We start from the raw sequence: 67,792 nt of genomic DNA, 5'->3' as shown, positions 1-67,792 counted from the left end.
CTGCTTCTTTTTCTTCGTGATTCTATCCGATGGTGTTATTGATTAGATATTCTCTGCACAAGTCCAGGACATGATTCTTTTCTCTCTTTATTGACTTTTCTGATCAAAATTGCCATTGAATCAAATCGTTTTTCCAATTGTTCTTTTTTTTTTTTTTTTTTTTTTTGCTTGATCAGTGTCCTCTCATTTGGCCATGTAATATCCTCTAAAGACTCTGCCTCGTGAGTTGGATGACCCCACTACAACTAGCATCTCACAATTTTGTCCTTTTCTTGCCCTTCCCTTACTTCTCCATGTAGCCGAGCACGTGAAAAATACTAGGAACCTCCGCTAACTTGCCTTTTCTTTTCATTTCTTCCTCATATTGACTACTCTGATCTCTCGGGCAAACCAGCTCCCAAAATAAAATATGCAGACTTGATAAAAAAAAATGATTTTTCCCTTTTTTTGTTGAGAAAGTTTTCTTTCTCTTTGGGTTCATCTTTTTTTACCTGCCTTTTATTTCCCAATTAGCTGAGCATGTGCGAATCTCCTGAGAATCCATGCAAGTTGCTTTCTTTGCCATATGACCAAAGTCTTAATAATAAAATGCTTATTGTTTCAAACTTTGTTCAATTAAAGGATAATGTGTTTGAGCGAAACCTTCTTTCGCCCGGGGTTAATTCGACCAATTTCAGAGCACCCGCCGCCGGTCCAAATGCAAATGCATGAGTGCAGAAATAAAAACTATACTAAAATGCAAACCATACGAAAATAATTTAATATTTTTTTTTGTAGGAACTAAAATTAATTCCTGATTTTTAAGTAAAAGTTAATAACAAAGGAAAATCAAAATTTAGGTGTCAACACAAATCCTCCAACGCAAGTTCAGATTATATTTTGTTGGATTTCGAACGTCCGTAAAATATCCGATTCGAAATATTCACAATTTTGCTTCATGCTAAAACTCGAGACATATTCTAACAAGAGAGATGGGCGTCCCGGACTTGGCATCTAATATTAAAAATGACTCTTCGAAAGGACTCTATGATTCCACAAAAAGAACAAAAAAAATTGGCGATAACTTTCGGTCAAATTTTTGTTTTCCAATCTCAAATTATTGACCGCTTGATTAGTTGTTTAATTTGTAGGCAATGAATTCGTCGTCTCCCATTCGGAATAAGTCTCGCCAGCCACATTGCCAAGGAGCTTTACTAGATGCATGTGAACATGCGAATCGCATGAGCTTGTGACATTTGTTTAGGTCGAACAGTGCGGATGGACACAAACAAAGGACATTACTCTTACGTTCGTTGCCTCATAACCTCTAAATGGACTAATTTTCCAACCAAAAACATTGCGATAAATAAAGAATCTTTTGTCTGTTCCATCGACCCACCAATTGCATCCATTGACCATGTGGGGCTCATTTGTGCGATCTGCATGATCAACAACTATATGGATTTGATCCAATGGTCTTAGGCGCATGGAAACAAAAAATCCGGTAAGGAATACGTTCCACGAGTTGTTTCGCTAGAAAACATAGTTGTCCCTCAGATTGAAATCGATTCCCCATAAATGAGGTGGTTAAAGGTTTAAGAGAGATCCTATTCTGGATCCTACAATACAATGATAATATGGATATGCTTTACATTGTCCCACGACTTGACTATTTAATCTTTCTATTGCCTAGTGATGTGTTTGACTATACTTTAATAACCATAAATCAAGCCCCTTTTTCATTTTTTTTTCCCTTTGCTTGGAACTACTATTAACCCATGTACTTTTGGACGCTTATCTCGTTTCATCAAATGCGACCGCATATCATTAGAAAATTCTTGATATTACTGTGAGATTATGGTTTTCGATTATTTTATACACCTTGCATGACCCTAAATATGGTTACGAGTACATGTCGAGTCTCCGCGAAGTGTGCACGATATTTACTAATAGGTTTAATATCATGAAAAACCCCAAATTGATACATATGTGACAAATTTACCCCAAACTAATTTTTTTGTCACAAAAAAACTTAAAATTGGTACATTTATAATAAATTTACCCCCAAACTAATTTTTTAGTTACAAAAAATCTCAAACCCGTATATTTATGACAAATTTACCCCAGATTAATTTTTTTTACAATTGAAAACCCAAAATTGGTACAGTTGTAACAAATTTACCCTCCGTTAGTATCCGTTGAATTGGGTTAATACCACGAATAATCCCAAATTGGTACACTTGCGACAAATGAAAAGTAAAAACCCTAAACTAGTACATGTCAATCGTCACATGTCATCTAACTCAACAATTTGACCACAAAATTTAACGATTAATAAAAGGTAAATTTGTCATAGATATAGCAGTTTATGATTTTTCATGATATTAGTCTTTGTTAATACACATATAAGGGGACTCCTTTTTCAAACGCTAAAATTTCATTACGTCTATTATTCGAGATGTGTAAAGTAACTTCCATTAAAAAAGAATGGTTTTAATAAAGACGATTCTACGTAGAAATTAATCATAGTTATTTCTCTTTGGGAATCCCACAATCTCTCTTTTCTTTACTCTTTCTCTCGCATTTTGCTGTGCTCTTCGAAAGACTTCGTAACGAGGACGACTCGTGAAGTCTTCGTGCACCGTCACCATGTCCCTCCCGTACGAGAATCATATGCGGCCACGAGGCGTAAGGGCCCGCAGGTTTTTTAGTGCGGATCGAGGCCAGACTTGCATGAACCGAATCCACAAAATCCCAATTAGTCTCAACAGTTAGATGGGTTCGGTTTACATGGAGCCCACGTAAATCGACGTCGGAGATCCACTGGACTCGTCCGCGTGCGGAGCATGTTTGTTGATGTTTGGGGTGCGGGGTCAGGCCAACTGGAAAGGAAATGGTCTTGTCTCCTCCTCGAAGGTTGATTAAAAGGGTGGTGAAACACGCTGCTTTTAGCTTGGTCTCGATAGAGATGCGCCATGGATAATATAAAGAATGACCGCACGAAAGAGGGCACAAATGATCAGAATAATTTGTCGGACAACTTTCCTCTCAGCCAAATTATTTTGATTTGAAAGCTCGAATACTTGTGGAATGATTAAATTCTTAATTTGAGTATGTTGGAAAACCACTGTGTATGGGAAGGATTGTGGTCCGCCCATACAAGCTATCATAGCCCTTTATCCTCTTAAATAACTGCCAAAGACACTCATTTTAAACGTGAAAAAGTTCATGTCTGTTCGTACGTTTAATAATGAACGACGTTCATTCTATAGATATAGAGAGAAACAGTAAGAAGAGCGCAGAGAACGAACGAATGACGAATTCCGACTCCATTTCCGAACGTCATACGGACGAACGATATTTCGAGGGACTGCAATCGTAATATTTAATCTGTGGAAAACAAGGTATGTCCATTCCGTGATGTATTTCTCCGATCGGTGATTCAAGATGATTCTAGGGCTTATTAATTCCGCGTAATCCGCTGCGAATGTATTGTGGGATTGGTTCCCTTCAAAGTATGATAATATTCCGTCGCAAATAACCTCTCCAGGCTCTCCGGGGATGGAGCTTTACTTGATGCGGGCGCATTGGGCTTTGTCGATCAATTCTCAAGCTCAATTCTGAACTTGTCGATTGAATTGGCTTAATCCTAATTCCCGCATGAAAAGACTGATTTGATCACAACTTGCTTCGGTGAATCATGCCGAAATGAAGACTATCGACTAGGATTGTCGATAATGAAGTATTGTTTATTTCTCTTATAAGTAAAATTGATGATTCACCACATTGATTGTTTAGCAAATTGACCGATGATTCCATGGTATATTGAAGATGTGATTGATTGCTAATTTTTATGGCATATTTAAGATGTTATTGATTGCTGATTTCAAGTCATATCTTCCCCGATTAATTGCTTATTTGATGGCAAATCAAAGACACATCAATGGAAGGCTGATTGGAGTTATTTCCTTTAATATTAACAAATCTTTTAAGGTTGTTATTGGCTATACAAGGCTGGCAGATGAAATTATTGTCTTTCATTTCCTTTTATGTATGTTTACATAGCCTATCCCAAGCCAAGGTAAAGGAGGAGAGTTGCGTCGGGCATAGCGAGCCTGTTGTAAAAAAGAGCTATTTTTATGAGATGAACCCTTTTTATTTTTCGTTTGAGCGTAACCTTCTTAGCGACGCGTTGCATCGGCGCTCGGGTGTAGCGAAAAATGGGCAAGGGTCCTTGCACCAAGATAGGTGGGTGCAAGGGGTAAGGAAGCTAGCCTTGGTGCCCGGATGTGGTGGTAATTGAGCTAGGGTTCTCACACTTTTATGGGTGAGTATAGGGGGCAAGAGATGCCCAGGGAATAAGGATTGGATTGGGGAGTTGGAACATAGGAACCTTAATGGGTAAGTTGTAGCACATACTTTTGCTAGAATGAGAGTGAATATTGCTTGCCCGCAAGAGATTAAATGGGTAGGAGAAAAGGCTAAGGAAGTGGAAGGCACCGGGTTCAAGTCGTAGTACATAGGCACAAAAAAGACTATAAATGGCTTTAGGATTTTGATCGATAAAAGTTTCAAAGATAGAGTTGTTGATGTTAAGAGAACAGGAGATAGGATTATTTTGGTTAAGTTAGTAGTGGGAGACTTGATTTTGAATATCCTTAGTGTGTATGCCCCCTAAGTAGGACTGCAAGTATCCGATAAGAACAAATTTTGGGAAGATCCCAAGGAGATTTTAAGGGGGATACCGCACGAGGAGAAGGTATTCATAGGAGGAGATCTAAATGGCCATGTTGGTCAAAGTAGTAGAGGTTTTGACAGAATTCATGGAGGATTTGGCTATGGGATTAGAAATGAAGCTGGCGAAGACATCTTAAGCGTTGCATTAGCTTATGATTTGATGCTGGCAAATACCTTCTTTAGGAAAAGAGAGTCGCATCTAATCACTTTTCGCAGTGGTCAAAATTGTAGCCAAATTGATTTCTTTCTTGCTAGAAGAGAGGATAGAGCTTGTATGTAGATTGCAAAGTCTATCCTAGAGAATGTGTAGCTACGCAACATAAGTTGGTGGTCTTAGAGGTTTGGCATAACAAAGTACATAAAATGCAGAGAAGTGCTCGAAACCCCAGAATAAGATTGTGGAAATTAAAAGAGGAAAAATAAACAAATTTTGAGGAAAGAAGGCTTCAAGAAGGACCGTGGCAACAAGAGGGCGAAAGTAAATATGATGTGGAACAAGATGTCTAACTACATCTAGAGAGTGGCAAGAGGGGTGTTAGGAGAAAGTAGAGGGAACACACATCAAACAAAGGAAACTTGGTGATGGAATGAAGAGGTGCAAGAGGCAATTAAACAGAAGAATGAGTGTTTCAGATATTTGCATAGATATCTTAATGAAGAGAATTTGCAAAAGTTTAGATTGGTGAGAAAAAATGCCAAGAAAGCTGTGTGAGAGGCTAGAGGCAAGGTTTTCTATGATATGCACAAAAAACTTCAAAGCAAAGAGGGAGAAAACGGTATCTATAGGCTTGCAAAGATAAGGGACAAGAAAAGTAAAGACTTGACATAGGTTAGATGCATCAAGAATGAAAATAAAAAAACTCCTAGTAAGAGATGCAGAAGTTAAGGAAAGGTAGATGAGCCATTTTAACAAGCTTTTTAATAGAGAGAGCGATAGAAGTGAGGTGGATTTGGAGGACGCTTTTGATGATTTAAATAGAAGGTTTGTGCGTAGAATTAGAGTGCATGAAGTTAGGGAGGCATTAAAGAGGATGAAAACTAGTAAAGCCTTGGGACCCGATGGTATTCCAATTGAAGTGTGGGGATGCTTAGGGGATGTGGCAATAAATTGGTTGACTAATCTTTTTAATAAGATTTTCCAAACTAACAAGATGCCCGATGAATGGAGGAAGAGTATGCTTATACCCATCTACAAGAACAAGGAGGATATCCACAATTGTTCCAACTATAGAGGCATGAAGCTTATGAGCCATACAATAAAGTTGTGGGAGAGAGTTATTGAGCATCGTTTAAGAATAGGGACTAAGGTCTCTGTAAATCAATTTGGATTTATGCTAGCAAGATCTACCGTGGAGGCTATCTTCTTGATACGACAGTTGATGGAGAGATATCAAGAAAAGAAGGACCTACAAATGGTGTTTATTGATCTCGAGAAGGCGTATGATAGGGTTCCAAGAAAGGTTCTGTGGTGGGTTCTTGAGAAGAAAAAACTACCTTCTAAGTATGTAGAGGCAATCAAGGATATGTATGATGGTGTTACTACATGTGTGAAGGCTTGTAATGGCACATCAAGTTATTTTCCAATCACAGTAGGTTTACACCAAGGTTCTGCTTTGAGTCATTATCTTTTTGCCCTAATTATGGATGAGCTAGCAAAAGATATCTAAGATGAGGTACCGTGGTGTATGCTATTCGCAGATGATATTGTGCTTGTTGATGAGACCAGGGTTGGGATTGACGCTAAATTAGAATTATGGAGAAGCACGTTGGAGTCTAAAGGATTTACATTAAGTCGAAGTAAAATCGAATACATGAAGTGTGAGTTTGACATGGCAAGAGGAGGAGATCAAGAATCCATGAATATGCTCGGACAGGAGTTACCCAAAAAAGATGCTTTTAGATATTTGGGATCAATATTGCAAAGGGGGAGAGATTGATGAGGATGTAAGCCACAAAATCAGAGCAAGTTGGATGAAATGACACAGTGCGTCAAGGTTTTTGTGTGATTGCAAAATCCCTCTTAGGCTAGAAGAAAAATTTTATAGAACAGAAGTAAGACCTGCAATGCTATACGGAGCTGAATGTTAGCCAACACAGAGGCAACATGAGCATAAAATGAGAGTAGCGGAAATGAGGATGTTAAGGTGGATGTGTGGCCATACAAAGATGGATAAGATATGAAATGAAGATATTCGACGAAAAGTTGGAGTAGTATCGGTGGTAGAAAAGATAAGAGAACATAGATTGAGGTGGTTTGTACATATTCTTCAAAGATCCTTAGATACTCCGGTAAGAACAGAAGTTTGTTATCGAGAGCATGACATGAAGAAAGGAAGAGGTCGGCCAAAACTTACCTAGGAGAAAGTAGTAAAACAAGATTTAATGGAGTGGGAAATAGATTGACGTACGGTTTGTCTTAAGAAGGAGTGGAGGAAAGCTATTAGCATTGTGGATGGGAAGAATTCCTATGTTCCAGACTGTCCTTTTTAGTCCTTCTTCCCTATATATATTTATATATTTTTATTTTTATAGTTATATTTATATTTATATTTTTATATGATTATTTCTTTTCCCTCAATCAGTCTTGTTTTTATTTTTTTTATTTTTGGGTTCATCGACCACCGACCCCAACTAGTTTGCGATAAAGGTGATGTTAATATTGATGTTGATTTCCTTTTTACTTTGTCTTAGTCCTTCTATTAATTGATGAGTCTTCTCCATTGTAAGAACAGATTTGATAATTGAATAAGAATTCCTCTCTTAAGTTGAATTTGCTTTATATCGATTTCTTTAGCCTTGGAAATTAAATTGGATTCTTCCTCGGTGGTAAACCAAAAGCCCTTTAGCCTTAGTTGGTGGTTATCCTTTAAATCTTAGTGGTGAGTTTCTGTCCCTTATTCCGATCTTGAGTCTTGGCTGGTGGTGTTCTTTAGGCCTTGATCTGATCGTAATATATCCTACATTTACCTTCTTCGATCAATTTCCATCTCCACGCACTCTTCTCTATTCACACTTCTTTCGACAATCACTCAAAACACATTCGTCCGCCTCATGCACGCATCATTACCGAATACATGTGAACAGACAAATTACATGCATCCGTGACATTTGTTTAAATCGCATATTACAAATTCTTTGTGTTAAAAAGAAAAAAAGACAATATCTTGTTCTGAACTATATTCAAGATTTTCGAGGTTTGATGGGAAGTCAATTATCATTTAATTTAAGACGATTCAATCAAAATTCAAATAGAGGTGTTGTTCTATTCGTTGCCTAAGATGGATTTTGTCCTATAGGTATCTTAATTACTACAGTCTACACATAGTATTTACTAATAATTTAGAGATTTAAATTGCACCAGCATGCGATAAAATTATATAAACATTTTACATATTCAGAAGGGGTCATCCTTATGACACTTTTAAGTAACTGAATACAAAAAGAAGTATATTGATAATATTAGACATTGATTTTTATTCTAATAGGTGTATTTAAGATTAATAAAACAAATCCTTTTCCATATGGTATAGTTGACCATTGTCTTAAGAAATCATTTAGAAGATTTCATATGTTTATTTAGGGCAATGTCTTAAAGCTCTTTTCTCCCACCGTGTACTCACAATAAAAATCCAAGAAAAACACAACAATTACCAAATTTTCTCACTGTCAGAATTCAAATGATTAACTTGTTTTCTCAGACCATGTTCTTACCGTTTTCCTGAAAAACTTAAACTGTTAAAAACCTTGTCAATAATTTATTTATGAGAAACAAGATCACAAAATAATGCGGCATCATACATTCTTGTGGTCCATTTATTGCTGAAAGCATGAGACCCAACACAAAGTGTGCCTTCCTTTGATTATCCAGCTATTACATAGTACATCATATGGCAAGTATAGTTCACTATGTCTTTTTGGAAAAATAGATCATACATCTCCAGTATTATAGATAGTTTCACATAAGCAGTCTCATTTAGGGTGCACTTGTTTGAGTGAAAGTGTTTTTTGGGAATTAGTTTTTCTGACTATCATCCATTTGATTAGCAAAAAATGACTTAGTCAATAGAAAATGCTTACCAATCAACAGAAAGTTTATGCACAGTATAAAGAAAAGTGAATTCCTAAATATAAAGATGTGAAAACACTTTCCAAAAATGGCTCTCTCTAAATTTTTTATATTTTATTTTTATTTTTTCTTCTCCATCTGCTAGTCGTCGGGCCTTGGTGACCGCCAGTGAGCCTCGAGCTCACCAGGTCCCAGCTAGCTTGAGCTCACTCGAGGCTCGCCAATGGCCGCCGCCCGATGATCGCGATGAAGGAGGAAGGAAAAAAGAAGAGAAAAAGAAAATAAAGAAAAATTGACAATTTTTTTCATGAGATAAAGTGATAGATCAAAATCATTTTCTAAATGAGATCCAAACACTAGAATACATTTTCAGTCACATATCACCAATAAAAAAATAATCATTTTTCTGTAAATTTATTCCCTTAAAAATATTTTCCTTTAACATTAAGTTTTTCGTGAAATAAACGACCTATATAATCGATTTGAAGATTATAGCAACCTTCAAAACAATGGTGTAAGCAGTCGTTGGTGTAAAATTTTATTTCCGCTAGTTGCATATGCTACAATCACCCTGTGCTTCTTTTCCCCGCCAATATAGCTTTTTTCATCTTGCAATTATGTATCTTTACAACAAGGATACTAGTGGAAATAATATTCGGAACTTTAATAGCATTATAGTCATTGGCTAACTGTAAGAATAACAGTATGTTGTGAGTCACAAATTCTTAAAAGATTGGACCCTACACTAATTTTTAATTGTTATTTTTTAGCCAAAATAGACTGTTAGCATAGTCACCCAAAAATTGTTACATAATCAAGTTTATTATTGTAAATTATAATTAGCATCACTGTTGTAGTATAATTTGATCCGTAAAATGAAAGGAAATGTCGACCATCATGAGTAACTAACTCTCACTAAATGCTATCATAAGAGTTCCACACGCGTAATATGTTGTTCATTTTAAGCTACTGCTAATTTGAGTGAGCCGATCACCGTCGGCTCACCTCGATATAGTGAGAGTACAACCAGGATAATCATTTGACATGGTACAGTCAAACCTACACAACAAATAAATTAAAATTTTCCTGAGGCCAACGAGCAATTAGGCAGTTTTGAACTTGTGACCGGTGTGGCTCGAGAGGTTCAAAACTACTAGAAAGTAAGCTTTACACGCAGTGTTGATAGTTCCTATTTTTCATTTTACTTCGTCTTGAATTTCTTTGACAGTACTATTCCTAGACGAGTAATGTTATATGTATTGACAAATCATACTAAAATTTTACAGTAATAGATGTGGTAATTTTATATTAGTTTCTTAAACAAGCCAGCTATTCATAGGATGGATCCCGCTTATTTGAACGCTCGATCGAAATAGCCTCATGTACTATTTTGCTATAGGAAGCTGCTACCTTGATAATCTGATAGTACTGTGTCGGGTTATTTCGACCACACGATTTTTCAATCAATGAGTACTTTATGTAAAATATGCAGTAATTGTGCGTGGATTTATAGTTGAGATTGTACCGTCCATGGCGATGCTGTTAGGGAAGCATTTCCTTTTGGTATATTGTGACCATCCATTTCACTAGGACAACGATTTAGGGTGCATTGCCCTTCATGCGTAAACTATCTTTTGCACCAGTAGATTGCAGTTAAAAAAAAAGAACAAAAACAAAAATCCTTTGCACGTCTTTTTTATTAGCATTAATTACACGGTCTTGCATTTCTTAATATGTGCAATTGGGTCCTTCAATTTGTTCTATTGACACAATTAGCCCTTCCGCCCTCCATTACTGTTCCTAATTTCTTCAATTTGTCCATGCTAATGGAATGGGTTGGTTTGAACGGCTCATGCGTATATAATGGGTTGGTGTGGACGGCTCATGCTTGAATCCCTCTCAGTGAACAAGGAAAGAAGAACAAAGGTCCCAAAAAGGACAAAAAACCGAGAGAGTCTGAGAGAGTTTCTTGCGGAAATGAAGGTAGTGCATCTGCTTCTACTGGTGGCCGCAGCCTGGTGGTTGCAGCAAGCCGGCGCCCCCACCGTGCCTGGAGACTGTCTACACGCCTGCGGGGGCGTGTCCGTGCCTTATCCGTTCGGCCTCGAACCCCAGTGTGCGAGTTCCGTGGAGTTTTTGCTCAGTTGCACCACCACCACCACCACCCGAGGGAGCCATGCTCGACTCCTGTTGGGGAACATTCCAGTACGCAAGATCTCAGTCGGGGACTCGACCATGGTCGTCAGCCTCCCCATATTATACGACTGCTACAACGAGAGCGGCCAGCCCGCAAACAAAAGCGATTCTCTGGCCATCAATCTATCTTCATATCCACAGTACACATTGTCGGACACCCGGAACAACCTCACAGTCCTCGGCTGCGACACCTACGCCCTCGTGTCCGACAAAGATCGGATGTTCCGGACTGGCTGCATCTCCTACTGCAGCGACCGCATCGACTTCTCCAAGGAGACTGCTTGCTCCGGCCTCGGTTGCTGCCAAGCATCCATTCCCAAGGGGCTCAAGACGCTCCGCATCAGAATCTCCTCCATCGACGGGCACGTGTCGGTCTCGCAATTCAACCCCTGCGGACTGGCCTTCGTCGGGGACACGAAGGCGTTCGATCTCTCCAACAGGACACTCCCGAGCTTCGAGGATTTGGGCAAGAGCGTGGACCTCGTTCTGGACTGGATGGTCGGATGGAACGCGACCTGCGAGCAGGCCAAGTTGAACTGGTCGAGCTATGCGTGTGGCAACAACACTGACTGCGAAAACTTTGGGAATGGAACGGGTTACCGTTGCTTTTGCAGGGCCGGGCACGGGGGGAATCCCTATAGTCGCCCCGGCGGCTGTCAAGGTAATGAACATTTTCCAAATGTATGAATCAAGCCGGATAGGGGAGTACTGTATCTATGCATTGATTCCATCTAGAAGAAAATATTTTCCAACCATGGAAGAAACACCTTTAAAAATAGGAAAAATAATTTCTTTTTTTTTTAAGAGAAAAATATTTTCTCTCGTAACTTTTTCCTCCATTCTTTTTAATTATTTTTATATTTTTTTCTTTTCTTTTTTTTTAATATTTTAAAAAACATTTTTTATTTTCTTTCTTTTTTCTATTTTTTCTTCCTCTGCGTATCGCGGGCGAGGTTGAGCTCCCCCTAGGCTGAAACTTGTAGGGAAAGGAGATATTTTAGAAGAGAGTGGGCATGTGACAATACTATCACCAAAACCTAAATGGGATAGCCTTGCCCGTCTAAGAATCCATGCACCAACTTGCTCAATCCGTTTTTGCCGTTAACTGAGATAACGTTCAATTTGTCTACTGCACAACGTAGATATCGACGAGTGCAAGGACCCAGAGAAATACCCATGTCATGGAAAGTGCCAGAATCGGCCCGGGAGCTACTCATGCGATGGAAAGCACGGCGACAATGAAGGCAGTCACCACCAAAATGCTCGCCCCGCCTTAATTGCTGCGGGTAATTCCATATATATCTCCCCATCATTCATCTGATGGTTCATATTCTATGAATCCATTCTTGATTTGGCAGTAGGTTAGATGCATATGTAATTTAAGGATCATTATACTGTACCTAGCCGGTGTAATCCCCGTAACACACAGCAGGCTAAAGCTGTTCACTTTTTTCTTAGTTTTTCTTTTAAACTTCCCTCCTCGCTCTTTTTTTCCGTTATTTTTCTGAAGCCAACACCTCGAAACTACATTTCTGGGAGGACACGCAGCAGATCTAAATGAAAGTTCCTCCTCGAACAAAACCTGCAGATTCCAAGAGGAAAAAAACCCTAAATTTTATAGCGAAAGTGAGCACAAATTTGGGCTAGTAAAAGAAAAATGAAAAACGGAGCATAGAATTAACCCCATATATACATACATATATATATAGACACACGTGTATATTTATTTATTTCTTTAATTTTGTGTCAATTATTTGTTAGAAAAATTTGGAATAATAATAATAAAACCCTGTAGACAATCTCTTCTCCCTGTCGATCTTGCTATTGTAAAAGATGCAAGCTTGGTAAGTTCTTTAGGTGATTAATGTGGCACAATTCTTTTTCCATATATTTCATCTACAGATCGTCCCCCGTTGACTAATTTGTTAAGATTGGCATTTGTTTGACTCTATAAAAGCAATCCCATGAGGCCACTCCTTCTATATAAAATTCACGCATACCCCATTCTTTTTTTATAAAAATAAGATAAATGTCAAATGGTTATTTAGAAAGCGGTTTAGTTCTTTTTCAGAGAAAGAAAAATCTATCGCTGTTAAATCGAATATCTTTATATTGAAAGATTGACTTACCATACAAATCAATGGCGATGGTCATGGAGACTACTCGAAAAAGATTAAATGTGTTGTATGTTTGAAACTAGTTTTTTTTAATGAACCATGTGGGCCGGATAAGGTTACAAGCTCGAAGCAGTAATCTGGCAACATGTTTTATTTGGCAGCGATTTTTGTGCCCGTCTTGTGCATAACTGTCGGTGCTTCAATCTCCATCACGTGGAAGTGGAGAATCAGAAAGATAAACTTCAGACGAAATCGAGGAAAGCACTTGAAACAGCAAAGAGTTCGAATCTTTACGGAGGCGGAGCTGGCAAAAGCAACCGGCAACTATGATGAAAGCAATAAGCTCGGCGAGGGCAGTTTCGGTTCCGTCTATAGAGGGCGAATAGCCGGGGACGCCAACACCGTGTTGGCAGTCAAGAAGCCTAAAGATGTGCACAAGTCTCTAATAAAGAAGGAATTCCAGGATGAACTTAAAGCTGTGATGCGGACAAACCGCAAAAATGTGGTGAAGCTCAGCGGCATATGTTTGGAGACTAGAATACCATTGCTGGCTTATGAATACGTTCCGAATGGCACCCTCTTCCAACACCTCCATCAGAATGCGTCAACCATATTAAAATCTTGGAAGAACCGGCTCAGAATAGCCGCCGAAGCTGCTCTTGCGCTCGCGTATATGCATTCATGCGCAGAACCCGCGATCGTTCACGGCAATATCAAGTCGGCCAACATACTTATGGATGAAAATTACTCGGTGAAAGTATCTGATTTTGGAACTTCGGTACTTATCTCACCAGAGCATATTCATATCGTGGCCACCAAAATAGAAGGCACGCTAGGCTACATTGATCCGGAATACTTAACCACGGGTAAGCTAACAATTAAGAGCGATGTGTACAGCTTTGGAGTTGTCCTCATGGAGTTGCTCACGGGAAAGAAGCCTACAAGTTACATTACCAAGTCCGGAGAGCCGATCAGTATCATCCATTGTTTCGTCTCTTCCGTGAAGGATAAGACACTTTCCGACGTCATAAACTTTGAGGCCGCTAATGAAGACGAAATCAAGATAGTAGGAATGGTTGCTCAGATTGCAGTGAAGTGTTTGCACCAAAGCGGTGCGAAGAGGCCGGCGATGATGGAAGTGGCGCAGCAACTTGCCAGAATTAACCCAAGCTCGACAGATGAAGAAAAAAATGAAGAGATTGAATGGAAAGTGGATGGAGAAATCAGCCACTCCATTGAGACTTCAATTACTGACGAGGGGACGTCAAGCTGTCTTTCCTATCTGGGAATGAATTCAGCATGTTCCTGCATCTGATCCTTTATTATCATAGTAACATGTCGAAGGACTATTAGGGTTGATAGTGTATTCTGAGTGCATTTTATGTTTGCCAATTTGATTTGGACTTATATTTGTGCAAGCATCTTTGCAATTTTAAGTGTGAGCAATAAAATATAACATATGTAAAGCTGTGCATTGAAGTGGACCTATGGCCTTTGACATTATCATAATCTGTCCTCCCGTTTATCTTCCCTTCTTTTTCATACTCTCTTTACATTATTTTAGTTAATTTAATAAGAACAAAAAGTTCTCATCCAAACCTTTGTTAGAGGATCACGAGATCAAGAAAGAAGAATCAGGGAATTTTGCTTGATAATAACTCTATCTTGGGCTTAAAATATCAATAAAGAAATTACAACACGAAATTGGCTTTGACGATCCTTCCATTCAAAATTTGGATACTCTCTCTTTTTGTTTACATGAAAACTTCTTTGATCTACTGATATCGCACGCTAAGGCTCTGTTTTGGAGCCCTTAGGTGAACCGATTCAGACAAAAATAATGCATAATTTTAAATTTCCCCTCTTTTTTCCATCTCAAGATTGGAAATTTTCAAGCTTTTCCCCTCAAATTTTCATCACCTCCGTTTTCCCCTATCTCCCAAATATAGCATTACTAAAAGTGAAATTAGAACTATTAATGAAAAGAATGAAAAACAAATAGTATTTTGTAGAAAAGTAAAAGTTCGAAACTTAACAGAAGTTAAAGAGAACATATCTAGTGGGTATAACTTGTTTTGACTTTTAGGTTATGAATAAAGTGCAAAACCTCACATGACGTTCAGTGATGAGTGAAATATGATGTTCACTAAAAAGAATTACAATTGCTTGTTAACTATCAACATTTAATTAACAGACAAATTAATAAAGGAACGTTGAAATTAGTATAATCACCACAACGAAAGACAAAAACAAAAGTACGTGCAAGAAACCTCATTAAATGCGGGAGAAATTCACCACAAAGAAGAAGTTATTTTTCTAAATTCAAGCATTAATTCTGCGTTGACTCATTTTTCTAGGCAGTCCAAACTCCGAAAAATGAGGAAAATATTTTCCATGAAACAAATGGAACCTAAAGAGAAGACATTCAAGGCACTTAATTGTGAAAATACACTGAAATTGTGCAATTGATTATGGAGGCTAACAGCTGTTGATGAATATTGCATTGAAGTTTCTCGAAAGAGCGGCTATATTGATTTTTTTTTTTTTTTTGATCAAAGGGCTATATTGAAGTTACATGGTCATCAGTTTTGACCAAACAGGATATCTAATTGAGAGTACTTATTACAAAAATAAGGTTCCTCGTCTGATGATCGTAAGTTTTGACTGTTGTTGTCCTTTAATACTGACTTTTTAATATCTACAAAAAAGGAACCACATAATTGACAATTTTATTTAATTGTATTTGGTATTCGGTTAAGGAAAAAAGCATATTAGTAAAAATCGTCTGCATCAGCCTTGAATATGGCTAAACAACACACATGGCGCATCATTATTCGTAGGTGGCAAATAGATGTTGCCACGTCATTGTTCATGTGCACGCATTCCATCCCACGTGGCGCAACCACAATTACTTATTCCCAACTTTATGCATCCATTTTCTCTTTATGGATAATCGAAGTTAATTATTGGTTACACTAAAATAGCAACATAGTAGTGATCATTTTGCAAAGTTCTTCGAAATTGCCTTATTTTTCCTTCAATGAGTACAAATATATACCCATTAATCTGATCTTTCTTGTCGAAACAGCAGCTTCGGTGAAAATTAACAACAAGAAGTCTTAGTTATTTATCTCACCTTTCTTGGGCTAAGCAATACGACACATTTTTTTTCCTTTTATAACTTTTTTGAAATCGCCTATAATGCTTTTTTTGTTATTTACTAATATTTATTTTGTTGTGATTCTATAATGTTCATTTATTTGTAAAATATGTGCTATCAATTTCCTTGATGATGGACAAGTTTGTGATTGATACTTTGTAAAATATTTCCGCCAGCATTTACACAAGCAGTGAACTGAGATCCGCCATGTGTCTCATAAGTTCCTTCCGTTTGCTATAAAAACTTCAGATTGTCTCGTTCTATTTCTCCGCTTTAGTGGGTAATTAATTGAACAGTTTGCGAATTCACGGGAGTATGCACGAAGGGAACAACTTTTCACCCAATTCAAAACTCAAACATGTCTCAATATTTATGTTCCGTTTATTTCGAAAAAAACGAATGATTTGAAAAATATTTTTCTAAAAATGATAGCTCGTGTCGTCTAAAAAAAATGAAACACCGAAAAATATTTTTACCGTCTAAATATAATATTTACATATAAATAATTGTCGGTAATTAAAAAAATATTTCATTAACTAATTATTAATTGAATTTAGTTTCAGAGAGTTTCTTATTTTTATTGGGAAAAACCACGCACATCAACGGGCGAGACTTACTTCTTTTTCCGTTTTATGCGATGGTCGTGGAGTGGTGACCAATGATCAAATCGGTTGTAAAGTAGAATCGGACACAAGTTTCAGGACATCTTAACATAACCCAGTTCAATCGCAAGTGGGACTCCCAGTCTAAAGCAAAGAACATCTTAGTTTCTGGAGCGATCATCACAGGGGAAGTAAGAATTACCTACGGCAATTATGGTAACACGAGAAATTTAGCAATCAACTTTGCCATCGCCAGTCATGCCGAATGGGCACTTGCATGTGTAGTTCCCGGCCGTGTTCTTGCACTTTCCGTGACATGGATATTGTTGTGGATCCTTGCACTCATCGATGTCTGTATGATGCAGAATCAACGGTGGACTGTGAATGTACGTTTCGTGGAACTTATGGCCCAATCCAAACATTTATAATCTTTGGGTGGCAAAGAGAAGAGAAGAGAAGAGAGGAGAAGAATGTTGGGGAATTTATCCCTCTAGAGTGAATGAGAAGGAAATGTAGGAGTCCCACATAGGATGAGAGGTAGATGGGAGATGGGTTTATTAAGTGGAACCTCACAAATGGGTTTGGGCCCCAAGGGGCACCCCACTTTTGTGGAGGAGGGAGGACCTACGCAAATGGATTTCGACCCCCGCGCCGCTGCCATCCATCCATCCAGCCGGCTCGGTTCGGGCCCGGGCCCGGGCTTGGATTCTCTTATTCCATTTATTTTTTTTATTTGCCCATTTGTTTATTTTTACCGAATAGACACTTAACATAACTATTGGACATTCGTCCTTAAACGAACAGATGCGTTCTTTTGGAAATCTTTTTGAAGAATTATGTTTGTTCAAGAAGAAATTATATTCGGTTCCGTTAAACATCATCCGGACTCAAGCTTCGTGCCTCTTCGTTTTTTTCTCAAGTTTCAATATAAATAATCTTCGAAGCGGTTTCATTTTTCCAAAAACTTCATTTTTTTCCCGAAATCTGCACCCTCATTTTTCATTATGTGCGATCCTATTCCACAAAGTTAAGTTCGCTGGAGTCCTTTGAATAAGTGCCAATTCAAAGGGACGCGATCCGTTCTATCCCGGGAGACAATTGTCCAACGTCCTCAGGTACCAAATTGAGGGGACAAATTTGTCTTAAGGATACAAAGAAATTCGTTGGGCTCGGACTAATATTCTGATTGCTGCGTTTGCTTTTTGAATCAAGTTAGTAATTTCGATTTTGTATGTTCATTCCGTATTGTACTTTTGTTATATATACGAACATAGCCGACAACAATCTTAAGACAAATTTCATTCGTTCATTCATGATCATTGTGCTTTGTTCGTATAATATTTTATTGAAAGTATTTTGTTCAACCGTTAATGTATCGTGTACATGCTTGTTGTATGATATTTTTTGTTGAAAATATTCTGTCCACCATTACTATATCTTGGAAGTTCTGAATCGGACTTATTGCACATGTGTTTTGTCGAAAATTCTATTGCATCGTTCAATATCAATCTATTTGTTTTCCATTCTGTCTTCGACATATACTTCCTGATTAGATTGATCTTCGTTCCGGTGTATCTCTGTTCTCGTGCACTTAACATATTTAATAGTCCTTGTCACTTAGTTCATTTCTTGCCGAGCAACTAACATAATCACGGTATTATTTTTCTGTTTTGTGCCGAAAAATTCTATTTTTGTATAATAGAAATGGCTTCGACTTCGACTCCGGTCAACCCTATTCCGAATCACGGAGAAAAGCCAGAAAAGTTCAATGGTATAGATTTCAAGAGATGGCAACAAAAAATGTTGTTTTATCTTACGACATTGAACTTGGCAAGGTTCCTCAATGAGGATGCTCCTAAGTTGGAAGAAGGAGAGGTAGACAAGGAAAGGTTTGCTGCAATAGAGGCATGGAAGCATTCTGATTTCCCGTGTCGCAATTATGTCCTCAACGGTCTGGATAATACTCTCTATAACGTCTATAGTCCACTAAAAATGGCTACGGAGTTATGAGATGGTCCGGACAAGAAATATAAAACTGAAGATGCCGGACTGAAGAAATTCATTGTCGGTAAATTTCTAGACTTCAAGATGGTTGATTCAAAGACCGTTTTAAGTCGGGTTCAAGAGCTTCAAGTGATTATGCATGATATTCATGCTGAAGGAATGACTCTAAGTGAGTCATTTCAAGTGGCTGCCTTCATTGAAAAACTGCCACCGTCCTAGAGAGATTTCAAAAATTATCTCAAACATAAGAGAAAGGAGTTGTCACTTGAAGACTTGATTGTTCGGTTGAGGATAGAGGAAGATAATAGATCTTCCGAGAAGAAAGTTCGAAAAAATCTGGAGGTCTCAAAGGCCAATGTTATTGAAGAAAGATCGAATCCCAACAAGAAGAGGAAAATACCTAGCAAGTCTGGAGAGGGATTCACCCAAGGTCTGAAAAAATTTGTTGGCAAATGCTTTAACTGTGAAAAATTTGGACATCAAGCCAAAGATTGCAGAGCCAAGAAAAGAAAGAAAACTCAGGCAAATGTGGTGGAAAAGATTTCCAATGGTGTTGACGATATCAATCTGACTGCTATGATATCCGAGTGTAATATGATGGGAAACCCCAAGGAGTGGTGGATTGATACCGGAGCAACTCGTCATATCCGTGCGAATAGATCGATGTTCTCGTCCTACACAACTGTGGGGGTGATGAAAAACTCTATATGGGTAATTCATCAACCTTTAAGGTTGAAGGTGTCGGAAAGATTGCTCTGAAGATGACATCCGGAAAAATTGTGACACTAAATAATGTTCCGTATGTGCGAGATGTTCGCGAGAATTTAGTGCCTGGATCTCTCCTTAGTAAGAATGGCTTCAAGTTGGTTTTTGTATCTAATAAGTTTGTACTCTCCAAAAATGAGATGTATGTAGAAAAAGGTTATCTAAGTGATGGTTTGTTCAAGTTCAATGTAATGACCGTTGTAACCAAAGATGATATGAATAAAGTCGCTTCTACTTATGTGCTTGAGTCTCCTAATATTTGGCATGCTAGACTAGGACACGTTAACTATAAGTCGATAAAGAAATTAATTAGTATGGGACTATTGCTGAAGTTTGATTGTCTAAGTGAAAAGTGCCAAGTGTGTGTTGAATCTAAGTTTTCTAAGCCTCCTTCCATTCTATAGATAATAGAGTTACGGAACCTTTAGATCTAATACACACGGATATTTGTGATATGAAAGCAATACCTTCTAGAGGTGGTAAGAAATACTTTATCACGTTCATAGATGATTATTCGAGATATTACTATATCTATCTACTTAGTAGTAAGGATGAAGCTGTGAATGCTTTTAGAACTTATAAATCCGAAGTTGAAAATCAGTTGAATAAGAAAATAAAAGTGTTAAGAAGTAATAGAGGAGGTGAATATGAATTTCCTTTTAAGGAAATTTGTACTGAGTTCAGTATCATTCACTAAACTACCACCCCTTATACACCGCAATCGAATGGTGTGGTGGAAAGAAAAAATCGATCCTTAAAGGAAACAATGAATGCATTATTGAACAGCTCCGGTTTACCGCAGAATTTGTGGGGGGAAGCTGCCTTGACAGCAAATTTTATTTTAAATAGAGTACCCCACAAAAGGACAAAACAAACTCCCTATGGGAAATGGAAAGACAGAATGCCTAACCTGAATTATCTTAAAGTGTGGGGGTGTTTGGCTAAGGTTGCGGTTCCTAAGCTTAAAAAGGTTAAAATAGGACCGAAGACTGTTGATTGTATTTTTATCGAATATGCTCGAAATAGCAATGCATATCGTTTTATTGTTCACAAATCAGAGATCCCAGATATACATGTTAATACGATCATTGAATCAAGGGACGCTTCGTTCTTTGAAAATATATTTCCGTATAACATAGTATATGAGCTAATTGAAAATAATAAGAAGTCTCGAGATACTACATCTAGAAGTGATCCAATGGAGAATGAACCTAGACGTAGTAAAAGGCAAAGGACTTCTACGTCTTTTGGACCTCGAGTTTCGACATATTTGTTAGAAAATGAACCTCCGACATATAAGGAAGTCGTGACGTCTCCAGAAGCCTCGCTGCGGAAAGAAGCTATCAATAGTGAAGTTGAATCCATCTTGTCAAACCATATTTGGGAATTGGTTGACCTTCCTCCCGGCAATAAGCCATTACAATGTAAGTGGATATTTAAGAGGAAAATGAAAGCGGATGGTACTATTGATAAGTATAAGGCTAGGCTTGTCGTAAAAGGTTACGGACAACGTGAAGGTCCGGATTATTTTGACACTTATTCACCTGTCACGAGAATTACATCTATACGGATGTTAATTGCTATAGCAGCCTTGTATAGACTTGAAATTCATCAAATGGATGTCAAAACAGCTTTTCTAAATGGGGATCTGGAAGAAGAAATATATTTATAGCAACCTAAAGGGTTCATTGTTCCGGGACAAGAGAATAAAGTATGTCGGCTTATCAAGTCACTATATGGCTTGAAACAAGCACCAAAACAATGGCATGCTAAATTCGACCAAGTTATGTTGTCGAATGGTTTCAAAATTAATGAGTATAATAAATGTGTATACGTTAAGAACACTCATAATAGCTTTGCCATCTTATGGGCAGTGATAGTGAGATTGTCAAAAAGATCAAATGCTTGCTCGCAAGTAAATTTGATGTGAAAGATATGGGGATCGCAGATGTCATTTTAGGAATTAAAATCCATAAAACATCTGAAGGACTATCTCTATCTCAATCCCATTACATTGAGAAAATTCTTGAAAAAAGCAAGAATTTAGGCATATCACCAGTAAGTATACCGATAGATGTTAATTTACATCTTTCAAAGAATACTGGTGATAGTAAGACTCAAAATGAGTATGTAAGTATATTAGGCAGTTTAATGTATGTCATGAACTGTACTAGACCAGACATAACTTGCGCGGTAAGCAAGCTAAGCCAATTTACAATTAGTCCAAATGAAAATCATTGGAAAGCTATGAAGCGTGTATTGGGCTACTTGAAGCATACTCAAGATTATGCTTTGCATTATACAGAGTATCCAAAGGTACTTGAGGGATATTGTGATGCAAATTGGATAACCGGCACTAAAGACACAAAATCGACAAGTGCATATGTATTCACACTTGGTGGGGCAGCAGTGTCATGGAAATCATCCAAACAAACTTGTATTGCTAAATCCACTATGGAATCAGAATTTATAACTTTGGATAAAGCCGATGAAGAAGCAGAGTGGCTTCGAAACTTCTTGGAAGATATTCCTAATTGGCCTAAACCAGTGCCCGATGTATGCATACATTGTGATAGTCAAGCGGCAATAGGAAGGGCAAGGAATGTCATGTATAATGGTAAGTCTTGACACATACGTCGAAGACATGACACCGTAAGACAACTTCTTTCTAGTGGAATTATCACAATTGACTATGTAAAGTCAAAAGATAATGTTGCGAATCCATTAACAAAAGGCCTAACTAGAGAGATAGTTGTGAAAACATCGAAAGAAATGGGTTTAAGGCCTATAAATAAGTCCTCATAGCGGATACCCTACCTTGTTGATTGGAGATCCCAAGATCTAGGTTCAAAGGGACAACCAAGTTATGAAGACTGTGTAGAGTACTGTAATTTATTACTCATTCCTAGATGAAGACAGTACTAATATGTGAAGGTTAAGCGAAAAGTTTTTAACGATTCCGAATTGAGTATGTGATATACTATATTTTCAGAAATCACCTATGTGAGTGTGAAGTGACGACGCCGCTCGTGAGAATTGAAAAGGCCGAATTCTCTAAAACACTCATGAGACTAGGCGGTGTTCATGGCCAAAACGAACACAACGGTGAGAACTAACTTTGTTAGAGAGAAAGTTATGTGATTTTTATTTTCTAGGCTTACACCAAAGGTCGACGGTTCAAAGACATCAAGTCTACTGATTGACCGAGTAAGTCCGATAGGTTTCACTAGGGAAAGTTCAAAGTTTCGGACTACTTATCCCGATGTAACTATCTCTCAAGGAATAATCGCACATTGCATTTCATGCATATACGAAGAGTCGTGATGTTTGAATATCTCATTCATGTGGGGGATTGTTGGGGAATTTATCCCTCTAGAGTGAATGAGAAGGAAATGTGGGAGTCCCACATAGGATGAGAGGTAGATGGGAAATGGGTTTATTAAGTGGAACCTCACAAATAGGTTTGGGCCCCAAGGGGCACCCCACTTTTGTGGAGAAGGGAGGACCTACGCAAATGGATTTCGGCCCACGCGCACGCGCGCCGCCGCTGTCCGTCCGGCCGGCTCGGTTCGGGCCCAGGCCTGGGTTCTCTTATTCCATTTATTTTTTTTATTTTCCTATTTGTTTATTTTTACCGAATAGACACTTAACACAACTGTTGGACATTCGTCCTTAAATGAACAGATGCGTTCGTTCGGAAATCTTTTTGAAGAATTATGTTTGTTCAAGAAGAAATTATATTCGGTTCTATTAGACATCATCCGGACTCAAGCTTCGTGCCTCTTCGTTTTTTTCTCAAGTTTCAATATAAATAGTCTTCGAAGCGGTTTCATTTTTCCAAAAACTTCATTTTTTCCCGAAATCTGCACCCTCATTTTTCATTCAGTGCGATCCTGTTCCACAAAGTTAAGTTCGCCGGAGTCCTTTGAATAAGTGCCAATTCAAAAGGGATGCGATTTGTTCTATCCTGGGAGACAATTGTCCAACGTCCTCGGGTACCAAATTGATGGGACAAATTTGTCTTAAGGACATAGTGAAATTTGTTGGGCTCGGATCAATATTCTGATTGTTGTGTTTGCTTTTTGAATCAAGTTAGTAATTTCGGTTTTGTATGTTCATTCCGTATTGTACTTTTGTTATATATACGAACATAGCCGATAACAAAGAATTCCTTGACATCCCGGGGGTACTAGGGAGACAGGGATTCCCCGTGTACCCATCCTTACAATGGCAACGATAGCCATCTCCGCTCTTGAAGTCGAAGCAGAAACCGTTGGGGTCACGGGTGAAGCTTGTTCCGTTCGATTTCACTTCCTCGCAGGTCAAACCCCGTTCAATCACCCAATCCAGGACGACCCTTGAGAAAACGTCCGGGTCGATGTCCTCCGGGTCAGGAAGCTTGTAATCGGAGACATTGAACGACTCCTCGTCCACTATGAACGCCGACTCACAATAGGTGAAGTCAACCGAGGTGTAATTGGTGGTGCTGTTCATGGATATATTGAGGCTCCTCATGCTCTTGGGGATCGACGTCTGACAGCAACCGAGGCCAGAGCAAACCCTCTTGGCTGTGAAGTCAATGTCGTCGTCCCCGCAATAGGAGAAGCATCCACTCCCAAAAGAACCTTTGGTGGCCGAGATACGAGCAATGGTGTCGCAACCCAAGACAAGTGAGCTTGTTCCGGTGTCCGAGAATGTATAATGCCCGGCTTCGCCCACTCTCATCGATGGGTCGGGGTTAGAGCCCTCAAGACGTACGCCACTGTGGTCGTAGCAGTCCAAAGCTCAGTACATGCCGGTGGTCATTGTTCCATTCTCCACAAATATGTCGTATAAGGGAATGTTTTTGCCCAGGGAGAGGTTCCCCGTGGTGTGGTTGCAGCTGAGGACTAGGTCTGGGTTCTACGCGCACCTGTCCCCGAGCCCGAATGGGAAAGGCACGCTCATGTTGCCGCACTTCCGGACGCAGTTGTCATTCCCGGTAAAAGTGGCCAAGGCGACGGCCACGGCCATTGGAAGGAAACACAACACCGCTGCCTTCATCTTTATGTTTCTCCACTCTGTGCTTTCCTCCGGCTCTTCCCTCACTAGTTATTGTTGTTGAAATATAACGCGCGGAAACTAACCCGGATCTTGCAAATAAATCAATGCGAAAAGCCTAGAGAAATAACGATGAACAATAAAGGACACCAGAGATTACGTGGTTCGGTCCGAATATCGGTACCTACATCCACGGGAGAGCCAGCAAGAACAATCCACTATAATCGGAGAATCAGAATTACAATCGCTCAATACGCTCGTGTTTCCCGCACCTAGATTATACCCAAACCCTAAGTGTTTTCAAATAAAAACAACTCACAAGTGAATATAATAAAACTCACGAAGCACAGAAACCTTCGTGTGTCCGTCGCTTCGTTCGTGGCAAAGAATAAACTCCTTTCGTGCGTCGAAAAAGAAGTCCTCTGTGCGCCCACGAAACCCTTGGAATTGTGTCCATTGTGCGGCGATCTCTCTCGGTTTCTTTCTCTTCTTTGCGCGGCTATTTGTTCACCGAAGAAAACCCACGCTTTATACATGTGTGCCCTTATTTTCCTTTAATGAGGGTCAACCAAATCACCTTTGATCGGGACCCGCCAAGATTCCTCTTTCTTTTTCACATACGGCTTCTCCTGCAGAGCAACAAAAAAAAAAGGAATAAAGGGCTCCCATGTTTTGCACATACATATATTGGTATTAGAGCACCAGGTTCGGATATTCTAGATTGTGATTTGGGGCTTTTGCTTGTCCGATTATTATCTGGATATTCTGTGATTGCAATTATGTCTAGAGTGAAAGCTGAAATTGAGAAGTTTAACGGGAGGAACAACTTTGAGTTATGGAGCCTCAAGATGGATATGTTATTGACAACTCAAGGTTTAGCAGAAGCATTGGAGGGCAAGGCTGAGTTGCACGAAACGATGACAGATGTTGAAAAGGATGTGGTAATGAGAAAAGCTAGAAGTTTAATCCTGTTGAATTTATCGGATGAAGTGTTAATAGAGGTTGGTGAGGAGAAGGATACCGCAGCGGTGCGGGCAAAACTTTAAGCACTCTATGTAACGAAGGGTTTGAACAATCGCTTATACATGTTGAAGAGGATGTTCCAGTTCGGATATAATGAAGGTACGTCTATCGAAACCCATCTAGATGAATTTAATAAACTCATGATGGATTTGAAGAATGTCAATAACACACTTGATGATGAAGAGCAGGGCATGATGTTGTTGGCTTCCCTACCAGAGTCATAGGAGCACTTTACCGATTCACTATTACAGGGGCGTACTACGATTACCTCGAAAGAGGTAAAATCCGCATTATTTTCTAAAGAGTGGCAGAGAAAGTTGCGAGATAACAATCTAACGCAGGATGTAGCGCGAAGACTAATGATTCGGGGTAGAGAGCAACAACGAGGGTCCAATAGCAGTAGAGGTAAAAGCATATCTAAGTCACGCCATAGAAAGTCCAAGGGATGCGTGAAGTGCTTTGAGTGTCACGAGGAGGGGTACATCAGCAGAGATTGTCCTAAGTTGAGAAATAGAGGTGATAAACAAAAAGCCACAACCAGTGTGGCGAACGTTCTTGAAGAGAGCACTAGTGATGCGGAGGCTGTCTTGTGTGTGACTCCGGGTTCATCGGGAGATGAATGGATGCTAGATACAGGGTGTTCTTATCATATGACGCCTAATAGGAACTGGTTTACTACTTACCAAACTGCAAATGATGGTAGAGTTCTGTTAGGGAATAACGCAGCCTACAAGGTTGTGGGGATAGGAACAGTTCGGATTCGGATGCACGATGGCGTGGTGCGCACATTGACGGACGTGAGGCATATACCGGAGCTCAAGAAGAACCTTATTTCTCCGGGGACACTCGATGATATCGGGTGTAAGTACACCGCTGAAGGTGGAGTGTTGAAGATCTCTCGAGGTGCTATGACGGTGATGAAAGGGAAGAAAGTGAGTTCTCTCTATCATCTACCGAGAGAGACCGTGACGGGAGTTGCTGCGGTTTCATCGGGTGAGTCAGATTTTGATTTAACTCGTTTATGGCATATGCGTCTAGGGCACATGAGTGAGGCATGTATGACAATGCTGAGTGATAGAGGGTTGTTAAAGGGTCAGAAAACAAGTAAGTTAAACTTATGTGAGCACTGCATCTTTGGGAAGCAACGCAAGATTAAGTTTGCTACGGGTATTCATTCGACCAAGCAATCGATAGAATATATTCATTCGGACGTCTGGAGTCCATCTCCTGTTCCTTCGAAAGGAGGTGCTCGTTATATGCTGACATTTATCGACGATTATTCCAGGAAGGTATGGGTATACTTTCTCAAACACAAATCCGATGTGTTTAATCGGTTCAAGAAATTTAAGGCATTAATTGAGAAGCGATCGGATAAACAGATCAAGTGCCCGAGAACCAATAATGGTATGGAGTTCCGTGGTAAAGATTTTACCGAGTTCTCCGAGAGAGAAGGGATTGTGAGATACCACACAGCACATGGGACACCACAACAGAATGGCGTGGCAGAACGGAAGAATAGAACTTTACTTGAGTGGGCTGGAGCATGCTTTCGCATGCTAGAATAGGCAAGGAATTTTGGGCCGAAGCAGTGAACATGGCATGTTACCTGATTAATCAATCTCCATCATCTATTATCGAGTGGAAGACTCCATAGGAAGTATGGTCGGGGAAACCCGTTGATTACTCCGGATTACGAATATTCGGATGTCCTGCGTCCGCTCATGCGAGTGATGGTAAGCTTGAGCCGAGGTCGAAGAAGTGCATATTTCCGGGTTATGCACATGGGGTGAAAGGCTACCGGCCGTGGTGCACCGATCCCGCATCACCCGATTTTCTAATCAGCAGAGATGTGATCTTCGACGAGACCGCAATACTTCAATAGAGGAGTTCTGAGACATAGCCAGCAAAGCAGACGGATCATGGTGTCAATAGTGAGGTGGAGCTTCAGGTGGAGACTCCGGAGTCCTTGGAGGTAACGAATGTTGAGATTGCAGATGAGGCCGCAGTTCCTCAAGTCGGTGATAGTGAACAATCGGTACGACCGCAGCATAGTATAGCCGCAAATGCACAAAGAAGGCAAATTAAACCACCGGTACGTTATTCTTATGCAGATTTTGCTTATGCTTTGACCGTAGGTGACGAGGTGGAGACAGATGGGCCTTCGTCTTACTCGGAGGCGATAGTTAGTTCCGAGTTGTCGCAGTGGCTAGGAGCTATGAGTGAAGAGATGGAATCACTCCATCGAAATCGGACATTGGAGTTAGTTAAAGTACCCAAGAGCCAGAAGATTGTCAGAAGTAAATGGGTCTATAAACGGAAAGAGGGCATTCCCGGTGTCGAGCCGACAAGGTACAAGGCGAGGCTTGTTGCGAAGGGGTATACCCAATGGGAGGGCATTAACTACAATGAGGTGTTTTCTCCCGTGGTAAGGCATACTTCTATTCGTGTTTTACTTACCTTAGTTGCTACACAGGATCTCGAGTTGGAGCAGCTTGATGTGAAAACGGCATTTCTTCACGGTGAGTTGGAGGAGCAGATTTACACGAAGCGGCCGAAGGGATTTGCTATTCCGAGTAAGGAAGACCATGTCCGCTTGTTAAAAAAAATCATTATATGGGCTGAAGCAATCTCCCAGACAGTGGTACAAGCGGTTTGACGCTTTCATGGCTAGTCAAGACTATTCGAAAAGTCAGATGGATAGTTGTGTTTACTTTAGGAGATTGGAAGACGGGTCTTTGATATATTTGCTATTATATGTTGATGATATGCTGATAGTAGCAAAAAATATGTCCGATATTGATGTGTTGAAGAGGCGATTAAGTACTGAGTTTGAGATGAAAGATTTAGGTGTCACGAAGAAAATATTGGGTATGGAGATTTTGCGTGACAGACCGGCAGGATTATTACGTCTGTCTCAAAAGAAATATATTGAGAAAATTGTCGCACGTTTTAATATGCGATCGCAGAAGTCTGTGAGTACTCCATTAGCGAAACATTTTAAACTTTCGGTTAAGTTATCGCCCCGGACTAAGAAGGAGGAGGAGCATATGTCTCGTGTTCCTTATACTAGTGTCGTGGGTAGTATTATGTATGCTATGTTATGCACTAGGCCCGATATTTCACAAGTCATCGGTGTAGTTAGTCGTTATATGAAACGTCCATCTAAACCTCATTGGGAAGCTGTGAAATGGATCCTCAGATATTTGAAGGGGACGGTAGACGTTGGTATAGTATACCGGAGGGACAAGAATGGTTGTGAGACCACAGGATATATGGATTATGATCATGCGGGTGACTTGGATGAGTGCGGATCTTTAGCCAGGTACGTGTTTACGCTTGCAGGTGGTGCAGTTAGTTGGAAGACGTCCTTACAGGACCAAGTGGCCTTGTCGTCAACCGAGGCGGAGTACATGGCACTAACTTTTGTAGCGAAAGAGGCAATATGGTTGCAAGGTTTGCTCATGGACTTTGGATTAGAACGGAAAAGTGTTGATATACACTGTGATAACCAAGGTGCGATTTATCCGGCATATAATCCAGTTTATCACGAGCGGACGAAACATATCAATATCAGGTACCACTTCATCCAAGATGTCTTAGCAAAGGGTAAGATTGTTGTGAAAAAGATAGCTACAACAGAGAACCCTGCGGAAATAATGACTAAGCTTGTTCCTTTGGCGAAACTCAAGCTCTGCTTGAGCACTATTAGCGTCTGTAAAGAGTGATCGTCCATTGGGGCGATGCGGAGCAGCATGGATGATGGGCATTAACTTGGTTTCAAACATCGAGCCAAGGTGGAGAATTGTTAATTTATGTCTCGAGTTTAAATTATTTGCGGATATTAATCGGTTTTTTACGGAGGTAGAAAATCTTGAGATATGCAAGATTTGACCAAGTTGAGTTTGACTTCGTGGACTCCTATGCTACTGTACGGAGACTTCTTCCGGCAGAATAAAAAAAAAAAGAATAAAGGGCTCCCATGTTATGCACATACATATATTGGATTGCGGGGCCCATGGAGCAAAAAGAAGACAAAACTCAAGGTTTAGTGTTTCTACTTTTTGTTGCTCTGATACCAATTGTTGAAATATAACGCGCGGAAACTAACCCAGATCTTGCAAATAAATCAATGCGAAAAGCCTAAAGAAATAACGATGAACAATAAAGGACACCAGAGATTACGTGATTCGGTCCGAATATCGGTACCTACATCCACGGGAGAGCCAGCAAGAACAATCCACTATAATCGGAGAATCGGAATTCCAATCGCTCAATACGCTCGTGTTTCCCGTACCTAGATTATACCCAAACCCTAAGTGTTTTCAAATAAAAACAACTCACAAGTGAATATAATAAAACTCACGAAGCACAGAAACCTTCGTGTGTCATTTGCTTCGTTCGTGGCGAAGAATAAACTCCTTTCGTGCGTCAGAAAAGAAGTCTTCCGTGCGCCCACGAAACCCTTGGAATTGTGTCCACTGTGCGGCAATCTCTCTCGGTTTCTTTCTCTTCTTTGCGCGGCTATTTGTTCACTGAAGAAAACCGCACAGGTGTGACTCCACATCGGGACGAACAGAAAAAAAAAAAAAAACTCCAACAGGTGCCGAAGGAAAGAAAACGTACTGAGTCACTTTCTTGAGTAGCCGCACGGTGGAGCTTTTTTATCGCACCAAGGAGTCCGAGCACAAGAAGATTTGTTCGTGAGTTTTATTATATCCAATTAAGTTGTTTATTTGTGAACACTTTGGGTTTGGGTATAATCTAGGTGTGGGAAACACGAGCGTATTAAGCGATTGTAATTCTGATTCTTCGATTATAGTGGATTGTTCTTGCTGGCTCTCCCGTGAATGTAGGTACCGATATTCGGACCGAATCACGTAATCTCTAGTGTCCTTTATTGTTTATCGTTATTTCTCTAGGCTTTTCGCATTGACTTATTTGCAAGATCCTGGTTAGTTTCCGCACGTTATATTACAACAATTGTAACCTAGTTTTGTGGGTGTTGATGCTTCAGCTGCAGCCAAGTGGGTCAGCACACTGGAAGACAGAGTCATGGATGGATACTGACCCGTGGGAAAGTGATTGCTGGCTGTTCCAGCAAACCATGTTTTCATTCGTACAAGTTATGATATTAATTTGAATATAAGTGATGTTTATATACACTTTCATTTTCACTCAAAATGCACACATTTAAAAGCCATGATTATTTCACAAGACAACACCAGAAAAATCAGTTTTCTTGAACTGAAACACTTCTTACTTAAGGTGTGTCTGTTTTTGCAGAATATGAATGATTTGGAATACATTTTCCTAAATATAATCACTTGCAAAAACGAACGAAATAGAAATTTTTTTTGTCAGTTGTAAAAATATTTAGACATAAATTGTCGTCCATAATGAAGTATCATTGATTGAAAGAGTTAGTAGCTATAATTCATAAATCGTGAATGAATGACGTTGCTTACATAAAATTTCCTTTATATTTGCGCCTGCGATGTATGACTTGCTTTTCAAAAAAGATATAGCGAACTATACTTTGCTAGACAAAGTCGTACGTAATTGCTGGATAATCAAATGAAGGCACACTTTTTCTTGAGTCTCATACTTTCATCAATTGCCGACCCCAAGAATGTATGATGCGGCATATTTTTGCGTAGTAATTTAAATAAATTGTTGGCACGTCAATAGTGGATTAAATATTTCTGACAAATGATAAGTTTAATATGATCTCAGAAGACAAGTCAATGGTTTAAAACCTGACGCTCCCGCTCGATTTTCTCATGCCTGTCATTCAAATTGTTCTCATGTTCTGTCATTTTATTCTGCTCATTAATTATCTTGTACGAAAATAAGCACGTGTCTACGTATAAATTGCTTGTTTAGTCGTGGTGTTCTGTTGGAATTTTTTCTTTTTTAATGGCGAGTACACGGTTGGAGTGAGGACGTGTTAGATGTTGCCCTAAGTAAACATATGAAGTATTGCTAATGACCTCTCAAGTGCAGTGGTTATGTATACTTCGTTGAAAAGAATTTAATTTTAAAATATTTATTGCTCATATTACGAAAAGAAATCAATGTTAAAATTTGCCGATATAAATATACTTTTGGTTACTTAATAAGTATAATAAGGGAGACAATTTCTTAATATGTGAATATTTATATGATATGACATGAAGGTGCGAGCCAAATCTCTAAACTATTAGTCAAGTATGCATAGTCGTTAAGATCACTTATAGGAGAAAACCCTTTTAAGGCTGTGAATAGAACAACTGCTGTGTTCTTAATTTTGATTGAAATCATCCTAAATTAAAAGGGTAATTGACTTGCTTTACAATCCCGAAACCTTAACAAGTACTCCCAAAACGTATTAGCTTCTTTCTTTTTGAGAATATCTGACTTTAAAAAATGTCAGAAATGTACACACATGCATTTAGTAAAGCTCCGTGCATGGGGTCGCTGGCGAGATTATTCTGAATGTGAGACAGTGTGACGGAATCCTTCCTATCCAAATTTAACTTTAATCACCTAGCCAATAATTAGATATTCTAAAACAGAATGATCTGGCTAAGATGTCAAATTATTTTGATCATTGAGTCCCCTTCCGAACTGTCACTTATAATGTTAAATCCAAATCCCTTACGCCCATCTATCGAGACCAAACAAAGGTAACACAAGTTGCACAGCAAAAGTTAATCCCAGAAAAGTACCAAACTTGTCAAGAGGCCTTTTCGCTTTCGTGCTAGCTTTGAACCCAGTTGGCCCGACCCGCACCCAAGAAAACATTAAAAGCAATCTCCAACGTTGATTCACGGGGCACCATGTGGGACCGACATCATCCAACAGTTAGAAACTCACCGAAGTTTTGTGCACTCGGTTCACGCAAGTGTGGCTCGGATCTGCACTAAAACCACCGGGCCCAACTCCGGCCGACGATATGACGTCTCGCAGGGAGACTTTCAAAGTCGTGTTGAGTCCGTCGAAGAACAAGACGAAATGCCACAGAAAAAGCAAAGAAAAGATGGATTGTGGGATGCTCTTTGGAATGTGGATCCAAAAAAAAACTCCGGCCGACGACATGACGTCTCGCAGGAAGACTTTCAAAGTCGTGTTGAGTCCTTCGAAGAACAAGACGAAATGCCAAAGAAAAAGTAAAGAAAAGATGGATTGTGGGATGCTCTTTGGAATGTGGATCCATACCGTGGGAGGACCTTTCTCCATGACGTGAAGGGGCATCCAAAAGAGAAAAAAAGAAGAAGATGACAATAACTTCCACAATTCCTATTTCCATGTCGATGAGCTCGTCACGTAGGGTCGATGTTAATTTAGTCATACTACTTCTATGGCAATATAGTTGCATGTCTGTAATAGAGTGCATTGCTATGATCCTCAAATCATCGCAGATCAAAAGGATAATGTTTTTTTTTTAATATCAAAACCTTGAAAACCATGACATGTAGTCCAGAATAAGTTATGAGCTTTGCTTTTGGCAATATCAAATGTTTATTAGACTTAAACAACTGTCGTGAGTGGAAGCTATTTGCCGATCCCCATGCATCTAGTCAAGCTCCATCCATAATATGGTAACTAACGGGTTTATTCTTCACATAAGGTGCTGAGATAGAATATATCGTCTCCAATTTTTTTGCTTAATCACTCAACTAATAAATTGAGGCTTTTAACAGAATAAGTTTCTGAAGACGAAAGTTTAGACCAAATTATTTCGATCAAGGAGTACTATTTCGATCAATCATTTCTTCAAATAGATGCAAAGTCCGTTATGCCCCAAATTATTTTGATCAAGGAGTACTTTTTGGATCAATCATTTTTTTCACATTAGGTGCAAAGTCTGTCATGCCCCTCCTCTATCGAGACCAAATGAAAGTAACATGTCTTACTTTAATAAAATCAAAGAAAAGTAATTTGGCTTAACCTGTGAAGAGACCATTCGTCTTTATGCTGGCTTCAGATCCAGTTGGCCCGACCTTGCACCCAAAAAAAAAAAAAAAATAATAATAATAATAATAATAATAATAATAATAATAGCATGCTCCGCATGTAAATAACCCTAGTGTATCTCCAACGTCGATTTATGTGGGCTCCATATGAGACTAACATCATCTAACGGTCACAATTAATTGTGATCTTGTGCCATCTAGTTCATGCAAGTATGGCTTGGATCGATACTAAAACCACCGGGTGACCACATTTTGTCTCGCAAGATTGAAGAAGCTAACAAATTGCTATGCGGGCATGAATAACCATCTTGCAAGGGGACGTTTGCGTTTCGCATCGCAATTTGATTTCTTATATCTAATCATATAAAAGATAGAGTTGGCGGTCGCAACTATCCTAGTGCGGGCCGGATAGAAACCGAGCAAAACATGCGAGATCTCTTTATTTACTATGATTTAGAAAATTACACAAGCCGTCTTGGTTTTCATTTAAGGAAAGTTTTCATACAGTCCTCATCGATTTTATTCACTTACATGCATCTACGTGATCAAGCATTTCTGATAATAGATCAAACACTCAAAAGTAAGTAAAGCAATGAATAAATTAAATAGTAAATAAAAAATATGATTAATACCACGAAAAACTCCAGATTTGTACAGCTGTAACAAATTTATCCCAAACTATTTTTTTACCATCAAAAACCTTAAACTGGTATATATTTGACGAATTTACCCTAAGCCGGTACACTTATGACACATTTACCTTATGTTAGTTTCCGTTAAATTTTATTATCGAATTGCTGAGTTAGATGGCACGTGGCAATTTTCAAATGTACAAGTTTGGGGCTTTTACCCTATATTTGTCACAGGTGTATCAACTTGGAATTTTTCGTAGTATTAATTCAAATTAACGAAAATTAAAGAAGGATAGATTTTTCCTTACCAAAAAAAAAAAAGAAGGATAGATTTGTTACATGTGTATCGGTTTGGGATTTTTGCCGATCAAAATAATTAGTTTGAGGTAAATTTATCACACATGTATCAATTTGAGATTTTTGGTGGTCGAAAAAATAGTTTGGAGTAAATTTGTCATAGGTGTATCCATTTAGAGTTTTTTATGGTCAAAAAAATAGTTTGATGTAAATGTGTCATGGGAGTACTAGTTTGGGATTTTTCGTGATACTAACCCAAAAAAATAATAATTTGACATGTCCCAGGGCAGCAGTAGACATAATCTTGTTATTACCATATGAGGCAAGATTACACTAAAATCAAAGCATCACACTAAAATCCGAACACCAAAGTTTAGCATATATATTTATATGAACTGTGATATATATTTTGTTAGTTTATGTTTGAGGTTGCGTTTTACAACGGAAGGATGGCCACGTCATCTGGAGTTGTGATATGACATATATTAAATTAAGGTTTATACCACGAAAAACCCAAATTGGTACATTATGACAAAATTATCCAAAATTACTTTTTTTACCACAAAAAATCCCAAACTAATACACATATGACAAACTAATCCCAAATTATTTTTTTGACCACAAAAAATTTCAAACTGATAAAATTGTGACTAGTTAGCCCTCATTATACTTGTGACAATTTTACCTTCAATTATTTTTCGTTAAATTTTCCTGTCAAATTGATGAATTGGATAACACGTGACAATTAAAAGATGTACCAATTTGGGATTTTTACCCTCTATTTTTCACAAATGTATCGGTTTGAGATTTTTCTTGTTATTAACCCAATTTAAGAAAAACTAATAGAGGCTAAATTTGTCACAGATGTACCAGGTTGCAATATTTTGGTGGTGAAAAAATTAGTTTATGATAAAATTGTCACAAGTGCACCAGTTAGAGGTTTTACTGGTCAAAAAATTAGTTTGGGAAAAATTTGTCACAGGTGCATAAGTTTATAATTTTTTATGGTAAAAAAATAGTATGAGGTAAATTTGTCGCAGGTGTACGGGTTTAAATTTTTGTGGTAAAAAAATAGTTTGGAGTTAATTTACCACAAATGTACCAGTTTGATATTTTTCATGATATTAACCATTTAAATTAAAGTGCTACATCTAATATTTCGTAAAGAATACACACATATTGTACTGCAAAGTTAGAATTAAAGTAGATATCTAATTTAATTGCCTCCGAAAGACACTTTATTAGTTAGAAGGTTATTATTTTCAAATAGAGAAATGGACAAGTGGGCTAGACCCAAGTATAGCCACATGCAAGCGAGCAAATTTGGCACTAACCAATGATTATTAATTTTTATTTTTGAAATTACAATAACAAATCAAGTGTTATTCCTATCGAAAAAGTACGATTGCTCACATAGGAGTTGCGGTTATCTTTTTTATTAATTTTAATAGAAATTTTTTAATTATTTAATTTTGAATTTTATTTACGACAAATGGCTATGAAGGACTCTTACAACTTATGAATAGGTGTGTGTGAAGTTGTTACTCGGACATGAAGATGCGATTGTTCACGTAGGAGTTGCGGTTATTTTTCTTATTAATTTTAATAGCAAATTTTTAATTATTTTATTTCAAATTTTATTTATGACGAATGGTTATGAAGGACTCTTACAACCTATGAATAGGTGTGTCCAAAGCTATTACTCGGACATGAAGAGGTGTGTCCGAACTTACTGTTACTCGGACATAAAGAGGCATGCCCGAACACACGCTTATTCGGGCACGAAAAGTTGCGTCAAAATTTGTAGTTTTCTTGAATGAAAGTTGTGTTTTTTCGCTTACATATACACATTAAAATTCTGTTCATTTTTTCTAGAACAACTTCCATTTTCTTTTCTCTAAAAGATATGAAGCATTTCTTTTCGATTGTTTTCCTAGAAAGTTGTTAGAGAAATATCAAAATTGCTATCTGGTATTCCCATTTCGAGACATTGTTGTATCTCGGAGGACCGATGCCAGTAACCATTAGTAACCTTGTGTGGCAAATAATTTGTTAAAGAGAGTGTTATCATATATCAGAGTCTGATTCCATTTTGTTCTCATTCAATTCATTACATTTTCCCAAACAAATATGACATTGCATCACATCCTAAATGCACATAGCTCTTGTTCTTGAAAAACAAGTTCACTTATCATTGCATCTAGAAGTCTATTATCACCACATCACCAGTTTCTTTTAACTATTTACGCTAGGGCTTTATGCTTTGTCTCACTAACTTGTCGAAAGAATTCAATGTTATAGGATCCTAAGCCTAATTTATACCTTAGTCAGAATAAACATCGATCGTATAGAGTATTGCGAATAGAAAAATTAACATAAAGGTCAATCGTAATATCTTTTAGAAAGTGCTATTAATGATATACTATTGAAGTAACAAATCAAAAAGACAAAATAAAGATTGTTGAAGTGCGGAATCTTATACAAATCAGCATAAAGATAACATATCAACTAGCGCATCTACGAATTGATCATTTAGGGATTTCTTTTGATTTTTTTTATTCCTTTTTCATGTGTACCCGAATCGTTATCTTTTATCACCATAATTGTTGGTGGTGATATCTCTATTTATACGTACTTTGTATCAATGAAAAGTAAGCTTCATCGAATCGGTTCTTTATTTTCATTATGGTATCAGAGCCACGCAAGGATACACCGATCTCTTCTTATTAATAAAAAGGGTACAATCATGTCCCAAACTTCTCTAAACCCAAGATTTCCATTCCCTCCAAACATTAATGTGGCAAATTGTGTTACATTGAAGCTCAGAGAATTTTTTTTTTTTTTTTACTTTGGGAGACACATTTATTGTCTCTGATTGAAAGTCGGGACCTACTTGGCTTCCTTACCAAAGAGATAGAGGCACCGCCACAGACTCAGATAGTAGAAAATGCAACCTAAGTCACTAATCCATAATATGTATCATGGGTGCGTAGTGACCGACTCGTAAAGTCTTGGATCATGGGCACACTCTCAAAAGAGGTTCTTGGACATGCTGTTGGACTTCAAACATTAGTAGAAGTATGGAAAGCTCTCATCGATCATTTCAAGCAAAGCTCGGTGACTTGTGAATTTAACCTCTTCGGACAACTTCAACATATCAGAAAAGGAAATAAGCCTTTATCTGTTTATCTTCGTGATTTTAAATCTATTTGGGATCAATTGCATTTGATTGGCAAACCTGTGATAGATACCTATGAATCGTTCAAAACGACTATGTTCGGGCCTCCTCTTCTATCTCATGCTAAAGTGGTTGCGCAACTTCAAAGTTATAAGTTACGAAACAAACTTACAAAAAATGTTAGATGTATACCCTAAAGAAAGCATGTAATAGTTATATGTTAGGGATTTTAGTTGTACTTTCAATTTCATATTTAAGTAATGCCAAAGATGTGTTCATTCATTTGTCCAATTATTTAGATGAATGATTCAAAATGATCAGTTGTGACTAAAACTATTCTTATGACGTTAAGAATATGTGTGACGATGATTCAAAATGATCAATTGTGACTAAAACTATTCTTGAGACGTTAAGAATAAGTGTGATAGGTTCATAGTTAAACTAAATCTTTAAACTATTCCCGGTTGATAAATCATTGCGTGGATATTAAGGATCCTATTGAGATCGGTGTGTTCTTAGCTTCACCATTAACTATTGGATACATAAGAGAATGACGAGTCACAAGTCATTAGCTATTAAGATGCCCGAGTTAGAACACAAGTGCTTGTACCGGACAAGTTCTCTGAACGTGACACGCATTGAATGATTAGCAACATGGAGCTTCAAGTGTGGTCGGTGTCTAAGTTCACGCTTTGGTCTTGTGTAGATAATCCGTAGAACCGAGGTACAGTGTTAACTTGTGTGTTAGATGGCTATGGTTCACAAGTACACATATTGCCGGTTCATTGATCCTTCATTGTACTTGATTATCATAGTTCATTCACATACGAAGTCACACGTGTACGTAAAATGGAATCAGTCTCTTTGTTACATGCGATGTTGATGTCCTATGCGATCTAATTGTGACATTGCATTGAAATCCTCGGCCAAAGTTGTAATCGAGAGTGAAATATTCATGTCTCATATAAATGCATGTCAATGAGATTTGTGCATATAATCGAATTGGTGGCTTGACAAATACTTCATGGCATTTGCTCAATCGGGACATGAGAAGACAAAGGGATTGAATTACACCGTAGCTAAAGCTGATAGGTTCATTATGTTCATGAAGCATTCACACTATCTGGGTAATCATGACATATTGCTAGATGCAACTCATGGCTTGTAGGGCCTGAGGCTAATTAAGACAATCATTTCCTTTGAAAGTACTAATGTGTTGGTGCATGTCTTACTGTCGGCTCAATAATGGACCTAGGGATGTCACACACCTTAACCAATACATGACGACATTGAATGTGAAAGAAGGTATTGCAAATATGTTTGCAATCACGACTGCCGAATTAGTCAGATTGAAATTAAATTAAATGAGATTTTATCTAGTTCTTAGTTTTTGTCATGGACGTACGTGCATGTGATGCACTCGTGCGCCCTGAGTACAAGCTCCTCATCATCTTCATCTTCATCTTCATCTTCATCTTCATCTTCATTATCTAAATTAGACAATTCATAGTTAATTTCAGACTTTAATGCAATTAACTTGTTACCTTTAGAGTCTCTTATCTTGTTTGCTTGCTTTATCTCGTATGATTGTAGAGTTCCAACAAGCTTATCTACGAATAATGGTCCGATTGTTTGATATTCCTGTATTGAAGGCTTGAAGTAGTTCCAGTCATCCGTAAGTCCTCGTAAGATCTTTCTGACTTGCATTGGTTCCATAACAGGAGCACCTTGCCTTGCAAGGCCACTTGCTAGTATTTGAAATCTGTCAATCATATCAACAATCGACTCATCGGGCTTGATCTTAAAATTTTCAGATTCACATAGCAGAATGCTAAGATTGGTTCCCTTCTCTCTATCGGTTCCTTGAAGTGTGACATGAAATCTATTCCATATAGCCTTTGCTGATTCTTCTTTTGCAATATGATTATAAAGGCGAGTGGATAAAGCACAGAATAATGCATGAACAGTTTTGGAATCAAGTCCTTGTCTTTTTTATCTCTCAATATCTGATAACATTGCAGCCGCATTTGTATTGTTATTATTTCCATTTCCAAGAGAGGGAGTCGTTGTGACAACAAGAACTACTCCATTGACAACAACATCCTCCATCGGATCGTCTGATGCCTTGAAGAACCACTTCATTTTGTTACACCATATGCTGTAATCCTTTCCATCAAAGTACGGTGGTTTGTTGCCGTTGTGAATCACTTGTTCTTGAGAAATTGTTCCTAGACATAGTAGATCATTAACTCAGAAGCAAAACAGTTTAATAAAAATGAGCAACTTTGCTCTGATACCAATTGTTGTATCTAGCAATATCACTTAGAATGGGGTAAATAGGTGATTTTGAATAATTTTGAAACTTAATGTGGAATTAAGACAATTTCAAAACACAATCGGAACAGAATCAGCAAGAGAACGTGCAAAATAACTAAACACAATAATAAGAGTCCAGGAAAGAGAAAACGCACACAAGTAGTTATAGTAGTTCGGCTTAGCACACTTACGTCCACTCCCTCACGATGATAGCCGATTGTGTGATGCCCGGGAAATTTGGACTATGTAATTTACCCGAATTCAATAAAAGAAAGAAAATTGAATTTTAGTTGGTGCAAATTTAGGATCGCAAGGACGAAAGTAACGAATTTTGCACTATTCCCGAAATGTCGTTCGGTTTCGATTGGGTCTCGAAATCTCGGTCGCCTCAACTTAGGATTTTTAATCCTCGTGCCTAGACTTTTTCCGGACCGAACCTAGCCCATGAAAATCTAAATTTCATTCCCAATTGGTTGAGTCAAAAATCCGATCGATCCCGATTTATTAAATTATCAAATTGCCCTCCAATAATGCACTAGAAGACAAGATATTTAAAACATCTTGTGGGCCCCACTTGCCATTAAATCCCCCTACCTAGTCACCCTCAAGTCAACTCACACACTCTCTCTCTCTTCTCTCTCTTCCTTTTTTCCCCTCCCACGTCTGCTCTCTCCTTTCCCCCCCAACCCCACGACCGAACCCCCCGGGCGTGACCTCTTCTTTCTTCTTCTTCCTTCTTCTTCCTCTTCTTCCTTTCCTTCTCTGGCTTCTATTTTGCGACGCCCCGAGACCCGAAGCCACGGCTCCGCCAGCCAGCCACCACTGCACCCCCTCGCCACCATCGCGCCACCCGCCGCCTAGCCTCCGCTCAACTCGTGGCCGAGCTACCCCATGAACAAGCTGTCTTCCGACTCCGACGCCCGGACCCGCAAAGCTTGAGCTTCCTCCACCGCAAACAGCCAACCGCGTGTCAACTTGTCGCCGAGTCACCATCGTCCGCCGCTTCCTCCATCATCGGTCGTTGCTCGCCGAGCTTGGCCCACCAAGAGACACAAGGACCCGGTCGACCATCGCACACTCAGCCGCGCGACCACACAGATCCGCGCCTCATCCCACGCCGCCCGACCCCAGCCCCTCTCCTCACCCGACCCCCAGCCGCCACCCGAGGCCCACAAGATTTCGGTGTTCCGGCCGCCGGAATCGCAGCCCCGTCGTCGTCCCGAGAGTGTAGAGTTGAGATTTCTGTTCGAGTGAACGATAACGGGGGTGAACAATGATCGGTGAACAGTGCTGATGAATAGTACCTTGAACGGTGAACAGTGTCGTCGGAACATTGCCGCTAATGTACAGTGTTTCCGGCGTGAACAGTGTGATGCTTTGTTCGATTGGTTGTCTGATGTGATTGTTGAGTTGAGTCAAGCATTGCATTATGTGTAGCTGAAGGCTGGTAAGTTTGCATGTGGGTGATTATTGTCATGTGATATGATTGCTGGATATATGTTTATATCGTGGTTTTATAATCCTCGTGTTTAGGATGTTATAGGCGAATTAGTGTCTTAACCGAGCTTAGGCTTGATTCACCGAGATTTATATCTCACCCTGTTGTGGGAACCACTTTCAGGTCCCAAGTGATGGAGCTTTACCGATACCAAGGCCAGGTTATGAGAGTAGTCTTTTGGAGTAGATGAGAAGTTAACCTTATTTGACCCGGTACCCTTTTGAGGTCTTAGTGAGCCGCCCCAAAGTATGGGGTTGTTTATATTTCTGTAGCTCGGTAGAGTTAAGACTCATATGCTGTCTTGTAACTATATAGGTTACTTTTTGACTATTTGTCTTGGTATGTATCTCCCGCTAGGCTATCCATGTTTGTTTATATGTTATTTGGGAGTAAACCGTTTACGTATGCATATATAGTTGATAGGTCGATAACGCGCCTGGGACGTTATCCTTCGTGACCTCGTGACGATTTGGTAGGGATGTCGCGGGCTCGAGAGTCGGGGAGTGACATCCCCGTCCAAGGTGGTATCAGAACAAGGTTAGCTTGATCCATCTAGTCATTGGCCTGGAGTAATAAGGAGCGATGGGATATGGGATAGTTAGTAGGACTTTTATCGCTATGCATGTGATTGTTATTTGTGTGTTAAGTTTTGGGGGTCGCCTTCTGACCGCGTTTTGCTTGGGGTAAGCGGGACTCCACATCATTTTTGTATAATGAGCGAGCGCGGTAGAAGAGCACCTCGAGCACCCCGAAGGAGGCCTTTGAGGCCCGTAGATGAGATCGCCGATGTTGGAGCAGCACCTCCGGTTGCACCTCCCGTAGCTGGTCCCACTCGACAAGAGCCGACTATGGCAGAAGTTATGCAAGCTTTAGGAGCTATGGGGAGTTGATAGGGCAGTAGATAAAAAATCAAAACGCTGCTGCCGCCGCTTCTGTTGAAGCCCCACCCGTAGTTCCACCCGTAATTCCGCTAGTGGATGTGCCATCTGTAGCTGTAATTGAGGATCGTAAGGCTCAAAAGTTGGTGGAACAGTTTCTCAAGTTGAAGCCACCACGGTTCACTGGAAGCGGAGACCCTAAGGGCGACACCCAATGGATTGAAGGATTGGAGAAAGTGTTCAACTTGCTTAGATGTTCGAATGAGGATAAGGTGGTCTCGGCCGTCTATCAACTAGAGGGTAACGCTAGTACTTGGTGGAGAGCTGTCAAGGATAGAACTTTCCCAAAAGGTACGGTCCCGGTGTGGGATACCTTTGTGGAGGCTTTTAATAACAAGTATTTCTTGAGGACAGCTAAAGAGCAAAAGATGGCTGAGTTCTTCCGCCTCTTCCAGAATTAGATGATTGTCGACCAATATGAAGCCAAGTTCTCGGAATTGTCTAAGTATGCCCCGAGATTGATTGAGGACCTTGAGGATAGGGCTAGAAGGTTCGGGGACGGGCTGAAGCCCGAGATTAAGAGTATACTAGCGCCGTTCAACCTTCGGGACTATGATGATCTTTATGAGAGGGCGTTAATAGTGGAGCAGAACTTAGGCGAGAGGATTGCCGCATCCGGGTCACGGTTTACGTCCTTAAATAGATTTGAGAAGAGGCCGGGGAAGAAGCCTATGTATGGAGGCAAACATCACATCCCACCCAATCGCAGAGGAGCGATCAATAAACCTGTTTTTCACCGGAGTGAGGTGTGCAATCTGTGTCACCAGAGACATGGACCTAGTACGTGCCCGTATAGGAATGGAGCACGCTTTAGATGTGGCCAGCTGGGCCATCAGGTGAAGGATTGTCTGCAGAGGCAACAAGGAAGGCAAACGCCACAACCGAGAGGACCACTAAGGGGAGCCGCACCACAAAACTTCCAAAATCGTCCACAGGCTCAAGGAAGGATGTTTGTTGTCACCCGTAAGGAGGCGAAGGATTCGCCGACCGTTACAGGTACGGTTCTCTTGCATAATCAAGTCGTCTATGCTTTGTTTGGTCCGGGTGTTACGCATTCCTTTGTTGCTGATAGATTTGTTAAACTGGTTGATTTGAGTGTAGTACATTGGATGTTGTTTTTAAGATTTCTACACCTTTAAAGGATAGCGTAGTGGCTGCAAATGGATGTCCTAACTGTAGATTGGTTATAGATGGACATGAGGGTAGAATAAACTTGATTGTGCTGGAAATGTATGACTTTGATGTGATTGTTGGGATGGATTGGTTAACAAAGCAAAGGGCCACGATGGATTGCTATCGTAAGGCGATTCAATTTAGGCCGTTGGATGGGGCCGGTTTCGAATTTGTGGGAAATCGAGGAGGAACCTCGATTGTAGTGATATCGTCGCTAGAGGAGACTCGTTTGTTGGAAAGTGGATGCCAAGGGTATTTGGTGACTGTATTGGATGTATCGGTTGAGGAACCGAAGATTGAGGACATTACGGTAGTTCGCGAGTTTCCGGATGTCTTTCCTCAAGAACCGGCTGGTTTACCGCCGGAAAGGGCGATAGAATTTGTAATAAAGTTAGCTCCTAGGATGGAGCCGATCTCTAAAGCGCCGTATAGGATGGCATTGTCGGAACTCAAGGAATTGAAGGTGCGGACGCAAAAACTATTGGATAAAGGATTTATCCGCCCCGGTGCATCGCCATAGGGAGCACCGGTATTGTTTGTTAAGAAAAAGGATGGCTCTATGAGGTTGTGTATAGACCATAAGCGGTTGAATCAAGTGACGATCAAGAAAAAGTACCTACTGCCTAGGATTGATGATCTGTTCGATCGGTTGCGAGGAGCATCGATGTTTTCTAAGATTGACCTACGAACGAGCTACCATCAGTTGAGGATCGGGAAAGAAGATATACCGAAGACAACATTCGGGACGCGCTATGGAGACTATGAGTTTACAATGATGCCGTTTGGTCCGACGAATGCTCCTGCTATTTTTATGGATCCGATTAACGGAGTGTTCGCTGAATTCTTGGATAGATTCGTCATTGTGTTTATAGATGATATCCTGGTGTTCTCGAAGAGTTACGAGAAACATGAGCAACACCCGAGGATAGTGTTGGAGACTCTGAGGATGCATCGGTTTTTTGCCAAGCTTAGTAAATGTGAGTTTTGGTTGGCTCGTGTGGCGTTCTTAGGCCACGTGGTTTCTGGCGAGGGAATTGAAGTGGATCCATCCAAGATTGAGGCGATCATGGATCGGCCAAGACCGACGACAATGACGGAGATTAGACATTTCTTGGAATTGGCGGGCTATTATAGGCGATTTGTGGAGAAGTTCTCGGCTATAGCCTCGCCTATGACTAAGTTGTTGAAGAAAGATGTGAAGTATGAATGGACGGATAAATGCGAGCATAGTTTTCAAGAGCTTAAGCATAAGCTAACTACAACTCCCATGTTGACAATTCCGTCTGGTCCTGAAGGATTCGAGATCTATAGTAACGCATCTCTCAGAGGTCTAAGTTGCGTGCCAATGCAACATGGAAGGGTAGTAGCGTATGCGTCTCGCCAATTGAGACCCCACGAGTTGAACTATCCGACGTACGACACGGAGTTGGCTGCGGTCGTGTTCGCCTTAAAGATTTGGAGGCATTATCCGATCGGAGAAAGTTTTCAAGTGTATACCGATCATCAGAGCTTGAAGTACCTGTTCTCTCGAAAAGAGTTAAACATGAGGCAGCGTCGATGGATGGAGCTGATCAATGATTATGATTGTGAGATCCTATTTCATCCGGGCAAGGCGAATAAGGTTGCAAATGCCCTAAGTAGAAAATCAGCAATTGCTCAATTATGTGTGAGTGAATGGCATTTGCTTGAGCAAGTGAGAGACTCAGACTTTAAGTTGGAGATAAGTCATTTGTCGAGTTTAGTGGCTACATTGAGAATTGAGCCGGAAGTACAGACTAGAATAAAGACCCTACGATCGACGAACCCTACTATTCGGAAGATCCTTCAAGAGGACTCAGCTAAGCGAAGGATCAATTTTCAAGTGGCCGAAGATGGAATACTGAAGTTCATAGGACGTTTAGTTGTACCAGTCGATGAAAATCTAAGGGAGGATATCTTATCGGAGGCACATTGTAGCAGTTATAGTATCCATCCTGGAAGTACAAAGATGTATCAGAATTTGAAGCAACACTACTGGTGGAATGGCATGAAAGCGGATATAGCCAAGCATGTGGCTAAATCTTTGACCTGTCAGCAAGTCAAGGCGCAAAGACTTTGTAAGCCTGGAGGACTGTTACTGCCTTTAGAGATCCCGGGATGGAAATGGGAGCATATCACGATAGATTTTGTGATGGGTTTACCAAGGTGCCAACGAGAACATGATTCAATTTGGGTTGTAGTCGACGGATTGATGAAGTCGGGGCACTTCATTCCAGTAAGAAAAGACTTCGCCTTGGACAGATATGCAGATTTGTATATGAGACACATCGTGAGGCTGCATAGAGTGCCGATAACGATCACTTCAGATTGTGACCCTAAGTTCACTGCCACATTTTGGAAGAGTCCGCAAACCGCTTTAGGGACAAAGCTACAGTTCAAGACGGCCTATCATCCGCAGACGGATGGCCAATATGAAAGGACAATTCAGACTTTGGAGGATATGTTAAGGGCATGTGTATTGGATTTCAAAGGTAGTTGAGAGGAACAATTGCATCCGGTGGAGTTTGCCTACGGCAATAGTTATCAACAAAGCATAAAGATGATGCCATTCGAGGCATTGTATGGTAAAGCGTGCCGAACGCCGGTCTGTTGGGATGAAGTAGGTGAAAGGAAAATCACTAGTCCAGAGTTAGTACAGAAGTCTATGGAAGGCGTCAAGGTTATCAGAGATAGGCTGATAACAGCTCAGAGTCACCGAAAAAGCTATGCAGATATGAGGCATAGACCTCTAGAATTCCAAGTAGGCGATCATGTTTTTCGGAAGGTGTCGCCTATGAGAGGGACATCTTGTTTTAGCAAGAAAGGAAAGTTGAGCCCTAAATATATCGGGCATTTTGAGATTTTGGAGCGGATTGGAAAACGGGCATACCGTCTTGCGTTGCCGCCAAGAATGACTCAAGTGCATAACATGTTCCACGTGTCGATGCTAAGAAAGTATGAACCAGACCCCGCTCATATGCTGAGTTATGAAGAAATCGAGCTAGATGAGCGAGCTGCATATGTAGAACGGCCGATCACAATCGTGGATAGGAAAGAACAAGTGCTCCGGAGCAAGACGATTAAGTTAGTCAAGGTGGTTTGGCAACACCATGGAACTAAAAGAGCTACCCGGGAGAACGAAGAAGTTATGAAAAGTAGTTATCCGTATCTTTTTGAAGAATCGTGATTGTATTGTAATTTCGGGGACAAAATTTCCTAAGGTGGGGAGAGTTGTGACGCCCGGGAAATTTAGACTATGTAATTTGCCCGAATTCAATAAAAGAAAGAAAATTGAATTTTAGTCGGTGCAAATTTCGGATCGCAAGGACGAAAGTGACGAATTTTGGACAATTCTTGAAATGTTGTTCGGTTTCGATTGGGTCTCGAAATCTCAATCACCGCGACTTAGGATTTTTAATCCTTGTGCCTAGACTTTTTCCGGACCGAACCTAGCCCGTGAAAATCCAAATTTCATTCTCAATTGGTTGAGCCAAAAATCCGATCAATCTCGATTTATCAAATTACCAAATTGCCCTCCAATAATGTACTAGAAGACAAGATATTTAAAATATCTTGTGGGCCCCACTTGCCATTAAATCCCCCTACCTAGTCACCCTCAAGTCAACTCACACACTCTCTCTCTCTTCTCTCTCTTCCTTTTTTTCCCCTTCCACGCGGGCTCTCTCCTTTCCCCCCTAACCCCACGACCGAACCCCCCTAGTGTCACCTCTTCTTTCTTCTTCTTCCTTCTTCCTCTTCTTCCTTTCCTTCTTTGGCTTCTATTTTGCGACGCCCCCAGACCCGGAGCCACGGCTCCGCCCGCCAGCCACCACCGTACCCCCTCACCACCGTCGCACCACCCGCCGCCCGGCCGCCACACGACTCGTGGCAGAGCTACCCCGCGGACAAGCCGTCTTCCGACTCCGACGCCCAACTCCGCGAAGCCCGAGCTTCCTCTGCCGCAAACCGCCAACCTCGTGCCAACTTGTCGCCGAGCCACCATCATCCTCCGCTTCCTCCATCGTCGGTCGCCGCTCGATGAGCTTGGCCCACCGCAAGCCGCAAGGACCCGGTTGATGACCGCACCCTCAGCCGCGCAACCACACGAATCCGCGCCTCATCCCGCGCCGCCCGACCCAAGCCCTCTTCTCACCCAACCCGCCGGCCGCCACCCGAGACCCACCGATTTGGGTGTCCCGGCCGCCTGAATCGCAACCCCACTGTCGTCCCAAGAGCGTAAAGTCGAGATTTCCATTCGAGTGAATAGTACCGGTGGTGAACAGTGATTGGTGAACAGTGCCGTCGGTAAGCGGTGTTTCCGGCGTGAACAATGTTTTCCAGCGTGAACAGTGATTTTCGGCCCCAACCTTGAAAATCGTGTCCGACCCAACCTCGACCGCCGTTTTTGGTGAGTTGACCCTAATCCTTGGTTAGGGTGCCAATTGCGCCTAGGATTAGTTAGCTAGTCGGTAGGGCATTTAGGTAGATTTGATTTTGGTCGGATTAGTTACAAACCCGGTTTAGGGTAAATGGCCATAATCGATTAAATTAGAATTATCTGTGGCTAATTGATGTTAGACAAATTTGATTGTATGTTGTGATTTGATCGCGAGCGAGCGATAGGTTAAGGACGAGCGATCGATTGGCGATTATAAATCAAATAGGCTAATCAATGACTATGGTACGAAATTGAGCTTTTATGTGGCCTAATCGAATTGGTTTATTCGTGTTGAATTGATGACCTTGTTTGGGCGGATCGCCTCGTTGAAATGTTGATTTGAATACCATGAATGCTCGTTGAGTGAATTAGCGTTCGTTTGGGAGTTAATTGTCCCGTGTGTCTTTGCGGTGTCTATTTGGTAGTGTGCATATGCGTATGACCATGTACAAGATCAAAGACATATTTCAGCATGAAAATGGCCTTGGGCCGAGTCTTTAAGCACGTTTGTGTGAGCATCCGACTTAAATCAAAGAGAATAAATTGATTGATGTGTCGGATGTACTGTATGGTCATATGAAAGAACGATGATGGGTTTTGCTAGCAAGTTCGTACTGTACACATAGTACACCTTGTACCATTTTTATGGAACCACACGACTTGCTAGAAGTACGATAATTCATGCCCCATATGGTACGTATAGTTTTAAAGGATTATCGGATGCCGGTCGTAGCTTGTGATGGACCGAAGCCCCGTATCGGGATGCCTACTTGCCATGCTGTGCAAGGTGCACTGGCTACACTGCTTGTAGTGGCCGTTGCCGAGAGGGAAAAGGAACGTAGCCCGATCCCGCCGGAAGAGTGCGGGATTGCATTAATTGTGAGAATCGATCACGCCGATCGCGTGGATCCTCATTCTTGTGGCGCCAAGAGCGTGATCATCATTAATAAATGGACTTGTGTGGTGTCTAGTGCATACTTGTCAGCGTGATGCTTTGTTCGGTTGGTTGTCTAATGTGATCGTTGAGTTGAGTCAAGTATTGCATTATGTGTGGTTGAAGGCTAGTAAGTATGCATGTGGATGATTATTGTCATGTGATATGATTATTGGATATATGTTTATATCGTGGTTTTATAATCCTCGTGTTTAGGATGTTATAGGCGAATCGGTGTCCTAAGCGAGCTTAAGCTTGATTCACTGAGATTTATATCTCACCCCGTTGTGGGAACCACTCTCGGGTCCCAAGTGATGGAGCTTTACCGATACTAAGGCCGGGTTATGAGGGTAGTCTTTTGGAGTAGATGAGAAGTTAACCTTATTTGACCCGGTACCCTTTTGAAGTCTTAGTGAGCCGCCCCGAAGTATAGGGTTGTTTATATTTCTGTAACTCAGTAGGGTTGAGACTCATCTACTATCTTGTAACTATATAGGTTACTTTTTGATTATTTGCCTTGGTATATATCTCCTGCTAGGCTATCTCCGTTTGTTTATATGTTATTTGGGAGTAAACCATTTCCGCATGCGTATATAGTTGATAAATCAATAACACGCTCGGGACGTTATCCTTCGTGACCTCGTGGCGATTTGGTAGGGATGTCGCGGGCTCGAGAGTCGGGGCGTGACAGATTGGCTAGATTTCACTATATGAATCAATGGAGATTACAAAAGATATCACTCTCAATCACTCTTACAAAACCTCCCAAAAATAGAAAGTTTAGCTCTTTAAGAACAAGTATGTGAATATGAATAACTCAAACACTTTAAAATTGTATGTTCCGATATTTCTTTTCTTGTCACCGTGGATCTTCCTTTTATACTCCTTCACCTTCAAACTAGCTATTGGAAATGTTTTCAAATGATCACTCTTCAATCATTGATTGGACATCATCAATTGTGATTGAACGAAACTCAGATCTGAAAGATATGATAACCGTTGAAGTGGAGTATGAACTCTTCAATTCGATCGCCCATACAACTAAATCTTTAGTTTCCAAAAGTAGAGTTGATTCAAATAATCGGTAAACTTTTTTCCTGGAAGGTAATATCCAATTATAGATATTCTCATTATCTGATTGGAAAATAATCTTGTCTATCAAAGATTACAAATTTCCATAGAAGATACCGCCAAATCGGAAACCTACCAAATGTAAGTCTTTAAAATCTACCCGAAAGATATTAAAGAATCTAAACATTATTTAGAAGTAGCCTTCTAAAATACGACTCTTTGAATCGGAATAGACTTTGAACAGTGACTACGAGTTTCAATAAAGTCCTTGCTGACGCGTCACATAAATCTTCAAAAGAACAAGTCTTCGGAGGAAAAATCCCCCTCCATCCGAACAACTTCAGAAGCAAATATATGACAACTACCGCTTGAATCTGATCGTCAGGTTTGGATCAATATAAGCTTTTGTTCACATGTTCACTTTGCAATAAAACATTCATAGATATTGAACAGATTCTTTATAAGAAAGGATAATTTTGTTAAAATCAAAATATTCAGGAGGAAGGTTTTCTCAGCAAGCTCCCCTTTTTTTATGATGACAAAACTTCCTCGATAAAATAGAGTTCATCTTTTTCCATGCAGCAAATGACTCTTTGTACTTTCTATGCTATGCGATATTTCCTTCTTTAGGTTCTTTCATAACTAGGTTAAGAGCTTATGTTGCTTCATACTTTTCTAATACATATTGGATCCTCATATTCTAGTTTTCATAAATTTTGCCGCTCAAAATTCTTTCCTTTGTCAAGCCCAACTATGATATTCTAAGAAACTATGGCTATTGTATCTGAACATGAAGTTCTATAGACATGTATTCAAGAACTATCAATGCCTAACATTTACGCATCTATTTTACACTAACTAATTATAGTAATGAATAATTTCACGTAAGGTCTCATATTCGAAAGTTCACTATGTTCCTAATTATCGTCCAAGAATCCTCGTTTGAAATTACCATTAATATAATCATTTACGAAAATTAAGTTTACTAAAGTTACTAAAACTTTATAGAACTCCTCACTTGAATAAAGGTCATAAATCACATAATGGCTCCCTTATCTTGCAATCATACAAAATAATAGCATTGCATGATTTGAGCTAATATTAAAATAACTCACGCATCAAATCATATACAGATTACAGGATATAAATAGCAAGTACACTAAACATTATACATGCTATAAACAAAACACGCTCTACACAAAATGGCTATCTACATGTAAGCCATCTCCTTTTTTATTTTTTAAATACGGGTAAAAATACTTGAAAATGCTCTAAAATATGTATATCATGGGTTTCATACGTCTTTTTCTAATTTTAAAGTCATCAAATATATCCAAATAATATACCAAAATGAAGATGATTTCGAGATGAACACAACGGTCCCTCACACGCCCAAAACGGCTATTTCAACGCCCACATGCGCCGGTCAAAGCTCTGACGCGTGTATTTCACGCGTAGTTAATTGTCAAACTTTGACTAGTCAACAGTCAAAAGTCAAGCATTGACCAGTCAATAGTTGATCGGGTCAACAAGAAGGTATTCGGGTCGGGTCATAGATCGGGTCGAATCTCAGGTTGTGCTGCGGGTCGGTTTATCAAGTCGGGCCAAAAAACTTGGGCTCCGCTTCGGGTCGAAACCCAACCCACTGACGTCGGTATTACGTCAACCATGAAGGCGACGGTTCAGCCACATGTAGCTCATGTGGCACAACACGCTAACGTCAACCACACAAGTGATGATTCTGGCACATGCAATGCATGTGGCGCGTAGCTCCCAATTGGACCGGTTCAGCCGAAGAGTAAAGGCACGTGAGCCGCCGTCCGGCATCCTTCAGCAACAATCCACCTATCAAAATCCTCGTCTCATTTATTCGCAGCCGATGGTATACTCAAAACCAATTTTTTACTGAAGGAAAACACGCTTAAAGGTGAGGTTTCACCACCATTCCAAAGGTCCGACACAATGTGCGGCGTGTACGGTTATTCCCGGCGTCATCTCGCGACGAGCGACCACTCCAATTCATCCTCTCGTCGAGCCCGTTCTCATGGTATGTTCAAAATCATTTTTGTTGGATAGGATTAACGAACAAATCATGAATAGTAGGTTCGAAAAACTTGTTTTTCGCATTAATTCATGAACAAAAACTTTACAGTCAATCATCTTACCAAAAAAAAAAAAAAACTTTACAGTCAATCAGGAAACAAGAGTAGATGCTTTGATACCAATGATGGGAACCAGTCCCATTACATACGCAGCGGATTGTGCGGAATTAACAAGCCCAATAACTTACTTGAATCATTGATCGCATAAATACATCACGTAACGGACATTCCTCATTTTCACAGATTAAATATTCCTTTTGCCGTCGCTCGAGAGATTGTTTGTCCTTTTGACGTTCGAGAGTGGAGTCAAAATTCATCGTCCTTTCTCTTTCCTTGACTGTTCTCTCTATTCTCTACAGAATGAACGTCATTCATTGTTGAACGTCAGAACAGACGTGAACTTTTTCACATTTAAAAAGAAGTAACTGCTTTGGTAGTTATCTAAGAGGATAAGGGACTGAGATAGCACGGGCAGACCAAGGTACTCCCATACACCCATTAAATCCAACACTAAGCATCGAAGAGGTTGTATTCCTTTGAAATAGCCATCCAAGTTCGTTTAAGAAATGCAGGATTTCAGCTCTCGCTGCCTTGACAGCCAGAATCTTGATTTCCCTTTTCTGGACTGACGTTCCTCGATCTTGGCTCTTCCTCTGGTTTAGACTCTGGCAACCTCACTTCCTTGCATATTTCAGCATCAGCTACTGTCACAGGAAACCTGTTGCCTTTCAAACCATTTTCAACCTGTTGATCATATCAACGCGAAAGACACTATGAATATCGAACACTAACAAACTAGCCGGCAACGACGATAAAAATCGATGGGTCTTTTTATTTTTTCTTCTCGAGCTACGACCATACGACACAGCACTCGTTTCGTCAGCAAGAAAGGTCATCATCCGGATGGATCACAATGAACCCAACGACGTCTCTTCTGTTATGCTTTTTTTGTGCTCTGGCATGCCGTCTTGTTCTTCGAAAGACTTTGAGGCGACTTGAAGTCTGCTTGCACCGGGAGAGAGTCTTGTGTCGCCGCGGCCAAGTCTTCCCCTATTGGTCGCCGGGCGTTATGCCCGGTGGTCTTAGTGCGGATCCATGGCGCACTTGCACGAACCGGGTGACGAGATACCGATGAATTTCAAATTGTTACATGAGGTTTAGGTGTTTTGAGCAAAATGAGCATTTTGAAAAATATTTTATAAAAATTGATCGATTATATCGCCTACAAAAATGAATAAGTAATAACCATTTGCATTGTCTATACAAATGTTTAGACACGCATTATTGTCCGCTTTTTAAAATATTTTTCATAGATGTTGACACCTAAATTTTGATTTTCCTTAACTCATTTATTTTTCATAAAAAAATAAGGAATAGTCTTAGTTCTCACCAAAAATTAATTTCTCATGCATCGCATATTTATTTTCTTTCAATCATGCATTTTGCATTTTGCATTTTGGATTGACGGTGCGAAATTGAACTCAAATTTACAAGCAATCGGACGAAGCATAGCATGCAAAATTCGGCCAATCATGGTAGGGGGTGCCGAATTTATTTAAAGGGTCAGGACTCATTCTTGGACTTTAATTCAGCCTGTTTTGCTCGATTAAATTTGAAAAGGCTTTAATTAATTGTTCAATTATTCAAATAAAGCCTAAATTAAGCCCAATTCATAAACTTCCTTGAGGATATAATTTCAAATCAAGCTTTAATCTTGGGTTTATTTTGTAAAATTAAAAAAGCTTAGGCCCCAAGCTTGCAACTTCTTAGTCTATAAATACAAGTTTATGTTTAGGGGGTTTTTTTTGGGGGGGAGGGAGGCAATTAATTGTATACACGACCATGGAGCGAGAGAGCACGGCGAGAAGAGAGAGGTCTCTCTTGGTGCTTATGATTCTTCGTGCAGAAGTTACGAGGAGAGAGAAAGAGAGAGAGTAGGGTCTTCGTTGAAGGAAGAAAAAGAGGAAAAGGACACAACGAGCTGGGATTATTCTGTTGGTGGGTCCTTCTCATTCGTGTCTCGGTTGGAGGATCTCGCTGGCTGTCCCTGTCGGCGCTCCTTCTCCATGTTGCAGTTCGGTGTTCATTCAACAAGGCTCATTAGCAATATTGGGGCTTTGCTCAGTGAATTCTTGTAGCGTTTTCTAGTTTTCAAGAAGAGTTCCAAGCTTCATCTTGGCATTTTAACAACACATCTGGCGAGCTTTCTCTTGCGACCATTGAGCCTAATCGCAGTCTACACCATCGAATCCATGATTAGCCGAAGTCAATAGTCAGGAACTTGCACCTTCGTTGTTCCGCGCCCCCGAGCACCCCCGCAAGCCCGAATGCTGCTGTGCCACGAAGCCGAGCTGAGCAGTCCCGTGTTGCCCAATGATCATACGTGACTAGATTGGCTTTTCCACCAAGCCATCTCCCTCGCGGCGAACTTCGACAACACCAGTTTTCTTCCATGCGTTTCACTTGAATTTTATTGCAGGTCTTTTATTTGATATACACGTGAAACTCTAAGAGTGGACAAGTGAAGAACCTAATCATGGGGCCTGGGTAGTCAAAGTTCACCATTCCAAAAAGAGAGTCCAGGTTGTGAAGTTCACATAAGCAATAGTCCAAGTCAGACGAAGGGAGATTTGGCAGATCATTCAAGAGTAGATGAACGGGGATGCCAACCACAAAAAGGAGAATTCCTTTTGCTTTATTTTTTCTCTACAGGACTGTGAAGGACGCACGCAAAAACTTCCTCCATGATTTTGGATCTTTCACTCGGGAACTTAGTCCACCATGCACTTGTCAGAATTTCCTTATCAGCTTTCCCATTGTCGACCACCGTATCGGAAGCCCTCCAAGCCGTCCCGGTCCGATCGATTCGCATTTGTCGGTCCTATCCACAAGCGTGATTGAGCCGATTTGATTCGATTCCTCATTTTGAAAAGATAATCTACAAATAAGGTCAATCTTTATCTTAAGTATTCATAGAATATTCACTTGCCCATTTTACTGTATTTGCATATAGTTTTGCATATCATAATTGCATATTCGAGTATATCTTGCATATTGCATAAGTGGATATTTTTCAAAATACAAGTTGATTAGGATTTATTTCCTAATCCGCAACTTGCCATATGATCAAGAAAGTCCATTTTTATGATTATTGATGCAATACTCAATTAGATAAGAATTTGAATTCAATCGTTAATCGTAAGATAATAGATTAAAGATTGCCTTAAATATTCGCAGAAAATTTTTTGAAATTGATTAATATATCCACTTTCTTTGTTGACATTGATTGGCATATATCCATTTTCTTGATTTGATTTGGATTTGATTGTCATATCTTTTTACAATATATTCGTCGCATGATGTAATATTTTCAAAAATTCTAAAAGACTTGCATTCATCAATTGACATGTCAAGATATAGATTGCACATCATCTAGATAATTGTACATTTAACCTATCTTGTACATATTTAGGTTAGATTGCATTTTCTTTTAAAATTGCATCTCCAAAATGGTAGCTCATTTTAAAAAAATATTTAATCTTTAATAAGTTAGGATTTAGGGCAATTTAAATCATAAAATATTTGAGAAACAAAGTATTTTGGCATAGTTTTACTTAGGGTTGTAATTAAATCCGACAATTAAAAAAAAAACATCATTCATGTCATGCATTGCATATAGTTTAGTTCTTTACTTTTTCATAAATAAAAATCCAAAAAATAATAATAAATACTTGGCGATTGGCATGCTCCTTGCAAACTATTGATTTATGGATGTTCATTTAATTGATTGTGCACCCGCATAATAACCTATGTTAGTGACTCAGGTTAAAATTAATTAATGTTGCGAGACAAAATTTTCTATGAAATAAAATGGTACCGAAAGGGCGTTAGAATAATCTTAGCATAATCAAGTTTCCGGACTCTTAATCTCCGATTCATAGAAATAATTTAGCTCTCCCGCTAATTTGCTTAGGTTTCTAATCGACCTACCAAAATACCATTAGTGGTGACTCCTATTGAAAATATTTTGCATTTAAATATTGAACCTAAGGTGCAAATTAATAGAGCTTTGGAGAGCTCAAACTAAGTTAGTTAACTCACTTAATTAACTTAGTAATCCATTAACCTAGAAAAATTAATTTTAGGTCGCAACAATAGACTAATAATTTCAAGTGATACATACAATCACTTTTAGAAATAAAATTCGCAAATCACTCATTTTCAACGAAACAAACGAAGTCAAGATCCATTCGTTTCACGGAAAATAACTTCCAGGAAAATGCTTTACGGATTTTCCGATGTTTGTTTCACAAACAATCAACGAACTAAAAGAATATTTTCCCCTCATGGAAATGTTAGGATTCGGTGCACAACTGTAACGAAGTAAAGCGTGCATACAAAAAAGAGAAAAGAAGACACAAGATTCATAATGGTTTACCCTTAAACTCGAGTTATGTCGAGCAGAAGATTTCACTATATTTAGCACATCACACCTCTCGTTACACTACTCAATTACAAATGAAAAAAAGTATATATATATATATAAGTAGTTATTCATGGGCACAAGCCCAAACTACTAATGAAAAATCATGGACTTAAACTATAAAAGCTCTCTAATATCCAAGAGGCGCCGCCTCCTTGAGACTCCCGCTGGAGTGGGTCCCTCGAACCCTCGCTCACTCGGCGTGGAGCAATACCCATGTGTTTTCTTGTCGTTGAGGAGTATGAACCATACCTCAATAGGAAAAAAACACATTCAAAAGTGAGAAAAATGATTTCCTCTTTTTGATAAAAAAAAACAAACATTTTCCCTCATCTTTCCTCCCCTCTCTCCTTCACATTCCTTTATTTTTTAATTATTTTTTTATTTTATTTTCTTTGTTTTTATTTTCGAATTTTTTTATCTTTATAAAAAAAATTATTTTTATATTTTTTCTTTTCTTTTTCTGCCAATCGCCAGCCATAATGATGGCAAGCGACCGACCATAGGTGAGCCTCAGCCTTGAGCAAGGCCAAGTGTCGCTGGATCCGGCAAGGCAAGGGTCGGCTCGCCGGAATCTTGTGAGCTTGGGCCTGCAATTATTTTAATCCTCAGATATTAGGAAAGTGTCAACTCATGATACTTGTTAAGTAACCAATCTGTTATACGTGTACTTATTAATTAGAATTTATAAATGAAATCCTTTTTCATTAGGAGGTAGCATTAACTTTTTAAAACTGAAATACAAAGTTCATTAGAATTCGCATGACATGTTGATTGTGATTGACTCGTTACGTCATACCAGTATATGACCGATCCATGATATTAACAAGAAAATTCTAGGAAAAGGGAGAATATTCCATCTCACAGGCAGTCCAAACCATATGCATACAAAGGACATGACTCTTACTTTCATTGCCTCATAACCTCTAAATAGACGTAACTTTCCAACTTAAACATTGTGGCAAATAAAGAATCTTTTGCCTTGTCCATCGACCCATTACCATTGCAACCATTGATCATGCGGAGCTCACTTGCGTTATCTGTATGGTCAAAAGCAATGATAGAACCAGACTTGTGGTCTTAGGTGCATGAAAAAAATATGCTGGTAAAGAAACCGTAGTCGCCTAAGTATTCGTATATATATAAAATGAGGTCGATCAACAAACCTGAAACCAAGCGTAAATGAGTAATCCGAATGTAGAGGAATGATTCAAGCCCAATGAATTTACATTGTGTCCTTAAGACAAATTTATCCCCTACACCGATACTCAAGGTTCTTGGACAATTACCTCCTAAGATAGAACGGATCGCGTTTCCTCTAAAGCTGTACTTCTTCAAAGGAAATCTTCGAACACAATTTCGCAGAATAATTGCACAAATGATGAAGATATAGAATGAATGGCGGGAAAAAAAATTAGTATAAATGCGGCAATCAATGTTTGTATTTATAGGCAGTGAAGCGAAGAGTCACGAAATGGCAGTGAAGAGGTTAAGTATGAAAAGTCATGAATTCGAGCAGATCTCTTTCAAACAAACTTGTTTGTCCAAAGAAAGATTTCAGACAAACATGTCTATTCGTACAAGAAAATGTTTTCAGACAAACATGTCTATTCGAACAAGAAAAATTTCCAAACATGTTTGTTCGGTTAAATAAAAATAAAATAAAACTGATGAGCTTAAAAAAATAGGAACAAGCCAGCCAACCTACGGTAGCAACGCACGCATGTGGGTCAACCTTAGCAAAGCCTAGGTCCTCTCCCTTCCATAAAAGTGGGGTGTCCCTTGAGTCCCAAATCCATTGTGGAGTTCTCATATTTAAACCCATCTCTCAACTACCCTTTTTCCAATGTGAGACTCTCCATCCCTTACTTCTCATTCACCTTTCTTGTGGGACTTGGAGTCCAAGTTCCCAACGGAAACACGTTTCATAAGCTATTTTGCTAGATAACATAGTTATCCCGAGATTGAAATTGTTTCCCTATAAATGAGGTGGTTGAAGGTTAAGACAGATTTCCGACCGAAAAAAAAAAAAGTTAAGAGAGGTTCGCCAAAAAAAATAAAAAAAAGAGGGTTGAGAGAGATCCTATTTTGGATCCTATAATGCAATAACAATAAAGATATGCTTTACATTGTCTTACGATTAGACAATTAATCTTTCTATTAATCAATGATGGGTTTAACTATATGCTTTACATTGTCCTATAACTAGACAATTAATCCTTCCATTAATTAATAATGTGTTTAATTATTCTTTAATAACCATAAAACAAGTCCCTTTCTCAAATTTTTTTCCCCTTTGTTTGGAACTACTTTTACAAATGTACTTTTGGATGCCCATCTCATTTAATCAAATACTATCGCATATCATTAGAAAGTTCTTAATGTTATTACAAGATTATGGTTTTCGATCATTTTTATAAATCTTAATATGATTGCGAGTATAAGTCGAGTCTACAGTACACGATAGTGATTAATATACATAAAAGGGGATTACTTTTTTCAAACACGAGCACGTCATTATGTTCCACCCAAAAAAGAAAACATCATCATGTCTATTATTCGTGACACGTAGAGTCAATTCCTTTAGAAAACAATGGTTCCCGCAGTTTAGAAAAGATGATACTATGTAGAAATTAATCATAGTTATTATTTTGTTTTTTTTTTTTTTGGGTAAGGAATTATTCATAGTTATTTATCTTTGGGAATCCCACAATCTCTATTTTCTTTACTTTTCCTGTTGCATTTTGCCTTGCTCTTCGAAGGACTTGGAATCGAGGACGACTTGCAAAGTCTCCGTGCACCGTCACCAATTCCTTCCCGTACGAGAATCGTGTGCGGCCACCAGGCGTAAGGGCCCGGAGGTTTTTCAGTGAGGACCGAGGCCAGACTTGCATGAGCCGAATCCACAAAAATCCCAATTAATTCCAGCAGTTAGATGACGTCCGTCCTATGTGGAGCCCACATAAATCAACGTTGGAGATCCACTGGACTCACCTGCGTGCGGAGCATGTTGGTTGATAACGCTTGGGCGCAGGGTCAGACCAACTGGAAAGGAAAAGGGCTCCTCCTGCTCGAAGGATAAAAAGGTGGTGAGATTCGTTACTTTAACTTGGTATCGTTAGACATGCGCAGAAACAATGACGGCCCGACAGAGGGGTCAAATGATCAGAATTCCAATGATTAACTTGTGTTCCCAGACCACGTCAAACTTGCCGTTTTCCTGAAAATTTTGAACTATTAAAAACCATGTCAATAATTTTTTTATGACAAACCAGATTACAAAATAATGCGGCATCATATATTATTGTGGTCCATCTGAAAGCATTAGACCCAACACAAAGTGTGCCTTCATTTGATTATCCAGCTATTACATAGTACATCATATAGCAAGCATAGTTCACTGTCTTTTTTGAAAAATAGATCGTCCGTCGCTTGTATAATGGATAGTTTCACATAAACAATCTCATTTAGGGTGCGTTTGTTTGAGTGAAAGTGCTTTTTTGGAAATTAGCTTTTCAGACTTTCACCCCTTTGATTTGCCAAAAATGATTTAGTTAATGGAATAGACTTTTCAATCAACGGCAAATTCTTGCACAATATTAAGAAAAGTGAATTCCTAAATCTAAAGATGTGAAAACGCTTCCCAAAATGCTCCTCTCTAATTTTTTTATTTTTTATTTTTTATTTTTATTTTTTCTTCTCCCTCTGTTGATTGCCGGGCCTCGACTAGAATCGGTTGGCCAATGATCGTTGTGCTCGCTAGGTCCCGGCTAGCCCGAACTCACTCGAGGCTCGCTAGTGGCCACCGCCAGCCAATCGCGATGGAGGAGGAAGGAAAAAAAAGAAAATAAGAAAAGGAAAAAAAATATTTACAAATTTATTTTTTTTCCCCGAGATAAAGTGATAGATTGAAATCATTTTTTAAATGACATCCAAACACTGGAAAATATTTCTGCCACATATCACCAAACAAAGGAAAATTAACCATTTTCATGTAAATTTATTCCTTGGAAAATATTTTCCTTTAACATGAAATTTTCCGTTAAATAAACCACCTTTATATTTGATTTGAAGATTGTAACTACCAACCTTTCAAAACAATGGTGTATGCAGTCATTCGCGTAAAATTTTATTTACACTGGTTGCATATGCAACAATTACTCTATGTTTTTTTCCCGATATAGCTTTTTTCATCTTGCAACTATGTATCTTTACAATAAGGATACTAGTGAAAATAAGATTTAGGACTTTACTAGCATAATGCTCTTTGATAACTGTGAGAATAACAGTATATTGTGAGATACAAATTCTTAAAAGAGTGAACCCTAAAATAATTTTTAGGTAATTGTTGATTATTATTTTTTGTGGACAAAATACACTTTTAGCATAATAGTCGCCCAAAAACTATTACATAATCAATTTCCTAAGATTTATTATTGTAAATCATTATTAGCATTACTGTTGTAGTATAATTAGATCAGTAAAATGGAAGGAAATGGTAACCATCATTGGCAACTAACTCTCACTAAACGATATCATAAGGGTTTAAGCTACCGTAAATTTGAGTGAGCAGATCACCGTTAGTGTTATTTGAATGCTTATTTGAACACTTATTTGAACGTTCAATTGAAACAGCCTTGTGTACTATTTTGATATAAGGAGTCGCTACCATGACAGTTTGACAGCAACGCCAGTTATTTCCAACCACATAATTTTCCAATCAAGAAGTATTTTATGCAAAACGTGCGGTGATGATATGTGAATTTACGGTTAAATTGTACAGCCCATGACAAGACTGTCAGGAAATTATTTCCCTTTGGTATATTGTGACCATCCATTTCGCTAGGACAATGATTCAGGGGGCATTGTCCTTCATGCATAAACTATCTTTTGCACCGGTAGATTGTAGTTCAGTAAAATAAAATAAAAAACCTATGTTCGTCTTTTTTATTAACATTAGTTGTACTGTCTTGCATATCTTAATATATGCAATCGGGTCCTTCAATTTGTTCTATTGACACAATTAGCCCTTCCGCGCTCCATTATTGTACTTAATTCCCCCAATTTGTCCATGCTTATATAATGGGTTGGTGGGAACGGCTCTTGCTTGAATCCCTCTCCGCAAACAAGGACAGAAGCACAAAGTTCCCAAAAAGGACAAAAAACCAAGAGAGTCTGAGAGAGTTTCTTGTGGAAATGAAGGTAGTGCATCGGCTTCTCCTGGTGGCCGTGGCCTGGTGGTTGCGGCAAGGCAGCGCCCCTACTGTGGCCGGAGACTGTCTACACGCCTGCGGGGGCGTGTCCGTGCCTTATCCGTTCGGCCTCGAGCCCCAGTGTGCGAGTTCCGTGGAGTTTTTGCTCAGTTGCACCACCACCACCACCACCCGAGGGAGCCATGCTCGACTCCTGTTGGGGAACATTCCAGTACGCAAGATCTCAGTCGGGGACTCGACCATGGTCGTCAGCCTCCCCATATTATACGACTGCTACAACGAGAGCGGCCAGCCCGGAAACAAAAGCGATTCTCTGCCCATCAATCTATCTTCATATCCACAGTACACATTGTCGGACACCCAGAACAACCTCACAGTCCTCGGCTGCGACACCTACGCCCTCGTGTCCGACAAAGATCAGATGTTCCAGAGCGGCTGCATCTCCTACTGCAGCCACCCCGTCGACTTCTCCAAGGAGACCGCTTGCTCCGGCCTCGGTTGCTGCCAAGCATCCATTCCCCAGGGGCTCAAGAAGCTCCGCATCTCCATCTCCTCCATCGACAGGCACGTGTCGGTCTCACAATTCAACCCCTGCGGACTGGCCTTCGTGGGGGACACGAAGGCGTTCGATCTCTCCAACTGGACACTCCCGAGGTTCGAGGAAGTGGGCAAGAGGGCGGACCTCGTTCTGGACTGGATGGTTGGCTGGAACGCGACCTGCGAGCAGGCCAAGTTGAACCGGTCGAGCTATGCGTGTGGCAACAACACTTACTGCGAAGACTTCGGGAATGGACCGGGTTATCGTTGCTTTTGCAAGACCGGCTACGGAGGGAATCCCTATAGTCGCCCCCACGGCTGTCAGGGTAATGAACATTTTCCAAATGGATCAATCAAGCCGGATAGGGGAGTACTGTATCTATGCATTGATTCCATCTTGAAGAAAATATTTTCCAACCATGGAAGAAACACCTTCAAAAATAGGAAAAATAATTTCTTTTTTTTTTTAGAGAAAAATATTTTCTCTCGTAACTTTTTCCTCCACTAATTCACATCTCTTTTCTTTTTAATTATTTTTATATGTTCCTTTTCTTTTTATTTTTTAATAATTTTAAAAATATTTTTTATTTTCTTTCTTTTTTCTATTTTTTTCTTCCTTTGCCTATCGCGGGCGAGGTAGAGCTCCCCCTAAGCTGGAGCTCATCGAGACTAGCGAACTCGACCTTGCCGGCCTCAAGCGAGGCCAAGCCTCATCAAATCTAGCGAGATCAAGCCTCGACGGCCATGGGTGAGCTCATCCCTCCCCCGTGGACGACGATCGGCTAATAAAGAAAGAAAATAAAATATGTGATCCAATTTCTAGAAATATTTAGCATGGATATGATATCTAGCAAAAATATTTAGAAAATAGTCTAGATATTTGTTGAAATACCTAAGACATTTCTAGAAAAAGTGTTGAGATATTTTTCTAAAAGTCTAGATATATCTAGAAAAATATACGATATTTCTATGGAAGTTGTACAAATATCAATATTTTTGGAACCATATGCCTATAAATAGGCTTAATGCTCATTCATGGGGAGGTGTGGGGAGTACTCCACCATGTGAGGAGCATGAAAATAAACTGCACATCATGTAGCTCCATCACCAACACCTCCTTTAACTATTGTAATGCCCAATTCTATCAACTAATCAAACTATCATTGTCCCATGAAACCTTGCTATATTCCTTGAATTGTCCTGCCACTATCCATTCCTCTCTATCAAGTAGGCCATACACACGTACGCTTGCACACATCAAAATACAAATTATCATCGATGTTAAAATCATGCTTCCACGTACAGTCTAATTTTCAACATGGTATCGGAGCTTCAAATTCTACAGGCTCGGATTCATCGGGGAGAGAGAAAAGAGAGTAGGGAAAAGGAGATATCTTAGAAGAGACTGGGCATGTGACAATACTATCACCAAACCCTAAATGGGATAGCCTTGCCCGTCTAATGATTCATGCACCAACTTGCTCAATCTATTTTTGCCTTTAACCGAGATAACGTTCAATTTGTCCTCTGCATAACGTAGACATCAACGAGTGCGAGGACCGAGAGAAATACCCATGTCATGGAAAGTGCCAGAATCAGCCTGGAAGCTACTCATGCCACCGAAATGCTCCCCCCGCTGAAATTGCTACGGGTAATTCCATATATATCTCCCCATCATTCACCTGATGGCTCATATTCTATGAATCCATTCTTGATTTTGCAGTAAGTTAGACGCATATGTAATTTAAGGATCATTATACTGTACTTTGCCGGTGTAATCCCCGTAACACACGGCAGGCTAAAGCTGTTGACTTTTTTCTTAGATTTTCTTTTAAACTTCCCTCCTCACCCTTTTTTCCGTTATTTTTCTGAAGCCAACACCTCGAAATTACATTTGTTGGAGGATACGCAGCAGATCTAAATGAAAGTTCCTCCTCGAACAAAACCTGCAGATTTCAAGAGGAAAAAAACCCTAAATTTTATAGCGAAAGTGAGCACAAATTTGGCTAGAAAAAGAAAAATGAAAAATGGAGCTAAGAATTAACCCCATACATACTTATATATATATATATAGACAGACGTGTATATTTATTTATTTCTTTAATTTTATGTCAATTATTTGTTACAAAAATTTGGAATAATACTAATAATTACCCTGTAGACAATCTCTTCTCCTTATCGATCTTGCTTTTGTAAAAGATGCAAGTTTGGTAAGTTCTTTAGGTGATTAAGTGGCACAATTCTTTTTCCATATATTTCATCTACAGATCGTCCCCCGTTGACTAATTTGTTAAGATTGGCATTTGTTTGACTCTATAAAAGCAATCCCATGAGGCCACTCCTTCTATATAAAATTCACACATACCCCATTCTTTTTTTATAAAAATAAGATAAATGTCAAGTGGTTATTTAGAAAGCGGTTTAGTTCTTTTTCAGAAAAAGAAAATTCTATCGCCGTTAAATCGAATAGCTTTACATTGAAAGATTGGCTTACCATACAAATCAATGGCGATGGTCATGGAGACTATTCGAAAAAGATTAAATGTGTTGTATGTTTGAAACTAGTTTTTTTTTAATGAACCATGTGGGCCGGATAAGGTTACAAGCTCGAAGCAATAATCTGGCAACATGTTTTATTTGGCAGCGATTCTTGTGCCCGTCTTGTGCATAACTGTCGGTGCTTCAGTCTCCATCACGTGGAAGGGGAGAATCAGGAAGATAAACTTCAGACGACATGGAGGAAAGCACTTGAAACAGCAAAGAGTTAGAATCTTTACGGAGGCGGAGCTGGCAAAAGCAACCGGCAACTATGATGAAAGCAAGAAGCTCGGCGAGGGCAGTTTCGGTTCCGTCTATAGAGGGCGAATAGCCGGGGAAGCCAACTCCGAGGTCGCAGTCAAGAAGCCTAAAAATGTGCACAAGTCTCTAATAAAGAAGGAATTCCAGCATGAACTTAAAGCTGTGATGCGGATAAACCGCAAAAATGTGGTGAAGCTCAGAGGCATATGTTTGGAGACTAGAATACCATTGCTGGTTTATGAATACGTTCCGAATGGCACCCTCTTCCAACACCTCCATCAGAATGCGTCGACCATATTAAAATCGTGGAAGAACCGGCTCAGAATAGCCGCCGAAGCTGCTCTTGCGCTCGCGTATATGCATTCATGCGCAGAACCCGCGATCGTTCATGGCAATATCAAGTCGGCCAACATACTTCTGGATCAAAATTACTCGGTGAAAGTATCTGATTTCGGAACTTCGGTACTTATCTCACCAGAACATAGTCATATCATGGCCACCAAAATAGAAGGCACGCTAGGCTACATCGATCCGGAATACTTAACCACTGGTAAGCTAACAAGCAAGAGTGATGTGTACAGCTTTGGAGTTGTCCTCGTGGAGTTGCTCACAGGAAAGAAGCCTACAAGTTACATTACCAAGTCCGAAGAGCCGATCAGTATCATCCATCGTTTCATCTCTTCCGTGAAGGATAAGACACTTTCCGACGTCATAAACTTTGAGGCCGCTAATGAAGACGAAATCAAGAGAGTAGGAATGGTTGCTGAGATTGCGGTGAAGCGTTTGCACCAAAGCGGTGCGAAGAGGCCGGCAATGCAGGAAGTGGCGCAGCAACTTGCCGGAATTAACCCGAGCTCGACAGATGAAGAAAAAAATGAAGAGATTGAATGGAAAGTGGATGGAGAAACCAGCCACTCCGTTGAGACTTCAATTACTGACGAGGGGACGTCAAGCTGTCTTTTCTATCTGGGAATGAATTCAGCATGTTCCTGCATCTGATCCTTTATTATCATAGTAACATGTCTAAGGACTATTAGGGTTGATAGTGTATTCTGAGTGCATTTTATGTTTGCCAATTTGATTTGGACTTATATTTGTGCAAGCATCTTTGCAATTTTAAGTGTGAGAAATGTAATATAACATATGTAAAGCTGTGCATTGAAGTGGACCTATGGCCTTTGACATTATCATAATCTGTCCTCCCGTTTATCTTCCCTTCTCTTTCATACTCTCTTTACATTATTTTAGTTAATTTAATAAGAACAAAAAGTTCTCATCCAAACCTTTGTTAGAGGATCACGAGATCAAGAAAGAAGAATCAGGGAATTTTGCTTGATAATAACTCTATCTTGGGCTTAAAATATCAATAAAGAAATTACAACACGAAATTGGCTTTGTTGATCCTTCCATTCAAAATTTGGATACTCTCTCTTTTTGTTTTATATGAAAACTTCTTTGATCTACTGATATCGCGCGCTAAGGCTCTGTTTTGGAGCCCTTAGGTGAACCGATTCAGACAAAAATAATGCATAATTTTAAATTTCCCCTCTTTTTTCCATCTCAAGATTGGAAATTTTCAAGCTTTTCCCCTCAAATTTTCATCACCTCCGTTTTCCCCTATCTCCCAAATATAGCATTACTAAAAGTGAAATTAGAACTATTAATGAAAAGAATGAAAAACAAATAGTATTTTGTAGAAAAGTAAAAGTTCGAAACTTAACAGAAGTTTTTTTTTTTTTTTTTGGTCGGAAAACTTAACAGAAGTTAAAGAGAACATATTTAGTGGGTATAACTTGTTTTGACTTTTAGGTTATGAATAAAGTGCAAAACCTCAGATGACGTTCAGTGATGAGTGAAATATGATGTTCACTAAAAAGAATTACAATTGCTTGTTAACTATCAACATTTAATTAACAGACAAATTAATAAAAGAACGTTGAAATTAGTATAATCACCACAACGAAAGACAAAAACAAAAGTACGTGCAAGAAACCTCATTAAATGGGGGAGAAATTCACTTCAAAGAAGAAATCATTTTTCTAAATTCAAGCATTAATTCTTCGTTGACTCATTTTTCTAGGCGGTCCAAACTCCGAAAAATGAGAAAAATATTTTCCATGAAACAAATGGAACCTAAAGAGAAGGCATTCAAGAGAGGCAATTAATTGTGAAAATACAATGAAATTGTGCAATTGATTATGGAGGCTAACAGCTGTTGATGAATATTGCATTGAAGTTTCTCGAAAGAGCGGCTATATTGATTTTTTTTTTTTTTTGGTCAAAGGGCTATATTGAAGTTACATGGTCATCAGTTTTGACCAAACAGGATATCTAATTGAGAGTACTTATTACAAAAATAAGGTTCCTCGTCTGATGATCGTAAGTTTTGACTGTTGTTGTCCTTTAATACTGACTTTTTAATACCTACAAAAAAGGAACCACATAATTGACAATTTTATTTAATTGTATTTGGTATTCGGTTAAGTAAAAAAGCATATTAGTAAAAATCGTCTGCATCAGC

The 67,792-nt window shown here is 39.5% G+C and overlaps 1 protein-coding gene across 2 annotated transcripts; it reads left to right on the top strand.

Moving 5' to 3' along the window:
- Positions 1-10,669: 10,669 nt before the first annotated feature.
- On the top strand, positions 10,670-66,460 carry LOC125313770 (wall-associated receptor kinase 2-like). 2 transcript variants are annotated; one of them, XM_048273909.1, is made up of 4 exons: positions 10,670-11,639; positions 12,121-12,264; positions 13,257-14,135; positions 65,948-66,460. In XM_048273909.1, exons 1-4 carry the CDS (start codon positions 10,760-10,762, stop codon positions 66,268-66,270), a joined length of 2,226 nt encoding a protein of 741 aa, XP_048129866.1. In that variant the 5' UTR covers positions 10,670-10,759; the 3' UTR covers positions 66,271-66,460. The 2 variants fall into 2 exon arrangements, with proteins under 2 accessions (XP_048129866.1, XP_048129867.1); XM_048273910.1 differs by lacking the exon at positions 12,121-12,264.
- Positions 66,461-67,792: the final 1,332 nt, after the last annotated feature.

Source organism: Rhodamnia argentea, chromosome 2 (assembly GCF_020921035.1).
Source record: "Rhodamnia argentea isolate NSW1041297 chromosome 2, ASM2092103v1, whole genome shotgun sequence".
NCBI classification, from domain to species: Eukaryota; Viridiplantae; Streptophyta; class Magnoliopsida; order Myrtales; family Myrtaceae; genus Rhodamnia; species Rhodamnia argentea.
This window is presented reverse-complemented; position numbering and strand designations above follow the sequence as displayed.

Excerpts from the sequence above, each read along its gene's own strand:
- LOC125313770 (XM_048273909.1), top strand. The coding sequence starts at position 10,760 with ATGAAGGTAGTGCATCTGCTTCTACTGGTGGCCGCAGCCTGGTGGTTG. Across the intron at positions 11,640-12,120 it reads TCGCCCCGGCGGCTGTCAAG|ATATCGACGAGTGCAAGGAC; the intron begins GTAATGAACATT and ends TGCACAACGTAG. Across the intron at positions 12,265-13,256 it reads CCCCGCCTTAATTGCTGCGG|CGATTTTTGTGCCCGTCTTG; the intron begins GTAATTCCATAT and ends TTTATTTGGCAG.